At 42.4% G+C, this 72,089-nt stretch overlaps 2 protein-coding genes across 7 annotated transcripts in view; one reads left to right on the forward strand and one right to left on the reverse strand.

The window, feature by feature from the left end:
* The first annotated feature begins 752 nt into the window (after positions 1-752).
* MINDY2 (MINDY lysine 48 deubiquitinase 2) lies at positions 753-44,847 on the forward strand. Its single transcript, XM_075575798.1, has 9 exons — positions 753-1,721; positions 5,760-5,817; positions 14,016-14,080; positions 18,483-18,641; positions 20,955-21,057; positions 28,103-28,245; positions 35,399-35,572; positions 37,277-37,456; positions 39,797-44,847. The coding sequence occupies exons 1-9, from the start codon at positions 864-866 to the stop codon at positions 39,926-39,928; spliced, it is 1,872 nt and encodes a 623-aa protein (XP_075431913.1). The 5' UTR covers positions 753-863; the 3' UTR covers positions 39,929-44,847.
* Positions 44,848-48,455: 3,608 nt separating this feature from the next.
* SLTM (SAFB like transcription modulator) overlaps positions 48,456-72,089 on the reverse strand; it is a 71,740-nt gene continuing 48,106 nt past the window's right edge. For 5 of the 6 annotated variants that reach the window (XM_075575804.1, XM_075575803.1, XM_075575799.1 and 2 more), the window contains 9 exons: positions 68,447-68,541; positions 65,202-65,356; positions 63,955-64,135; positions 62,505-62,629; positions 60,042-60,206; positions 53,059-53,394; positions 51,739-51,883; positions 49,752-49,906; positions 48,456-49,164 (listed from right to left, as the gene is read on the reverse strand). In XM_075575804.1, the coding sequence (XP_075431919.1) occupies positions 49,059-49,164; positions 49,752-49,906; positions 51,739-51,883; positions 53,059-53,394; positions 60,042-60,206; positions 62,505-62,629; positions 63,955-64,135; positions 65,202-65,356; positions 68,447-68,541 (1,463 nt within the window). In that variant the 3' untranslated portion in view covers positions 48,456-49,058. The remainder of the gene's footprint in view (positions 49,165-49,751; positions 49,907-51,738; positions 51,884-53,058; positions 53,395-60,041; positions 60,207-62,504; positions 62,630-63,954; positions 64,136-65,201; positions 65,357-68,446; positions 68,542-72,089) is intronic. The other variant, XM_075575801.1, reaches the window with a different exon arrangement.

Raw genomic sequence — 72,089 nt, forward strand, 5'->3', positions numbered from 1 at the left:
TTTTGCAAGCGCACGCGTGGGGGCATTGGGGGCTTGTTGAGTGCGCTTCAAACTCTCTTTTTTTTGTCTCCCCCAGCACAAAGCTTGGGAGAGCATGCGTGCCCGCGCACACCGCGTGAGCGGGGACGGGACAATTTAAATTGCAGGAACTAAACTCGGCAAGCGCCGCGCATTCAACGCTAGTGTGGACGCAGCCTAAGGCTGGTTTAATAGTAGCCGCGTCCGTGCATGCGCGTGTTCTACAGATTGTGCATGTGAAATACACGTTTTGTGTGTATAGAGTTCAGTGCTGTGAGCGACAGATCGACGTGGCTATGACGCGAACGGGTAGGCGTGTTGTAGAAGCCATAATAAAAATAAAAAAAGTTATAAAAGGGGATTGTACATGTGAATAGAAGTATAGACACATACTGTACATGCATTACTTAATTCATCTGTGTATACGTGTATACATGTGATATGAGTCATAGTATAAAACTAGGTAATTAAACCGTTTTCCTTTACCTCCCAAAAACCATTGTGAAAATCTGCCACCTTTTCATTACTATGTGGAGTCTAAAAGGGGGTACTCCTATAACAGCCTATTACGGGCCTTAGTAATAAATCTAATTATTATGTCTCTACTGTCGGTTGCTAAAAAGTAGCCAGCGCTTTTTTTTTGTTCTTAAAGTTTTATTGACAACTGGTCAAATGAACAGTACAATCTGCCTTCGTCGCCATGGTAACACCATCACCCGCTCCATCCGCGCAGTGACGCGTGACGTCAACGGCGGTGGGAGGGGAGTGGCGCTGTCATGGCGTCTGTCTCCTCAGCTGAGGAGCCGCTGCGTTCACGGTAAACAGAAAGAGTGCGACTCCCGGTCATGGAGACACCCGGGCCGCACCCCGGCCCTGCGCAGCCGGTCAGACCGGAGGACGGGAAAGTGAAGCAGCTGTTAGAGAACACCGGGAGTGGCAGCTTCGCCCAGCCCGGGGCTCTGCAGGAAGCGGAGACCGAGCATTCTTCACAGCATCCCGGGCTGTGTCATCATATCCACCCGGGCACACCGCCTGGGGGGAGCTCGGGGCAGGAAAGCACCGGACCGGAGGTGGATAAGAGGCCCGGAGCAGAGGTGGTGGATAAGAGGCCCGGAGCAGAGGTGGTGGATAAGAGGCCCGGAGCAGAGGTGGTGGATAAGAGGCCCGGAGCAGAGGTGGTGGATAAGAGGCCCGGAGCAGAGGTGGTGGATAAGAGGCCCGGAGCAGAGGTGGTGGATAAGAGGCCCGGAGCAGAGGTGGTGGATAAGAGGCCCGGAGCAGAGGTGGTGGATAAGAGGCCGGGAGCAGAGGGGTTGAATAAGAGGCCCGGAGCAGAGGTGGTGGAGAAGAGGCCTGGAGCAGAGGTTTCATCCGGTTCATTCACTCCTGAGGAGCCCAGTAGCAGCAGCAGCTGCCTCCCCGGGGGGTCGCAGAGCCTGGACTCTTTAGAGTCCTTCTCCAACCTTCTGTCCTGCCCCAGCTCGGAGTTTAACAGCGAAGGGACAGAGGAGAAGGTCCCCGGGGCCGAGGAGGAGGACGACGGTAAGGAGGGGCAGGCAGCCCGGGAACGTTTCCACGCACAGTCCGTGTATCACATCAAGTGGATCCGGTGGAAGGAGCAGAGCACCCCGATCGTCACCCAGAACGAGAACGGGCCGTGCCCTTTGCTGGCCATCATGAATGTCCTGCTGTTGGCATGGAAGGTATCTGTGTAGGTTTGGGATATTAAAGGGTTACAAGCAGCCCCAGGCTTGCCTTCCTTACAGACAGCTCCCAAATCTTAGTAACCGTACAATTTATGACTCTTTGTTGTTGTTTATCCCTGATCGCAAATTACACGGCTGTATTTCGCTAGAAATAGTGATGGGTTTTTTTTTCAGTTGCCTTTAAAATTGATATGCAGCTCAATATTACATTGCAAGGCCTCATCATTGCGTAGAAGGAACTAATTATGCATACCCGTTTAAGCTAAATGTGTTCCTATTAGTAAGCAACATTTTGTTAAGCCGTTAAACAAGTTTTAAATTATTAAACAAAATCGTGTTTTATTATTGAGTGATATTACTATTGCAGCACTAGTAATGTGAAGTGGTTCTGAGGCTTTAAAGCATTGACTGGTGTATACCTTGAAAGTTATACGTTCCATGGTTTTGTAAAACCAATGATTAAACGAAGGGGCTTTATATGTTTTGTAGGAGGGAAATGTAACCCTCCCTTTCGCAGTGTTTAAACTATGGTGATGGGTTCAACAATATTTGACATCAACCCTTACCCTCGTATGCCTATGTAAGTAACCCCTACCATGGTAGCTGAAAAGTAACATAACCCTAATATTGGTATCTTATCCCTAAAATGCCAGCCTACCCTAACCAACACTGTCCGAGTCCTAATAATCTGGGAGAAAATACTTGCCCACTGTATAAGGGAGAGGGTGGAGGTTATAGAGCTGGCTGGCAGGTAAATACACTTGATTTTATATTCTTCGAAACTTGCAGCAAGCTTTAAAATTTCTCTGGGTTCTTCAGGTAGGGATCATTGTTACCTGAAGAACCTTGTAAGTTTAAAATCTTATACATTGTCAACTGTTTTGTCGTCGTCGTCCCTCTCCCATCACTATGGGGTCGATATGATTACCATTTTTTTTATCTACAGATGAGCAAGATGCATTGGCTAATGCTTAATTTGTCTATTTAGCAACTTGTGACCAATACTAAAATGTACAGAGCAGCAAGTTGTTTGAATTGTTAAAATGAATCCTGCAGTGCTTGCCCATGCTCTTCAAATAAGCAATCTCGTGTTCCCCACTGCTGAACATAGGCCCCTCATTCAATATGCTGTGAAGCTGCTTCTCTAAGTCAAAGAAGCTCTGAGCTCTGTTATTTTGAATGAAGAAAAGGATGATTCGCGGCACAGCTTTTGCTTTCTGGTCAGTTTTTAATTTATGCATAACTCTGTGGTTGTACTTAACAGAAGTATACATGCTTTTAAGATTGACTCTTTTTAAAATATAATAGTCTATAGCACACTCAACCTTCCAGGGGATTTCGATGCAGTTCTGAAATAAATGGCAAAAGTTAGTGTGTTTGTTCTTGCATCCTCTATTGTTACTTGTATTGTAACTGGCACATGGTGCAATAACTCTCTAAGAAGAATTCATATTGTTTACCAAGAGTGTATAAATCACAAAGACATCTAGGAGGCCGTGTTTCAAGTTTGACATTTCATCCGGAAGCCGCTCAAGAAATGGCCTTTGCTTTAATGTGCACCAGCATCATGTTAGGAAATTGCTGAACGCTTTTCTTTTAATCTTGGAGATGCAAGGGTTTGCACAAAAGTCACACACTTATTTCCCATTATAATATTAAACTAAATAATTCCTCCCCAACCTCCTTCCCATCTCTCAGAGGCAAACAGTGTGTTCATATGTTAACAATAAAGGCCCTTTAATAAATATGCTGTAAAGCTGCTTTTGAAATGAATGGGATGGATATCTCCAGCACAGTGTAGGAGCTTCACAGCACATTGAATAAGAACCTAAAAGACATGATTGAATTTCTCTGCTGTAGTCAACTGATGCAAACCCTGTTACTCTAGCCTTGATTTAACAGGTGATTGATGAGCCTGATGTGAAGACCGCTCCATTTGTGTAGATCAGTGGTGCTCAACTCCAGTCCTCAAGTTTCCCTACAGGTCAGGTTTTAAGGATATCCCAGCTTCAGCACAGGTGGCTCAATCAGTGGCTCAGTCGTGCTAAAGCTGGGATACCCTTAAATCCTGGCCTGCTGTGGGGTCTTGAGGACTGGAGTTGAGCACCACTGATTTAGGCAACTTGGCAATGTAATCAAATCTTATACCAGCAGCTGGGGCCTCTGCACACACTGTTCTTAGTCTATTTCTGATTCACAAGTTCTTTTTTAGCCTACTTGAGGTTCTTCTACGGTTGAGGCAGCTTGGGACTGCTTAACCACACCCTACAACTTCAATGGCCATAATGTAATTTTTTAATCTGTACAGCAGAAAGATGGGCAATTTACACAGCTTGCCTTTTTCCATCTCCGAGTTGAGTTTGCACCCTAGATCTCAAAATATATTAATTTTCTTTCTCAATCTGTACATTATCCCTTGCACGTTAAAACATATTAGTGACCTTTCAAGAATAAAATGAATATTTTATGAAAGTTTGGGAAGTTTGCATAAAGGAGGTTTGTGCTTCTGTCCATTGCATTATTCATTGTGGACTGCTGTTCTAAAGCCATAATCTCCCCTGTGAGTTACCAGTCTATAATGACATTTCACCCTCCATTAGAGAGGTTAGGTGAGCGTTTGCAGGTAGTGTCAGGACCTGTAAAAACCACTACCGTGGTTACAGGCTTAAAAATATTTTGGCCAAAAAATGTAACTAAATGTCCCTATCTTATAAGAGACAGAAGTATTTAACTATATAATTTGTCATATTGGATGTAGCGTTGTTGCTTTCGGTCCTTTTTGTATACATTAGGTCACAATCCCAGTGGCACTCCTTTTGACGTGTGTGTGTATCCCGTACTTGGCCCACCCTCCTTGTATACATACATACATTTTTTTTCAGTAGTATGGATTCCTGAGACATGTACACCGGTAAAGGTGCCACAGTTACTTCCTGTAGGTTTTAAATCTCCTGGAAGCTGCTAAAACTATGGTACCTTTACCGGTAAGTATTTTGGAAACTTGGAATTAAAAAAAAAAAAAACACTCCTTTAATTCCCGAAACATGGACCCCTCTTGCTTTGAGGGAAATACTATGTACAATAATAGACATGATGCATTAACATTATACACAATATTGTTGGATCTGAAACCTCCCGCCACCCCCCAAAAAAAGTGTTGACTTGCATGTCTAAATAGGCATTTAAAGCATTAGTCATAGGAGATCTCTTCAGCACTGAAAACTGCCTTAAGAACTCATGCTGCTGAGTACCTGTACCTACAGATAAACTCCATTGAACCATTACTGTTCGTACCACATACAAAATAAGTAATTGGTAGTTTAAAAGGTGCTCCATACAAACAAATGATACAGACTGGGTTGAAAGTTACTGTACACAGTATAGTCTAATTTTTTGTCCCGTATGTGGGTATTGTTTGAACATTTCAAATGGCAAAATCGCACTTGATTTTCACCAATGCACTTGGAAAGTAGTCTCTAAAAGAAGAGAGTGAACTTTTGGCACATGTCAGCTTTTGCCTCGAGTCTGGTTATCAGTATCAAAGTATGGTCAAGTTGTTAGGAGGCCGCAGGGGTTTTAGTATTTGGCCCATATGATACCTGAATAACACAAAATAAACTGCAGCACTGAAGAAATCAAAGCAAATGAATAGTGTATTACTAAAGTTATTTCATTATAACTAGTGGTATCTAGAACTGGAAGTCAACATTTTCATATCAAACTGGGATTATCATGTTATGAGGATTGGTTTGTTCTATTTTTTTTGGATAAAGATCTGGTGAATATTGTAATAATTCTCATCATAAACAATGCCTCCTATATCAAAAAGGAGCCTTTCGTGTTATACTGTACAGTACTACTAGCAGACTGCGTGGGATTTTCCATTTGTCTTGTTACATTTTGTAATTACTAATAATGGTTCTTATTTTACTCCAGATGTAGTTAGACCATGTTAGAGGTTCAATTTTTTTTTTAATGCTACTTGTGTCTAAAGCTGGTACATTTGAAAATGTTTTTTTTTTTTTTTTTTTGCAGGTGAAATTACCTCCTATGATCGAAATGATTACTGCTGAGCAGCTCATGGAATATCTTGGTGAGTGAAAAGCAATTTCCTTGTATCATTTATACAGAATAAATGATGTTTAAATCATTATTATTTTTTTTTTAAATGGACCTAGTATATTTTTGGACACTAACTTTTCCCACTGCTTATCCTGGACCTGATGAAGGAAGAGGGTGAGTTCCTAAAAAAATTGTCAAGATAAGAGCTAGTAATGCCATTAGAAAGATATCACAAACTGCTGATGCGTTGACACATTTTCTTCTGTATAACCAACTGGATTGATAATGCAGTGGTCTTATCTCTGTTATTGAATAGAAGTAATACATGGTCTCAGATGCAGCTGATTTAACATTCCATGCTTCTGGCAGCAAAGGATTTAGGAATCTGCAACTTGAGGTGTCGGCTGATGGAGTTAAATCTGGCAGTTGCAAGTCATATATTGCATTTGCAATACATTAAAATCCCTTAGAGAGAGAACACATTTTTTACTATTGTGATAGTGGTTTGTTCATTTAGGATGACCGTAATGGTTTTGCAGGTTTAGGTTAGAGAGCCTAACTGTGAAAATATAACACACGACCTACTTGGAAATTAAACTTCTCTCTGTATCTTTTCTGGTTAATTGTAAAAGCTCGATAAGATATCACCCCCCACCCCCCCCCCCCAAAAGACGCATTGCTTTCTGATTTAAGTTCAAAAACATGGAGCAAATCGGAAGTTTGATACAAATGTTACATTTGCTTCTTAATTGTTTGTGCTATCCTGCTAGACCAGTGATTTCCATCCCCTTTTTTTGGTGAAGGAACCCTATGTGAAATTCTGAGGAACCCCATACCCTCTCTAATACTGTCTGAGATCAGATACATTGTAAATTCTTCGGTGTTTAGTACAATTGTCAAATTACCTGAAAATTACAGGGAACCCTTTAGGGATGTCCAGGGAACCCCTGTTGAAAAACACTGTGCTAGACACAGAATAATGGACGAGTAGCCATATAGACAAACTGGTGTCTTTCTATAGTGTGTGAGACATCATTGGGGCCTTGAAAAGAACGCTTGGGGCCCTTTTTGATGGGCTGTAAAGCATTCTAAAGTACAGTTCCGCTACATTGAAATAATGGGTTAGACCAGGGGTGCGCGAAGTGGGCGGCGCGACCCCAGGGTGGGTGGGAGAATTTCATGGGGGGCGCGGCAGCTACAGACATCCCACTCTCTCCCTCAAGGCATTTAAATTAAATGCCGGGGTGACTGTGCAAGGCCTCTGCAGCTTCTCCTACCTGGTTTTTGGCGACGTGTCGCCATGGTAACCGACAGCAAATGATGCCGCAGGGCCACGTGACGTCGCAGGACCCCGCAATGTAATTCGATGCCGGAGCCGAGGAGGGGGCGCGCGAGCCGGGAGGTAAGCAGGCAGGGGAGGGTGCAGGTTAAAAACTTTGCGCACTCATGGGTTAGACATAGGGGCCTTAGTACTCTGTATATGTACTGACATGCACAACTGACTTGAATGGTGATTACTGATCGATAATGACTATCACACTCTGGGAAATACAATACGCATATTACATGGGGTATTTACAGCAACCTATAAACTGTCACTACTGATAAAATTGTGCCCTGTAGGTTTGTGCTGCCTTTCAGCTGATACATTTACATCTGTATCTATTCAGCAGGTTTGCAGGTACTTTTAACTTTGAAAGGGTGTACAAGTTTCTGTCCTAGTACACAAATTAGCAGAGTGAACACTTGTAATGTTTAACATGTAGATTCTGGAAGAAAGGGTTTGATACAGCATGTCTGCTATGTACAGTATAGACAAGTTGGTTTAGATTTGGTGTTTCAGACGCTTTGGCAAAGATACAGATTTTGTATCCCCATGGTAGCCTAACTGAATTGAAGTGTTAATTTTCAACCAAAACATTGAGACCTATTCTTTTCATCCGTGTCACCTTGCACAGCAGTGTGAATCACTGTTACATTTCAGCTTGCAGAGAGAAGTAATTTAAGTGCTATTTGTAGACTGCAGATTACTGGCTTGAACAAAAACCTGAATTGGTTTTGTGGAATTTTGATGTCTTCAGCAATGACCGATTCCTGAACACTACAGTCAAACTAGCGGCTCCATAACCGCCAACATGTCGTTGTTTTTAAATTATTTATGCACACACACCTCTAAGTTTCAAAAAGGTGGAATCCGTGCTTGTGCGGTCTTTTTTTTTTTATGTGCAGAAATTCTGTGCCTGAGATCCTTGCAGCCGTCGGCATGAGATACTCCCAAGTCTCCTAAGTGAGCGCTCGAAGGAGGTCTCACAGGACCACAATAGAAGAAAAGAATGCAAACTGTGCACTGGGTGGGTCAGTATATTACAAATATATATAATATGTTTTAATTACAATTTAAGAGTCCACTGGATATTTGTGGACCACACAATTTAAAAAAAAAAAAAAAAGCATTCAGCTTGCCTGAATTGTAATGGAAAAACAGACCCCACGTTTTTCTGGCAAGCTGTGGCCATCCTGCTTTAGGAAGGAAGTCTTTAGGATGATTTCTAAGAGACCTATGCAGGAGCTGACATTTTAAGGGGATTCCGGTTTTTCCACTATCGACTCAGAAGAGGAAGTTTTTGATGGCCCCTGATCATTATTTAAAAATAAAATAACAAAATCCCCCAAACAATTTCAATGTCAAGAACATTGATTAAGGGAATGCTGCCCACATTGGCGATTTTAAAGAACAAACGTAGGAGCACAATATCCTAGATGGGATGTTTCTCATATCAAGAAGCAAATCTAGATCTTTTCCGGTATACAAGGTGTTAACAAAATCTAATTCTCACTGAATGGAAAGAAATCCGAAAAGTTCTTTTTACCCAGGAAATTCCTAAAGATGTTTCTGTTCAGAGAGGGAAGACAATAAAATGTGGGAATTCCCTGCCAAGGTAGATCCGACATGTCTCACGCTTGATCTGAACTGTTATCGAATTCAAGGATGCTTCCTAATTCAGAGAACCGATGGACAAGCAGATTGGGAGTCCATTAAAAAGGTTGTTATAGATAAGAGCAGCATTCAGTCACGAGATATTGCATGATCTCAAAGACGTTTCATCACTGGTGCAGAAATGGCCCCATCCCAGAAAACGCTTCAATATTTAATATTCCTGAGTTAATTCAGGAGGGGATAGATAAGTTCACCCCACACCATTTTTGTAAGTAGCATTTTTTTTCATGTACCTGTACAGGACAGGTCCACTGAATCCAATCTCTCTCCACAGCAGAGGTAAATGAGAATGTTCCCAGGTAGTGTTAGGACCTGCATTCTGGTCATGCCGTGAAGTGGCTGCAGGCTTCTAACGCTTTGGCCAAAGGTTTTAACTAAATCACCCTTACTCATGAGAATACAAACATTGAAGTATTTAACCATGTATTTTGTCACATTGGATATACCATTGGGTATTTTTGTCTTTTGGGGCTATATAAGGGCCTCAAAAAGAGCTCTTTGAAGGTGCAGATCTCTCTCCTTACCAGCCTTGTACATGCGCAATTCTAAAACTGATCAATATACCCAGGCATTCATCAGGGCAGTCAGAAGATTAAATCAAGATTGCTTCTTTAACATAGTTTTGGAAGCAATGATGCCTCCATTTGATGAGCGTCTGACTTTTGAAGAGATGGATTGGCTGACCATAAAGACTGCTTTTCTGACTGCTATTACATCCACGAAAGGTGTCAGTGAGCTGGATGCTTTTAACTGCAAGTGGTCCTACTCTATAGCTCGAGATTAAAATATTTCTTATTTCTTGTTTTTGCACCAAAAAGGTATCGGAATGTTACCTTAATCAGGACACAAACTAGATCTCCTCGCCTCTTTCGATCCTAGTTTTGTGGGGAAGATCCTTCCTAACTCTTTTCAGCTGTACTGCTCTGGAACTGCCCACACAGTCATGCACTGACATGGGGGATACAAGACAACCTACCGATCATTTCATTTCTAGTAGACTCTCCATGCTTAGTTCCCACTCGGAAACTGTGTTGTTTTTTTTTCTTCCTAAGTGTTTCTTTTTCTCATATTTTCTCTTGTATAATTGTATGAGCTTAGTTAGGCTGACAGCTGGCGTGAGAGCAGAGTCATGTCCACTTAGACAGTCCCCGAGTCAGCAAACCTGACTCCAACTGGGCTGGCCTAAAAATATTCCCATTTTAAAGCCATAAATTAAACAAAAAATAGCACCAGAAGGACAATAACATTATTTTATATGTTACGCTTAATTCTTACTGGCTACATGCTTCTATTTCCAACTGTGTAAAGTGGCCGTTTGCGCTGATCACAGGTTTTTTTATGTACTGTAGATTTACTCTTCTTGCCATTTCGGGAGATGTTCATCTTTAAAATCAGATGTTTCATTTACAGATAAAATAACGGTTCAGGAGATCAAACCGGATGTCTTTTCAGAGCCCAGTTACCATGATAACCTCAAACGCTAGTGATAAAGAAAATTAGTTTATAAAACAAAGCAAAAATGAGGGTTAATGCAGTGTGGTTACCTAGTTGTGTATAGACCAGGGTAGCGCAAACATTTTTTTTCCCTGCGCCCCCCTGCCGGCAGTTCCCCTATCTCCACCCCTCTCACCCTCCCCCCCCCCCCTCCCATACCTCGGTGACATGACGTCACGTTGCCATGGCGACGCGTCTAAGAAGCCACCGGAGCCAAGGTAAGTGAGGTTTACAGAGGCCTTTGCCGCTTTCCCGGCATTTAATTTAAGTGCCTTCGGGAAGCGCGCGGAGCCTCTGTAAACCCCGCCCCCCGCAGTCAGTCTCGTGGGGCATGCCCCCCTGTTTACGCACTGCTGGTATAGACTATGCCTTGCATACATACCTTTTTGGTGGGGATTCAAGAAGCTCTGATAACTACCAGGTTTCGATTGGTGTTAAAGTCAATAGCTGTGATGGCTGATTGAGCTTTGTGAATACCTAACATCATTAAAGTTCACCCTAGATGAGCCTCCACTCAACCATGTGCTGCGTCAGACTGTCAGTCCCCTTCCTATTTTTTTTTATACATTACCAAACTTCTTGTACAGTACAAAATGTTTCCAACAGCCTATGTATGATAGTAAGCAAAATGCAGTACCCGCTGACTGTGTTCAATGTTGGGATTCATTTACAAATATGAACATTTGCAGCCCCCTCACCCCCCTTGTACAAAGTTGCGTGTTTTTTCACATCTATGTTTTTAATTTAGTTTTTATTAATGTACAGTCTCTCCTAGCACCAAAGTGAACCCCGATGACAGGGCTGTGCTTTAATGGATTGAACGTTGTTAATTCAGACACGGTGTAACCAGGTTGCTTATGTATTCACCTTGAGTACCAATGGCTTTATATTGGCCAAATCTATTTACAGGGTGAGGCTCAATGCAGCACTAATAAAATCAAGAATTGCTGTGTTACCATTGGACACAAACAAGTGAAATCTTTGTTAAAATCACATTTTCAAAGATGTAGTCAAGTCCTTCAATTTTTGTTGGTGTTTTTAGTGAGATTAACTCTTAACATCACATTTTGAACATTATATGCTACAGGTTGTGATGGGTATTTTTTTTTTTTTGCCATGGCTGACCAACTATTCCTAAAGCTGCAGCACGCTCTCCTCCCCCTGCTTAAATTTTTATTTTTATTTTTACCTGGCTAATGAAGTAGCACATTTCTGGAGCTGAAACACATATATTTAACCTTCAGGGGGTCCTAGTTAAGTATCCCGTGTCATGACGGCCAATAGGAAGAAGCTGCAACAGATGTAGTAGAAATATACAAAAAAAGAAAAGCGCACAATTCTCTCAGTGTAGTATTTTTAAAGAGTATATTCAGCATATAAAAGGGGTATCGAACGTACAATAAAAGGGAACACTTTCTCTGGATGGTCTTATGGCACAGCTAATGGTGACATCAACAGGCGCCCCCCCGCGCAGGTTCACGGCAACAGGGGATCGTGACTGCTATCCCAAGCCCTACTTGTGGAACATTACAGTATCTTCTACTGATCAGGAGATTGTGGGCTTAACCACTGACTGCTATCAACATACCAGATCGGGCGTCCTGCATTGCTCCTGAGACTACAGATCTAACCACCGGCTGTTGCCATTACGTCTGACTGGATGCCAAAGCGCAATGCTTAGTCTAATACCCCTGGAGAGACTATCTTCATGGTTTTTATATGATATGCTTGATTTTATCCTTTTTTTTTTTTAAAAATTAAATTTTTTGTGAGACCCCTTTTTTATGCTGAATATATTCTTAAAATACTACATTGAATGGTGCGCTTTTATTTTTTGTTTTTCCTAGATTTGCGATGTGGAGTCATCCGTTTTTGAACAGAAGCAGACTCCAAACATCCAATGTGCTGTTAAGGGAAGGATTTATTACTAGTCGGTTTTAGTATTGCCTGTCTTATAGACACTTGGCACTATTTAGACTAATTATTTTCACTGATTTAATTCACCTTAGTGGGTGCTGTTTGCACCATCTTTATGCAGCGCTCCACTGTGAGTTCACCAATATGAGAATGTATAAACTGTCACATATAAGTGTTCACATTATACATTTTGGTGTGCAGTCTTTTTTTCTATCAGATGTAGGAGAAGCAGTGTGATGCAGGATGTTTTTTAACCGCCATGTTCTTTCCCCTGTGGGGTTAGGAATGCGCTATTTTTACTGGTAACGATCTCTGGAACCAGACCGTCTAGAGCGAATACTGGCACGTCTCACCTGGATCCCATCCTGGGGTAAAAAAAAACATAATTTGACTGGGACCTGCTGCTTTAAAACCAGATGTCTTCTAAGTAAATTGTGCAGACGAGACACGGTTCTGCTTAATAATAGAATGTTATTGGAAATCGTGTCATTTTTAGCCCGCAAATAACTCAGAGTTGCCAGCATGCATGTCTCAAACTTGCAGCTTCCCTGAAATGTGTCATCAAGTAGGTTATGTGATATTGATGATTTTTTGGCTAATTGCAAGTCTTTGTTTTCCTAATTAATTTTTTCTTGGACACCCAGGCTCCCTGAGCTTTGCATCAATGCCACAGATTTTTGGTCTGCTGTCACCAAAAAGCACAATAGCAGGACTGTAACTAGCAAAGGGACTAATTACTTCCAGTAAAGACAGTAAAAAGAAGCTTACTCTAATTGGGAATAGTATATGGGATTGACCTACATTCTGTCCTTCCCAGTATAGGAGAATATTTTAGTCCTGGGACTAAAGTTATTGGGAACATATATTATCATTACAATTAGTTCAGTTTGTGGTGACTGTACATTTAAAGAGGCAATCCCTGCTTCCGGAGATACAGAACTCTGAAGGAGGTGCTGGTATCTCCTACAGCTCTCTGCAGTTTTCAGCTTCCTCATCACATGGGCCAATAGGAAGCCGCACCTGATGACATCATGGCTTCCGATTGGCCCACAGGGCCTTGCAGCTTTGAAATGCAGACATATAGTGAACCTCATTACCCCCTATGGAGGTATCTGCGGAAGCAAGGGGTCCCCAGTGCTGAGACTAATGGGGTTCGGCTCCAGAAACCCCCTGCTTCAATTCTGTATTAAAAAAAAATGAAATTAAAAAAATAATTCGTCTGAGACTACCTCGTTAAATACAAAATTCTAACAATTGCTTAGTTTAGGATCCTCTCCCATGGAAGACTACAGGGTTAAGTGATAAGTAGAGAATAAGGACTGTTTCTGCAGCTGCACTGAATTAAGAGAATAATGTTCAAAGATTCTTTTTACCATATATTTATAGGATGAAATGACCTTTTGCAATGGATACATGCCCTGTACTATGTCTCTCCTATTAGTTCTGTTTATACTGCTCCATTTACCATTCTGGTCTCATTCAATTTAACCTTTGCAGAAAAGAAGCTTTCACTTGATCTATTTATCCATTTTCAACATTCGTTTGCTAGTTTTTGTTTTAATTTTTGTTTTTAAATGAGTCTTGAAATGTTGTCTTTCTAAGGGGGTTATCTTAGTGAGAATTCGGTTTTGCGCGCCGTAGTGATTTGGGGCCTGTTGACAGTCTCCATACTGGATGCCATACATAATGCACTGATCCTTTTTGTGTTCTTTTAATATCCTTTTAAATGGAATGTAACCTGGAATTTTAATACAAACATTTTATTTATTTTTTTCTAATCAAAAGCACAACAGTAAGTGTAAAAGTTTTCACTCTTTCAGGAGACTACATCCTTGATGCGAAACCAAAAGAGATTTCTGAAGTCCAGCGACTCAACTATGAGCAGGTAATGCACGGCCCGTCATCTTGGCTGTTACAGGTGTAGAGTTCTGCACTGAATGGAGTACAGACCTGTACATCAGAAGAGTAGACTGTGAAATGTGTTGGTATTAGAGGAGTAATGGTGAACCTTTTCATTGAAGTGTGCCCAAGCTCACTTTGATGTGGTGTATAGGGTTTGTTACCATGCTTTGTAGTGGGATGGTTGCTTTTTCTGCTCTGCTCTTGGTCATACGTGCATCTGTAGCATGATCTATGGGGAGTTGGTTCCCTCCACCCTCACTGATCTCCTTGGTCTCTTCTTCGCCCCCCTCACACTCCGCACCACCTGGTGCCGTTAATAGATTGGCCCAGTTCTGGCACCAGTTCACCATTACCTTACTAGAGGTATGAACTAACACTACCTTTTTTGTACTTTTTTACATTTCTATTTTATTTATAAACTTAGTCACACTTTCGTATTTAAAAAGGTTTCTTTAAAAAGCCTTCCTTCCTATTTTTACAACATTAAAATTGTTTAAAGTTTTCTCAAGTAATATATTTGTATTTGCTAAATTACAGTTCAAATAATGCTCCAATGTTAATTACGTTTATATATATTTCTTTTAAACCAGACTCGGTACCTTCCTTTTTTAATTTTTTTTATTTCCCCAAGCCGTTTTTTTTCAGCAAATTGTTAATGTTTTTTTTTTTTTTTTAATGTTTTCTCTATAAAGATGTTTTTCTTCAGTTTTTGCTTTCTTTATTGCGTTTGAAAATGTGGTGACTACACAGAAAAGTTATCTTACTGCGCTGTCTCTTGTTTTTTTCCTGCCACATGCTCTGATCTTTTCCATCCAAGTTAGTTCTTGTGTGCGGATGGCATCACATCATATTTGCCTGCGTTATCTAGAAATATATGTAATTTGTGAGACGCTCTTAAATAAAATGCTGAAAAGGGATGTTTGTCACACCAACAGACTTGCTTTATCGCAGACAATGAGTAAGGAGTAATTTTTATCGGGTGCTTTGTGCTGTCAAATATTTGAAAAATGGCTCTCTGACTGAACAGCAGAGTTGAAACTTTGCCTAAGACTTATTAGCTTCATAAAAGTGCTGGAAGGCAAGAGAAAAATCATGTAAATCTTTGCAAACAGAGAGAAGAGAAATCATATGATGTAACCTCTCTGCTTTACTATAATTTGGTTTCCTCCCAGGTTGTCATTAAAATGCTGGGAAACATTTTGTAGAAAAGGTCATTGAGCCTGAGGAATACAATAAATGTTCACGCAGAGGTGGCAAATCTGAGAGGAGTGTCACAAAAATACAATAAACGTATAATGCAATTTAACGTATTCATTATTTAAACAACAATTCACGATACACTTTGAAGATATACATGTCAAATTGACATTAACATTAATTTATTTTTATGCAAAAGACTGAGGTTTAACTCTGGGATCTGTTTTGTACTCTGGGGCTTAATTGTTTGGGGATACATAATGGTTACTGGGTCAGCAAAAAATGAAGGTGAAGGGAGACACTGCAAAGCAAGGAATGCTGAGGGACTCGCACATATTGAAAAAAATTGCTGGATGACTTAATTCGGTCATGATAAAATACAAAAGGGGCAAGAAAATCCCACTCGATTCGCACCATGACGCTTTCTCATTTCTATACATTATGGTTACTGGGTCAGCCTACTTCTGGTGAGCCGATAAAAAGCTGCAATGTCATTGGAACATGACAACATTTTTATAAAGTAACCCAGGTGGACATCTTGTTTTTACTTGAGGACAAAACTGTAAATAACTTGGGGGGGTGGGGGGGGCACAGGTTCCCAGAGCTTAACATGTCCCCGGCCCCCCGCTGGTGACACATCTCCCCGCGCTGCGGTGGCATGTCCCCTCGCTGCCGGCACATCTCCCCGCCCCCCCCCCCCCACCCGTTGGTACATCTCCCCTCACTGGCGACACATTTCTCCCCCCCCCTGCTGGTACATCTCCCCCCCCTGCTGGTACATCTCCCCCCGCATATCTCACATCACACACATCACACACACATCACACACACAGAGAGACACAGTCCCGATCCAGGCAAGGACACGCCCCCTCCCTTAGTAGCCACGCCCCCGCCCCTGCTTCTGCTCTAACAGATTTGCTGGAGAGCTGAGGGAAACAGAAAGTTCATAATTTGGGAGGTGAGTCACATTGGAAGCTCAAAATAGTTGCGTTGGCCTACAAATCTGCAGCAGAATATCCAGTGGAAGTTTCGTTGTGCTACGTGGTGCTGTTTCTGAGATTTCGATGCTTCTGACATACAAACAGACGGAATCCAACTTAGAATTATATTAATGATACCGTAAATCTGAAGAAGAAAAAACTCCATTATATGGATGCATGCTGCTAATGTTTTAGTTGGTATTATATATATACAGTAGATTATTATATTTATTTAATGCAACTGGCTCTGTTGTACTAAAAGCCATAATAAAGAAACCATTCGATAAAAAACAATTCTCCAATTATCCAGTTGCTGAGTTTTTTTTTTGTTGCCTATTCTATTTAACGAATGTTCACAAGATCGATAATTGTTGTTTAGAAATGTTTTATTATTCATTCCAGTAGTTATTAAAGCAAAACATCCATCAAACTAATGAACCATACTAGTGTGCTATTGTCATTTCACTGGATAATGGGCACAGAAGTTCTGTAACTTTTTATAACTTATTCCATTGCATTTCAAATGCTTTTGGTAATATCAATGCTGGATTGATTGAGCTTTGTGGAGGTCACTGCTGTCTTGATCCTTCACTAGTATTGGGGCATTTCCAATCTGGTAATGGCAGTCCGTTTTTATTTACACTACAGACTGTTCAGTGAAAAGTCTATATACAGAACTCTGTCTGATTATGGGAAGCAGTGGGCTGGTTCTTGCCATTAGCTTTGAGATCTACGATTGGTACAGTAGTCGATTTAATCAAAGGCTATCTAGTAAAGACATAGCCTGTTCAGAAATAAACTGTAATTTAGAGATGGGCCGGTCTGTAAGAGCACTTTTATTGTCAAGGGCAAAAGAAAAAGCCTCTATTTTCAAATCTATGTGGAAGCCTAAATGATGTATCATGTTTACTCTCTCTCTTTTGGCCAAAGGGGAACAATTGTCCACACCTGATCGATTACTTATGTCAGGGTGATGGTTCATAGAGAAGTTATTTGGAGAGCACTTCAGAGTTTATTAACTTCTCACTTTTAATCCACGCTATAGTGCTGAATTCTATAGAAGCTGAATAAACTAGGATCATGTTGTGAGGTTTTTATGATCTATTAAAATGTAACACAACTTATAGGGAATAACTGTTATTTCAGGCTAGCATCTGTTGGACTGTAGTGGCGTTTCTCAACCATTTCTCTACAGGGATCTCCTATTTAGATGATTTAGTTTGAGGCACCCAATCAGTTTATAGTTTAAATTCATTAAAGGAACTATAATATTGGTTACAAACTGAATTTACCCAATTACAATTACATTTAATTTAGGTTAAGTGTCATGAGTGTTAATAAAGGTAATGTAAATTTCAATTTTTAATGTAACAATCTTCCGGCACTACAATAAAGTCTTGGTTTCTGGTTTAGAATTGATGTTAGACTGATGCACCCTCAGGTTCAATAGCATTAGTCTGTCAGGGCTACTCAAGTGGGTGACCTTGTATCCTGAAGTTAAGAGCCCAAAAGAGGCTTTTGGGCATCTTTCTCTTTCTCTGCCGCATGGCACAGAACGTGTGTGCGTGCGTGCGTGCGTGTGTGCGTGCGTGTGTGCGTGTGTGCGTGCGTGTGTGCACGTGTGAGTGTTCCACCGTTTTGTCTTAGTCTCAATAGGCCTTTTTCATGTTTCAGTGTTCAATGGAGGCCAATATAGGAAGATGCCTCACAAAAGGTTGAAGACCTAGAGAATTGTTTGTTAAAGCGATCTACAAATATGCAATCAAACAATATTGGAGCCTATTTTTCAATCGCAGAGAAAATTTTGGCCTGCATTCTCTTGGCAGAAAAATTGTAATGATATAACTTATGTGCAATATGAATAGGTATAAACGTCATTCCTTTAAGCCATTGGTGAGCAACCGGGGGCTGCATGTGGTCCTGGGGGGCTTCACCTTTGCCCCCCTAGCCTGTATTGCCACTTTCCTCGCAATTACTAATTCCCAGTGTAAGAAGAGGCGCATATCACAGTATTTGCCAGCACACTGGCGTTAAGTAGCTGACCAGAGCGGGGAGAAGCTCCTACCCACAGCTGCAATGTTCCTTCTGCTCATCTACCATATTTTTGTGGGATGTGTGCGGCCCCTTTGAGTGCTCAAGGGCCGTATATGCGTCCCCAGGTATATCATGTTGCTGCTCTAACTAGTCTCTCCTTTTTTTGCATTGCAGAATATGAGTGATGCCATGGCTATCCTGCACAAACTACAAACCGGCCTTGATGTTAATGTGAAGTTCACTGGAGTGGGAGTCTTTGAGTACACTCCCGAGTGTATTGTGTTTGATCTTCTGGATATACCGTTATACCATGGATGGTTGGTGGATCCTCAGGTATAAGTTACACCTGCAAAACGCATTCTCATATACAATATATATTTTGGAAAGTTGTTTCTGTTCGCTATGCATTTGGAAACTTAAGATTTCGTAACCACATTTTGCATGATGGTTTCTGAGATCAAGGAGCAGGTTTTTGTTTGAATACAATTCACAAATGACATCACATAGGACATCAGAAATGACAGATTGAACACTTCAGAATCTCGGAGGCAATGAAACTATCATGGATGCGGTTGGTTTGTTTTAGCAGGTGATTTCCCATTATACAAACAAAAAAATTATCCATTTATAAATCGTAGTATTTTTGGGATTCTTAGAATTCCCGAGCAATGCCGGCTACTTTAAGCTTGTGTATAATCTAGATTTGTAAGGGAAGCTATTTCTGTGAAAACTCTTGTTGACACTGTTGATTTCACAAAAGGGAATAGCTAGAGAAAATAAAACCTCTTGAAAGTTTTAACTCTCCATGCTTACAACACAAACGTAAAAGAAAATACATTATTTTGTATGTTTTGTTAAAAAAAAATAAAGGAATCAGTCATTCAATGTAATAGCTTAAACATGTCACTACTATTATACTCCTTGGTCTTAGGAGGGACTGTCCCTTTAAAGATGACTGATTCGCTATTGTTTCTAGATTGAACACACACTATGTGGATGGGAGGCTTTAGAACAATACACCCTAAATGTTGGCTTCTTGAATTTGCCCACAGTAAACGTGGCTCCTTTTTTAATACCATTTCCCACCTTCCCATGTAAAGCATTCGGTGGCTGCGCATTGAATGGCAACAGGATCAAGTAATGAGGCTGGTGTTATTTATTTCAAAGAAAATGTAACACCAATGTTACAGCTGAAAATCCTTTAAAATGTGTATGTTTTGTAAAATGTGGATAGTTTCAAGTTTGGCAGAAATCTGCAATGCTGCAATTTAATCTGCAATGTCTTGCGGAGCTTCAATAAGACAGCAGGGTGCCTAATTGTAGGAATAATTACACAGATTGAGTGTGTTCGGCTGAGGGTATTCATGCCTTTCAACATATGAGGGAGCAAAGTGCAATTAGTCTCCCATAATTAAGAATCCCTGGGGCGACTTATTGCACTTCTAAAATGTGAGCCTTTTATTGGAAATAAAACCATACATCAGAGTGCTGGCAAAGCCGCTAAAATGCTGTACTTGTATGAATGACATAAAATCGCCCTCAGCGAGAGAACTTTCTCACTTCTTAACCAAACCCCATCGTGCTTGCTGATAACTGTGACTGGCCACAATATCTTTGTACTGATTTCTGTCCTTTGCAGAGAGGCAGCCTACTTACACAAAAATATATACTCTTAATCATACATAAGGTGTTTCTCTCATCTGATTGAGATTAGACCACTAGGTTTCTTAAAACGTCTGTCTAGTGATTCGTGTCTTTAAAAGTGCATTTGATGCAAAATATACATGGCATTAAACTTGACATTTTGGGATTTGAAGAGCCAAACATTATCCCGATCCTTTTTATTTTATGCATCTTGGCAAAGTGATGTATTATTGAAAGAGACGAAAAAAGTGCAAAATCCATAGTGAAGCATTTACTGGTAACACCAAAGCATTTATAAAATCAGACAAACTCACAAGTGTGGAAAGAAACAGAGTCCTCCGTTTGGCAAAACCCTGGTCCTTCCGCACCACATGATTTGCGGAATGACGTCACCGTATCAGATGGACGTCACTAGCAGGCTGCTCCACTAATCCTCCACAGGCTGCCCCTGTAAGTATGACCAAAAGAGAGCTGCCCCGACGCGTTTCAAGGAATAATTACTCTTCGTCAGGGGGTGTAGCTCTCTCATGGTTTCCTTCTCTTTAGCTGTCCATCTCCAAGGTAACCACAGTAAACAAAGTAACGTATTATACGGTCGTCACAGAATGTGTTTGAACACCCTTGTTGAATAGTATTGCTTATTTTTACATCTAGATTGTAAATCAGAATCCCATACAATTACATTTCAAATTGTTTAAGCCTTTTAACCTGAGACATTCTATCTACAATGTGTTGTGAACAATCAACTACTATAATCAGACATGTGTGGGTGTGTGTACATATCTGAATAAAAGAATGTTGTGGTTTTAATTTTTCAATGCATCATATGTAATGAGAATGTTTATTTTCACTTTACAGGGGCTTTCATAAGCAAAGGTTTTTTCTTGCACTCTTTCACTTTTATTTCATGTCGCTTTAAAGCTGCAAACACAAATCCGATGCCGGCTGTCTTCCCGCATGCGCTGCGGCTATTTTTTCTCATTGTCATTCATGTTTTTGCAGATTGCGGAGGTTGTGACGGCCCTTGGTAACTGCAGCTATAACCAGCTGGTAGAGAAGATCATCTCGTGTAAACAGTCAGAAAACAGTGAGCTTGTTAGTGAAGGTGGGTGAGTGATTTTGATTACTTGGACATATGCAGGCTTCCTGCACATAGTGTGTGTGTGTGTGTGTTTCACATCATTGTATGGGCTGCGCTGTGGGTTATTTACAGTTGGCCAAGTCCAGTCCTCAAGGGCCACCAACAGGTCAGGGTTTCATGATATCCCTGCCTTAGCACAGGTGGCTCAGTCATGACTGCGTCACCTGTGTTGCAGCTGGGATATCCTTAAAACCTGACCTGTTGGTGGCCCTTGAGGACTGAACTTGGCCACCCCTGACTTTGGTGTTGTTCAGTCGATTACACTGCGGCCCCGCTGCACGAGCGTCTGCGAGGCAGGCGGCGCGTGCAGCCAAGTCCCCCTGTCTGCAGGTGGAAAGACAGGGGGGGGGTAGGGCGTGACGGGGTGGGGGGAGGGCGTGACGGGGGCGTGACCTAGCACTCCGTCGCAACTCCTGCTCTCAATATTCTTGAGCAGGAGTTTGTCGGCGCGGCGGGCCCCCCCCCCTCGCAGCAGACCTCACCTCATTGTGGGGCGGATCTTGTCCCTGCAGCGTCCGCCACAGCGAGCGCTGAAGTAGCCAGCGGGGACCTGGCCTGAAATAAACCCCTATTCAGTGTTCTTTTTTTGGTTCATCGCACTGCAAGCGTTTGAAAATGTCCCTAATTAGTTTCTGCCCTGTAAAGATTAGTATGTTTTTTAGCACCTAGCTAAGCTTTTCCAAATCCTGGTGCGTTTGAACATTTGAAAATCTAATATGCATCATATAAGGTCTAAACCTTTTAAGCCAGAGTGGTCTGTAAAATGTATCCTATATGTGAGAGGCTTCACAGCAGGGAAATAAATGGTCAGATTTGGGTTAAAGGTCCCAATCTACGAGTGATTTCTATTGGACAATGGCAGGTACCTCTCACAGTGAAGTTGTTAAAACATCGATGCACTCATTGTCCAGAAAAATAGATACATTTGCTTAGTGGGACGGAACCTGCTAACACCTACTCTAATATTTTGAATGATCATTTCAGTTATAGCTATTTAATTTAGGCCTGAATGTCTCTGAACCAGAAAAAGCACAATATCCTATAGTATGGCGTTTACAAGAAGTAAATCTTCTGTAAGGGGCTTGTTAGTCTCGTACCCAACTTAAATGGTTGTGCAGCTGCCATCTTTAATGATCAAACTAAAGCCTGCATGCTTGTGAACATTGTAGCCAACAGCTAAATAACAGTCACATACAGTACTGTGTGTAGTTTTCTATAGTCAGATAAATATAAAAAATACACCGTTTCCAGCTTTTGCTCTGTCACCATAAAACAAAAATGTTTAAAAAAAATAAAATAAAAAAAAAGTGACTTCAGGCAGCTCATTTTAATTTAGTTTTACCTACTGTAGAGTTTAGTGGAACATATACTGTGCTGTTATTAAACCACGCTGTTTCAGATCATGTAAAGGGGACACGGTGAGATTTCAAACCACAGTCTAACCTAGAAGCCCATTCAAGACCAGCATCTTCATTCGAAAATGCCAAGTCAATTAAGCCACATACATATTAACTAATATTGTTCATACAAAACCATGTATTGTTTGGTTGTATCTGAATCTTGCTCAAGTATCGTATACAATCTCTCATGGTCATTTCAGTCTTATGATGGTTACCAGCAGGAGGGTATGGACAGCTCAGATTTTGAGTTCATACTAGTGCCAAGCACGTACTTTAGGGAGTCCTGGTGAATATATGGTCCACTGTACCATTTGTTCCCTGTAAAGACAGCCATATTCACTGAGCAGTGTGTACAAAGGAAGGATGGGAGGCAACATTCCTCTTCACCTCTCTGCATGGTTTAGCCATTGCAGCCCTTTACACATTGTTACAGGCTTAAGAAGGGGACAAACTTTGACAACCACAATACAGTATATCCTTTTATCATCCACGTGAGCGCTGTATTCATACAGATCTTTTTGGCTTGACAGTGCATTATATTTATCAGTGCCTTAAAATTTAATTGTAGCACGAGTTGTATACGCTACAAGGAGTGTGTGTGTGTGTTCAATAACAAAGGGTCAACGCCCTGGTGTCATGGGCAGGAGATTACATACATTTGGTAGGAAGTCCAGTACACTTGGATCTTTGCTCAAAAGGTGTGTGTGTTAGTAACAGGAATTGGAGTACTTGCTTGTCCCTGTTGTCAAATTACTGTATTACATCAAGGCTTAGACTTCTAAGTAATGTGTTTTCATACATTCCCTGTGCTGCCGTCAGCGGGAGACTATAAACAGGGATAAAACACGGAGAGAAAATGCATTGCGACAACTTTCCAACTTTAGATGAGAGCTGTCAACGAAAGTGGCACCTCATATTGCCTGCCGAGCCCTCGCAAAGGGGATTAATGTTGTGCTAGAAACGTTAATGATAGATAGAGGCAGTTCTGCAATGTTATCCTTTTACTGTCTCAAAGTAACAGATATGTGGGTAATGGGTATTTGTGGGGAGGGAGAAATATCAGGAGTGTCAGTTTTTAGACAAGTAATTTTTTATCCAGTTTACACTTGGCTTGCATTTATATAATCCTGGGATTTTTATTCTTGGCTCTTCTGTTTTACATTAACATGCAGTATATTTAATCTAAGTCAGCAGTGTGTGTCAGAAGTCCATGCAATACATACCATCAACTATTTTACTACAGGAGGGTGACAGCTGTCTGGAAATGGGACAGTCATTTGGGGAGAATAAAGTGTCATTCATGAAATAGCAGTTACACAAAGTTCACTTTACTCGAGGTACAACAGCAATAAGAAATTCAATTCAATTGTCTTCCCCAGTCAATGTTTAATTCAGCCCTGTTAATGATAAACAAAGCTGCGAGCTTTCTGTATATTTATGTAATTTCATTCCATAATTTAGTTAGGCGAGACAAAATTATACGTGTAATTGCAAAAACCGAAATCTGTGAAATCTGGAGCTTCAGAGAAATATATATATTTTAATAGTAAAGTATTGCGTTGTATCAGTGTGACTCAACCGAATCTGAGACCACATATGCGTTAAATCAGTGAGACTGACTCCCAATCCGTGAGGTTCACAGAAAATCAGTGTTTGTCTGAATATATTTCTGTTTGATTTGATAAATTAATCATTGAAAAGACGTTCAAACAGGCTAATCAAAGCTACTTCCTATTGGAGATGAGACGGTTAAAATGTGTAATTGTTGCTAAAGATCAATTAACAATTTGTGCATCGTCTCTGAATGTGAACTTTAAATCGCGAAATCCTGTCCCAAATCAAGTATTTCAACACCACCTGGCCAGGTACACACACAATCAAGGTATGGTGAGTAATGTAATGATGCAGAACACATTCAAATGCCTGACATGTTCCCAAACCTGCCTTACCCCATAATAACAGCATATTATATAATGCTTTCACTGTGGCAAGGGATTCTGGGTAATGACATATAAATTACAATTTTAGTTTTAGGATATAACCAAAAGGTGCGTTATGGAGCACATGGTTTATCTTTGCATACAATGATTAAACCATAATTTGTCACAGTAGACGTAATCACGTTCCCCATACAGTGCAGCAAGGTATATTCGACTTTACTACCATGGTTTTTGTCTTCAAAGGCAGTCATTAATCCGATCCCTTCTCACACAGTGATGATCCTTCTATTTAGTTTACATTTATTTCCAAGGACAGTGGGTTTTCTACTCTGCTATTCCTAAAGCCGCATTTATAGTTCCGGCGACGCGACCAGTGACGTCACCCGTTGTCATTGGTGAAAGTTTTATTTCAAGTTTGATAGACGTCACTGGCGACAAGGCCAGTGACGTCATCAAGGGAAAGGGCAGAGTGCAATAGGCGCTCTGTGATTGGTTTAGAGGCAGTCACATGTGGCGACTGTCTCTCCAAAAATCAAATATCAGTGACTACCAAATTTTTGGTAGCACTGTTGCGCCATCGCCGAAGCGTGCACTATAAGCGCCGATGACGGCGACAATGTATTTGTTTTGACACGGCGGTCGACGTTGCCGGCACTATAAGCGCAGTCCTATTCATACATTAAAAGGCGCTGTTTAAATGCTGCAAGTCCAAACTGCCAAGTTCCTGCATGTCTTGTATTTATAGGTCTTGTTACAATGTAGCCATAACATTTTATATTTTGTGTGTATGGCAACGAAGCGGTTAACCAGCAAAATATGAACTGCCATGCTCTGGCAGTGACAGTGTTAAGCTTTTGGTTAGTCTTATAATTGGTCAGAAAGGCCAGAACACCCACTTAACATTCCACTGCTTAATGAGATAAATCACTGTTTGTGCTTGGATGCCTGTAGAAGCAGGATACAATTTTGTTGAGGGTAAACTGTTTATCTTTAATGGCATTGAATATTGGCATGAGGGAACTTGGATACAAAGTGTGTGTGTGTTCTAACTTCAAAGATTTGCAGAAGTTCGTTAGGACCGGTTTCTAAAGGTTACCTAACGAGGGGGTGCTCAGCTCCAGTCCTCAAGACCCTCCCAACAGGTCAGATATTAAGGAGATCAGATTCAGCACAGGTGGCTCAATCAGTGACTCAGTTTTCAATTGAGCCACCTGTGCTGAAGCTGGGATATCTTTAAAACCTGACCTGTTGAGTGGGTCTTGAGGACTGTAGTGGGCCACCCCTGACCGTTGTACTGTATACCCGTTTCTGCAGACCAATATGAATTAAAATGTGTGCGTCTTAGTGGTGCACAACCCAAAGCAGTGTCACAAGTATGTGAACTGTGATCATAATCAGTCTTCATAGGGCAGTTATTGATAGGACACCACTGTGACAAGTAGAGGGTAATCTATCCCACCTTCTAGGTTCCAAAGACACCTATTACATTGCGTATAAGTATGACCAATAGCTTATCCTAAATGTGATGTACTGGTAAAATCTATCTGGTTGTTCCTGAGAGGGGAAGGGGGAGTTTTTGAGCGCGACTGTGTCTGGGGTTTGTTTGAAGACAGTGTTCCATCTTCTAAAATGACTCACCCGCACAAATGTCCTCATTAATTTCTGATAATGTGAGGATCTCGACTAAAATGTGCATTGCTGTGCACCAGTGAATTCCTAGCAGCTCTCTGATCTTTGAGTACACAGGGCCCTTTTGTGGCAGGTCCTTTTTTTCCTTTACCTTTTTCATTTTGCTTCCAGCTTATGAAATAAGGCAGGAGTGGGCATCTCCAGTTCTCAAGGGCCACCGACAGATCAGGTTTTGATGATATCCCTGCTTCAGCACAGGTGGCTCTTGAGAAGCTGACCTGGTTGTGGCACTTGAGTGAAAGGAATACAAGACGCAAACTTATAACTGGTGACAAGTAACACTTACACAAATATTTAAAGTGCAATATGATGAAAATTTCCCTTAAAGGTATATTCAGGTGGTGCCAAGAAACACTTGCAGTTTCCCAACTGCAATATGCCAAAGTGAATAGAGTGAGTGCGTTTTAACAGCGCAAACGAAGTAAAAGTGAGCAGTGGTAAAGTGATTACAAGGTAACAGATGATATCAGCCCTGCTAAATGGCGTTGCACACTCCTCTGTTGAACCAGGACGTCATGAATCAAACCACCATCACTGATGGTGCAGGGAGTGACTTGGGGCGCACTCCAACTTGACTCTCGTCGGCAGCTTGAACTCCTGTCCTGCAAGGCCATCCACACAGACTTTTCCCGTCTGCTTCTCTCACCAGCAGGCGCTCCGAAGACCTCTGACGTCCGTGCTGGATCGGCGAGGGGTTGGTATGGTGGCCTCCACGGTCCAAAAAGCCCAACGTGTTTCGCCAAATCAGTAGGCTTCTTCTGGGGTTGACGGATTTTGTCGAAACGCGTTGGGCTTTTTGGACCGTGGAGGCCACCATACCAACCTTTCGCCGATCCAGCACTGACGTCAGAGGTCTCCGGAGCGCCTGCTGGTGAGAGAAGCAGACGGGAAAAGACTTTGTGTGGATGACCTTGCAGGACGGGAGTTCAAGCTGCTGACGAGAGTTGAGTTAGGGTTGGAGTGCACCCCAAGTCACTTCCTGCACGCAACCTTTGGGGAGAGTGTGAGTTTACTGTATCCCCTTTGTGTTTGTTGCTTGGAGACAAAAATGTTATTGCACCAGCATTTCTGTATGTGTTTCTTCCCACGTGTTATCAGTGATGGAGGTTTGATTCATGATGCCCTGGGTCAAAGTAGGAGTGTGCAACACCATTTAGCAGGGCTGGTATCATCTGTTACCTTGTAATCACTTTACCACTGTATCACTGCTCACTTTTATTTAGTTTGCGCCGTTAAAACACTCACCATATTCACTCCTGGTGGCACTTGAGGCCTGGAGTTGCCCACCCATGAATAAAGACATGGTTGTAAGCTTTGCTTTGTTTCATCATCCTTTTACGATGCTGCATCAATGCCTTCAGAATATTATCAAACGCACTGCAACATTAACACTCTGTTAACTGTTTCTGTTAAATGTAAATTTACTAATGAATTTCAGGAAGACTACAGTGTCTGTACCCCGTTGCGTCTAACTTCTGTAACATTGCTTCTGTAACTTTGTTCTATATCGTTTTTATTCTCTTGTGTAAGTAAATAAGACTGTGTATACTTTTGAGAAACACAAGCAAATCCCCCTTGCCTGTATTTGAAAGATTTAAATTCTGAAATACCACTTTTGCTGCCAGAGGGCATGTGATGCAAAATGATTGAGCAGTTGATGTATGGCTGAGTGCTTTGCCCTTATTGTAGCTCTTGTTTGTTTCTGTGAGGGAGCCAGCAACACACTGCCATTGTGATGCCTTGGCTTAAACCCTTCCAGCAGCGCTTTCCTGTAGCTTCACTTTTTTCAAACAGTGTTGCGTTGTTTTAGATCCAGATCCAGTGTCGCGTTTTTATAATTTTTTAATATATAGATATTTTTCTAATAAAGAGCAAAATATCTATGTTCCAAACTCCAAAGAGAAACTTTGCCATAGCCGATTAGTTCTATTCTCTGTCATGCCGAGAGGTGACTTTCCAACATTCTGCTTTCTCTTGCAGGCTTTGTAGCTGAACAGTTTCTAAACGGCACCGCCACACAGCTGACATACCATGGGCTATGTGAGCTGACGTCAACAGTGCAGGAAGGAGAGCTGTGTGTGTTCTTCAGGAACAATCACTTTACCACCATGACCAAATATAAGGTGAGATAGATACACTGGTTTATGACCTTGCTGTGGGGGGGTGGGTTCTTCTGGTAAGGGTGGGCCTGCAAAGCATTGCAATGCATATTCTGACAAACCCTTTCAGAGGAGGGAGGTTGCGATCGCTTAAAACCTTTTCCTGGCCTTCAAACTGAAATATGATCTGTAATTATGAAAGTCGCCAACATGTCTGCCCAAAGCATTCATGGTCCAGGTGTATTTGCCCTTCTGCTTTGCTTGCTCATTTCTTTTCGCCGGTTACTAACTGCAGGATGTGTATAATGTGTAAGCAAATACTGATCTCTGTATGCTATTTAAAATAAGGAGTAGATGGGGAGAGAAAAAATAGGTTTGTAGCCGTTTCTTTTGAGTAATGTAATGAAAAATCTTGGCAAAGGTTAAGCTTGACAGAGCTAACTAACGATTAAGCATGGCTCCATCTTCAGCATTACCATTTACTTTGCCTTTATTACAATGATCATAGATATTGAAATAGTGTGTGTGCGTCTATCAGGGAGCAAGCATAGAAAATATCACAAGACATCGCTGCAAACGGCCTTGGTAATATGGCTGCATGTTTTCCCTAACCACCTGGCTAGCCCCTAGCAAGATTCTTTTGTAAGTTCCTTCGTATGGTGCTTTTCTTCTATAATATATTCCTGTCCTTTGCATCAGGTATGTGGAAATAGTGATAATTAAAAAGTTTAACTCTTGCTGCTTAGACCTCATGCATGCTTCAAGAGTTTGGCTGCTATCACACATTATTGCCGTAGGCAGGTGACTAAGGTATGTGCTGTGTTAAAAATAAAATGTAAAAAATCTTATAAAAGCTAAGAGGATTTGAGTCGGGCTACCTAAGTTACTTTAAGAGATTTGTCATGCTTTTGGCATCTTTTAAAGGAGCAATTCATGCATTTAAAAAACAAAATTAACATAGGGTTGAAGCAGGGTGTCTCCGGAGCTGAACCCCATTCATTTCCTCATTAACCCCCTGCTTCCCGAGATACTTGCCTCCAAAGTTTAAAGCTCCCACGTCAAGCCGCACAATAGAATCGCTATTCTATTGTATAGAATCCAGCCAATGGTTATACAGACCCCCCCCCCCCCACCAAACAATGATCATACAGATCCCTTTCCTCAATGATTGTACAACTCCCTTCCCCCTTCCGATGCTGCACCCCACAATACCTTGCTCCATGCTGCAAGGAATTGCAGAGACTAAGGCCTGGTCCCCGCTGGCTACTGCAGCGCCCGCTGTGGCGGACGCTGCAGGGACGAGAGCCCTCCCCTCAATGGCGCCGGGGCCACAGCGCTGTGGCGAGAGTTGCTCTATTGAGAGCAGGACTCGCGACGGAGCGCTAAGCCACGCCCCTGGCGGTTCAGCCAATGAGGGCGAATCTGCCGGGTGACGTCATGGCCGCGCCCCGTCACTCCCCCGCCACGCCCCCCCCCCCTCCGGTCTTTTTTCCTGCAGCTCACTGCAGACCGGGGAATCGGCTGCACGCGCCGCCAGTCTAGCGGGCGCGCGTGCAGCGGAGGTACTGGGGCCTCCACCTTAGGCGGTGGCCCCGCTGCGGCGCGTGCAGCCGATTCCCCGGTCTGCAGAGAGCTGTAGGGGGAAAGACTGGGGGGGCGTGACGGAGGCGCAGCCGGGACATCACCCGGTGGGTTCGCCCTCATTGGCTGAACCACCGGGGGGGGCGTGGCCTAGCACTCCATCGCGACTCCTGCTCTCAATTTTCTTGAGCAGGAGTTTGTCTGCCCAGTGCGCCCCCCCCCCCCCACCCCCCTCAGCGGGCCCGGCCCCCCCTCGCAGCGGGCTCGGCCCCATTGTGGGGCGGCTCTTGTCCCTGCAGTGTCCGCCACAGCGGGCGCTGCAGTAGCCAGCGGGGACCTGGCCTAATAGGCACTTTGGTGATTGACAGCTATGCCACCCATGCTCTCTGTACCTGCTGTGCGTTTTGGCTCTTTCTTTAAATCCGTGGCCAGTGCTGAAGAACCAAGTCATGCGTCTGGGACTTGTTAGACTTCATTTAATTTCTTTTTCTTTTTTTGAAACGCCTAAACGCAGTTATCTTGTTGTCAGCTGAGGTAATATAATTGTGGTACAGATGTTCTAAATACTTTGAAATGTGATCATTTGTAATTCATAAAACGTAATCAAAATGACATAATGCTCATGTGGCTATTCTGTCCCTAATTTCTGTTCTGATCCTGACCCCTTTAAAAATAAATAAATAAATCCAGTACTGCTGTCTAATAAACGCTGTGTGGTATAATGGTAAAGACATTACAAATCTAACCTTATTTTGCGTTTAGGATACACTTGTACCCCGAACAGTTTTAAACCCCTTTACCTATTAGCCTCCCCCACCTCTGCTGAGAAGCTCTTCCATGAATCCACCACCCTTACCATGAAGGAAATGCTTCCGTAAACTTCCTCCGGCAGCTTGTAGGCTCAGCGCATGCCCTCATGTCCTGACCGCACGTCTTTCTGAAAATGCTTGTGTCCTGTATCCTGTTGACGCTGTTGATGCGTTTAAAGGTTTCCATCACGTCCCCCCTCTTGCAGGATGAGTGCATGTACAGTCTCCACACTTTCTGTGCAGTTAGGAAATGTATGATGCCACTTCTTGTCAACAGCGTGTGGTCATCCTTTTACCGGCTTTAAAGGGGAAGTCCCTCCTGGGACCAAAATGAATGAATTCCCATGCCCTGTTTAAGGGGTCTCATTACTGAACCCTTTTTTATCTCAAATGATTTTTTTTTTTTTTTAAAGTTAGTCTTTGGAGGGCTTTTAGTTTCTGACTTCTCCCTTTTGTCTGATGTCAAGGTGTGTTCAGCAATTGTTGGTACAGCCAGAGTGTCCACCTCCCCTTATCTTTATTGGCTCTCAGATAAGGGTAAAGGAAAGATTTGATTTGACAAACACTTCTCCATTCAGAGGCCCCTAAATTGAACACCGACTTTGGCATTGCTCCTTTAAGATATGCCTAGAGAGTGTTAACAGAATGGCCGTTCAACTGCGTTAATCTTTACTTGAAGATTTACATCCAAGGCTCAGAGCCAGCATAGGCTGGCTCTGCTGTAATAAAAGTGCTTGCACTCCCAGCGTATGGTATTGAATTATAATTGCAATAAAGCATCTGATATCAGTTAAGACACAGAGCAGTATTTTTAGCCACAATCACACAGACTGAAGTCTTGGAGCTGAAGGGGAGATGCAGCGATAGCAGATGTTAACACGGCGAACAAACCTGCACAGATTTAATCATTTCAGTGGCTTAAATAAGTCATACGGCACTTTTCTTCTACTCTTCCACTTAAGAGAAGAGATACAAATACATTATTATTGAATCCCCTCTGTTGGTGCAGCCGCTGGTGGCTTTTGTTCACTCCTGGCATCAGAGAAGCTGCTTTTCCTAATTTTGGGTATAATGGTGACCGTAGTAGCACAGGATCTGTGTGCTACTTTTAAAGGGACAGTCCCACATAGAACAAAAGTCTTCCGATGGTAGTGCTTGAATATGAAAAATCAATAACTGATTCCTATTAAAAACAAAGCAGAACTGTTTTTTTTCTTAACATAATGCACCTCCCCTAGCTATTCCCTCTGTTCTTCTTGGAAAGTAATGATGCCATCATTGGCTGAACAGCTAATTATTGATGAGAGAATTTCCGGATTTCTGTTGGCCTGACAAAAAATATACATTTACACTAAAAGATGTGAAAAGTTCATATTGGCTTCTTAAAGTAGCAGTCTCCATGTACAATGTTTATTTTTGCCCCCCTCTCCTTACCCCTTTTTCTTATAAGCATGGGAGCAAAGGGGTGCCCCAAAGCTGAAACATGCTATTTTCAACCTCGGGGAACCCCTGGTTCTCTTGAATACTTTGCCGCTGAAGGGAATACATTCATGTCCCCTCTAGTAGAAACAAAATGGCATTTTCAAATCTCCGGCGTCACCAGACAAAGTAATCCGTTGCGGCTGTCTATTGGCCCGCATGGCGCTGGAGGTGGGATTTAAATATAAGGAAGTACCTTCACTGGTTAGTATCCAGGAAACCAGTGATTTGCAGAGCTGAAATTAGCGAGGCAAAGCTTCTCTCTCCCCCCCCCCCTAGATCCCAACCTGGCAAATAAAAAAAGGGTGGTGGGGTAGCTGCTGATATAAGATTTAATTACATTGCTAAGTTGATCTGCACCCCCCCCCCCCACCACCACCACTACAAGTCAGGTTTTAATGATATCCCAGCTTCAGCACAGGTGGCTCATTATGTGACTGAACCACTGATTGAGCCACGTGCTGAAGCAGGGATATCTGACCTGCTGGGGGAGCCTTGAGGACTGGAGTTGAGCACCCCTGACCTAAATGATGCTGGATCATGCACTGTATGATTGTGTCGTATTGTCCAGGAAGAAGGATCACAATTCCTCATTGTGACCTCTGCTTTAGCTCACGCTCTTGCACTCTGCAGTTCTGTTTAATACCACAAACGGCATTTAGATTCTGCTGAGTAGGCCTTTGCAAATGGTGAATTATATGCTGTTTTTCTAGGCTATAATTGCAAGCCTCTGAATTATTGCTCCACAATAAAATTGTGAAAGCGCTGCCTGCCAAAACGCCCCACAGGATCTTTCCATCGAATTATCTCATAAACAACAAAATGTTCAGCCTGAAATGTAAATGCAAAAAAAAATACAATTGTAGTTTTAAGTGGGTTTGTGTCATGGTTTTACATTTTGATTTGCTTTATCTCCACAGCCAGAAATTATTTATTAGGTTTGCTTTTTAGTTTTTGTGTGTTTGATTTTGTATTTATAGTTATTTTATTTAAATATTCGAGGCACGTTTAAAGATACATTATTTCAAGAAACACAAGCTGCAAATATTTTTTTCTATATGAATGAAATCGATAGGAGAATGAAGATGGGATGCAGCTCATTTGGAATAAAATAAGATGAATGAAAATGGATTTGATGCAAAAGGTGCTGCTCATTTGCATGTCATTTCCCATAATCCCTGGCTGCCGTGGAAGCCCTGTATGCTAAGAGATAATGGGGATAGGCAGGGTTGCAGACCTGTCTGAGATATGTGAATGTGCTCACAAGTGATATTTTTATTTGTTGAAGAAATAAGAAAATATCTCAAGGGATACTTCCACTGTGCCTTAAGAGGAAAGTTTTTTTTCGACCAGTGTATTCTGACTGTGCTCACGTACTTAGAAATATGAAACTTGGACCCTAACTGCAAAGATAATTCAGAAGCTTCAGACAACTCCCAAGTATGGGATATGTGTTTGCTGGGTATTATCTGTAAAAACCAGAAAGAGTGAAGGGGTTAGAAACCAAACAAGTCTGTGACATTACAAGGAAGAAGAAATAAAATGGCAGTGGGCCGGACGTATCGCAAGAAGAAATGACCCTCGTTGGACAAAGATGGTACTGTACTGCATTTAAGAGAACAGCGTCCAAAAGTAAGATGGGAGGATGAAATCGGAACATTTGTTTGAGCAATAAGAAGTTTGTAACCGCAGTGCCTGGAAGATCCTTGGGGAGGCCTTCATCCTGCAGTGGTTTATAAGGGTTGAAGATGATGAGCAATATCTATAGCTACCACTTATTAACAGTACATAGAATGCGTGCATATGAGACTTTTTTTTCCAATCATTTTCTTATATAGGTAAATAATGGAGAAATTAACAAGTATAAAAAAATAAATGCAATTTGTTAAATGAATTTTTCTCTTCAAGTAAGTGAAACTGCATCATTAAGGCTGACTGTATTTCTCTCATCACTGCTGAAGGGCCCTGCCAAGACAGTAGTGTAGGACTCTCCACTGATGTTTACTGTGTTTAACATAGTCTTATCTTAGTAACTCAGCATGTGCAGTAGCAGCGCAGGTAGAAAGTATGGCTTGAGAACCAGTGAAAAGATGGCGCTAAATTAAAAGGTGCAATCAATTGAATGAAACTAATGAGAATATATAACAATATTTATCAAACCATTTTGTGTACCACAAGGGAACTTTTTAAAAAAAATATCCGTGTGTGTGTGTTACATGTATATATATATTAAACATTTTTTTTAATCTGTAAGAAAAATTGCGAATTCTCCCATTGCATAATTTATTTATTTTTTATCATCGAAGGTTACAAATAGAGCTTATGCACTCACAATTAAAACCTTTTGGGTTTTACCTTTTAGACCGTCAGGACTTTAGGATTGTAACGCTCAGTGAATGGTAACAAGCCGAGATGGCAACAGTGATGCACGGTGTGGTCCGCGTGCGGCTCCGCAAACCCACATCTGCTTACTGCCGGTGTGTTGGCACAGTCATTAAGGAGCTGGGAGAAGCCATGATTCATGCCAGCAACATCTCTGCTCCTTTTGTTCTAAGGGGAGGGCAACTGTGTGCCACAGGTGAAGCCCCAGAGGGGCTGCATGCATCCAGCAGGCCGCCTTTTGCCCACCAGAGGTTTAGGCTCTTTGGCTGGAAGCTTGCACGGTACCATATTGAGAGAGAGAACATGCCATATTGGCACTTTTGTGAACCTGGTGGTTTTCTGGGTGTAGGTCCAATACAGTCTTATTGGATTCCCCTCTCCATCCCACATACTTAATCTTTGCAATAGCCCTAGTATGTTCCAGGAACATCAAAAAGTTATGTTCATGTCTAGGGCTGATTACGGTCATGACTTTCAGAGTGCTTCATATGCAATCAGAATGAATAAGAAGAATATTCTCTTTCGTACCTGACATTCGGGATGGGATTAGGCCATGCAGTAGCAATCACATGACCCTGGAGCCAAAATGTCGGCAACAATGGACATCCTGGCACGGAAAGGGCCAATGTGAAAAAGGTAGTCTGCAGTGGGGACGAGAGTTGGCTTTAAATAAACTCACTTTGAAGAGCCTGTCTTGTAAATAACCTCCTAATGCAATATAGTATACTTGCTTACATATGTACGCTATGGAGGATGGGGATATTGAATGGTGGCTTATTGTACTCTAGAAAATCAGAGTACAGACTATTTTAATGTAACCTTGGCCTGCTAATGTTTCACCCACCAAAATAAAAGGACCGTTAGAATTAATCTTACTCAAGGACAGGGTACACTGATCTAACGCTGTTTCTAATCTTCCCATTCAGGGTCAGTTGTACTTGCTGGTGACAGACCAGGGTTTTCTCACAGAAGAGAATATTATTTGGGAGAGTTTACATAATGTGGATGGAGATGGAAATTTCTGTGACTCTGAATTCCACCTGCGTCCTCCATCTGATCCGGAAACTGTGTACCAAGGGCAGCAAGACCAAATCAATCAGGTAATTTAACTAGGGATTTGTTGGCTGCTCTAAGCCTTGTAATGTAAAAGCATACACATTGATGCCAGATCATGGTCGTTAAGGTCACTTAAAGGTGCTGTAATACTAAGTTTATTTTTAATTTATTTTTTTAAAGTCCTATTTTTCCTTTTGTTACGATAGAAAGCGGCTGCATACTAATGTCACAATACACTATTGCCAAATATCTACCTGTGGATAGATGATGGCATGCGTGTGTGTAGATTGGTGATGGTTGTGGTCTGTGTAGCTAAGAGATGATCATCATGATGGTGGCTGGGTGTGTGTTTGTAGATGGTGTGTGTGTGTGTGTGTATACATACGCACGCACACACGTTAAAGAAATATTCACAATGATAGAGGGAAAATAAGCATTGTGAGATGAATTTTGTCACCGGCCAATCTAACCGACTGAGTCCAGACCGGAGAGCTGTTGGTGGTATCGAGTTTTCGTAGTTTTCTTGAAATAGAAAAAGTTCTCATAGATGGAATAGCGAGTCCTCAGTGTCTCGAGGGACAAACCGCCAAGTGCCAGCCACATACACCTCCGTTTAGTGCGTCTGTCAACGTGTGTACGCATATGCATCCATGCACATACACGTGCTCGCATACTTACACGTATGTTTAAACGCGCACACACATTGTATGTCTCAATCTGTTTATTAAACGTCGATCTGATAACCATAAAATGTAAGCTGTGGGGTCACAACAGGAGTTTAATCTCTGGCAAGGACATTTCTATTTAATCAAAGTACTTTTAACAGAATCACAACAGGGCTCTTATCTTTTTATTCCAACGATCAAGTAGAAAATGCCATTTGATTTTTTTGCCATTAGCATGGGATCCTACTGATGTGTGAAGTGATTGAGCGCCGTTGTCATATTACTGCCATGTCTTACGGCAAAGCTTATGAAACCTCGATACATTATTTATCAGCTCTGCGACAACTGCTCATGGCTCCTGCTTCCTATAATTACTTGTTTTCGTGTTGCTGCACTGAATCTTCAACATCTAAAGTATAAAGTTCAGTTACTATTCTACATGTGAGTCGCGCTGCACAGTAACTGTTTGCACAGCCTGGGTTTGTTACCCGCATGTTGTTATTTGGGAGAGCTCCTGATGGGTAATGGAAATTACACTTTTAATTTATTGCTCTGTGGTGAATTAAGTTTTTTTTCTTTTGCCGGCTATGTATGACCAGAACACAAAGAAGTATTAGAAAAAAATACTCTTCAGGTTCAGGGAGCTTAAATAACTTCAGTTGTTTTTAAAGTGGGTGTTTTAATTTTTATTTTATTCCCACTATCTGAACATAACGGTGGAGAATGTTTTGACGCCCTCCCACCTCGTAGCGTTCACGTTCGTTTTGTATATATTAAATAGCAGTTGCATGATTTAACGTCATTCTACTATTTCAGTTGTCTTGTATAAGGTATAAGTTTTATTGAGAAACCCAATTCTATAATAAATATTTTGATTCGGCGTAAAGCTGTGGTATTACTAAACGCCAGCTACGACGGCCCTTTCCTGCTGGAGCGTGTGCAGTGCATGGGTTTGCAATGTGTTACATGCCCCTCCACCAATGAATGGGTTAAGCTTCCAAATGCAGCAGGCTAGGTGTAATTTTGAAGGTAACTGCACATTTCACCATGCGGGTTTTTGACAATAGTTGCTGTCCTCTCTAGGATTATCTGATGGCTCTGTCACTACAGCAAGAACAGCAGAACCAAGACATTGACTGGGAGCAGATCCCCGAGGGAATCAGTGACTTGGAGCTGGCCAAAAAACTTCAGGAGGAAGAAGACAAGAGGGCCTCCCAGTATTACCAGGAGCAAGAGCAAGCAGAGGATGCTGCACCAGCCCAGGTATAGAACCTCCGATCAAGAGCAGGCGCATTGAGCAATTTTTTTAATCTGTATATATGTGCGGCATGTATTTCTTTATAAAATGTGTTACCAGGAAGTAATACATTGAGTTACCTCTCGTTTCCAAGTATGTCCTGGGCACCGAGTTCTGATGACAAATGACCATGCTACAATTTATATATATGTTACTGGGATTGAACACACAACATATGTCTATTCAATCATTGTAACATAGATGCTGGTGGATGTAGTTAGGTGGTTAAAAAGCAAGTATGGTGACTATGGTCTAACTGCAATAACACCAGATGGTACCTAAAGGGGAAAACAGTTACTGCTCGCAAAGGTAGGCGAGTGCAGGTAAATAACTGTGCATAAAAACCACTGTAATACTTGTGATACCAGTAGTGTGGAAGGTAATCTTTAGTCCTGTTTCAGTGAGGCTCAATCTCAAGCTCAGTATGCTGTTTGTGAAAAAGTGCTTCCAATGCACTATAATGCCTGTGAGAGTTTAGCAGCAATCCCGACAGCCGTGTCACTTTGGTGCTTTTTCAAGGGATGTAAAGATAGTGAGCCGCTCGTAACGATTTAACTGCGTAGGGAGGGGGCTCGGCGAAGCGCCCTCCAATCGCCATGGTAGTGGGCGGAGCCGGAATGACGTAACAGCTAGCTGTACTAAGCCCAATCCTGCTGCATAATAGGTTAGACAGTGATCCAATCACCGGTCTGTATCGCGTCTGAGTAGTATAACATTGGTTTGAATGGTTGATGTTGTGCTGTAAGACCTACTGTACCCTACACAATAACCTCAGTCAGGACGTCAAACTTTGATCAGCAGAACACTTTGCTGTTGAAATGATGGAAAGCACTGAATTTACTCCCACAGGCCACTGTCCAGATAAGACATGGAATCCTGCAGTGTTCACAGGTGGAACTTGCTTTGTTTCAGTTGGGTGCAGTGGCATGAATATTCTGACAAACATCCCATCATGGGGTAGTGGAGACCACGTTTGCTAGATATGCTCATCTCTCTGCATCAGAAAATTCTATTGCAAATACGTTGCAGCAACGTGTGCCTTTATTTTTAATAATCACTGTGTCATTTACGAAGTAGATGAATTGAATGACTTACAAATTACTACATTTCAACATTTTACAAGAATTGAAAACATCTGTACCATATATACTGCGTATATATCTATAGGCCGTGTATGTATATTTATACATTATCTTAAATTAGAAGTGAGTTTTAGTGTGAAAATCTGCACTTGGTTGCCTATGCAACTACTATGCAATTACCAGGAACAGACAGTCTAAGGGCAACATCAAGGAACTTAGCGGGCGAGCAGCCAGTTGAGTCCTGTTACAGATTTAACTTTTGACGCTGTACAGGCATACCCCGCTTTAAGGACACTCACTTTAAGTACACTCGCGAGTAAGGACATATCGCCCAATAGGCAAACGGCACCTCACGCATGCGCCTGTCCGCACGTCCTGAAAAGCAATATGGGCTCCCTACCTGTACCGAAGCTGTGCGCAAGCGGGGAGACTATAGAGCCTGTTACAAATGCGTTATTTATAGCAGTTATGCACGTATATGACGATTGCAGAACAGTACAAGCATCGATAAGTGGGAAAAGGTAGTGCTTCACTTTAAGTACATTTTCGCTTTACATACATGCTCCGGTCCCATTGTGTACGTTAATGCGGGGTATGCCTGTATTAGTTTGGTAGCCATCAGATTATTCCTTCTGCAAGGTACTATAGCCCTTATGGAGGTAATTTATTGAATTTGCCACTGGAGAGATGAACCAGGTGTTCTGCTAACTGTTTCATCATTTGTTATCTATTACACAGCTGCAGTGCGTCCTGGGTACATCAGTTATGGGCTAGAAGCAATGTTGCACCCCCAGATGATGATTTCAAACTAGTCCGGCTAATGGGAATATATAATAAATTGCTTGTTTTCAAAATAAAAATCTTGGCGTGTCTGAAATGCTACTAGAGCCTGTGATTTTCCGCTGACCCAGTGTCTTTGGTGTAGAAAATCTAATATCCTGCATTGTTCACTGCTTTATCTCTCTCAGAGCATTAAAGGCCTCACAAGTTACTATGCGCTTTTTGCTGCCCTTTCTGATTAACCCAACCAAAGTGAAACATGAAAGTTCAGCATTCATAAATAATACAGTAATACTCCCCAAATTTCTATTGGATCTTAAGGAGGCAAACCCATTTATAATAACTTGATGGATAAGAGATGGATTGCCCTTGTCCTCAATGTTCTGCTCTTTGGCGCTTGTGTTTGGTTGTTCATTGATTTTGTCTTTTATTGTTTCATTGTAGCCGGGGCAGCAGCAGCCGCCACCGCAGGGAGATGGCACTCCGCCTTGTGGCCGACCACCAGGGAGCAGCGAGAGGAAGCGGAAAGAGCCACGGGAAAAGGAGAAAGAGAAGAATACTTGTGTCCTTTTGTAACAGGGAAATGAAGTGAGTTCCCCCGTGACAACATGGAGGCATGGGAGTGGATGAAGGAAGGAGACACCTGTTAAGCCATCTGTGCCTGAATACCCCCCATGGCTTTGTTTGTAACAAAGTTCCCCTATCCGAACTGAAACAGACTAGCTTCTGATTCACCCACCACACTCCTTCGTGTTTCACTTTGTGCTTGTCGGGAGTTAATGGGCATAGGGTCTCAGTACGCAAATCAGCCCGTGTTACATCATAGTTAATTTCTTGATTTTATAACCTAAATAACTTCTGCTCAGAACAAAGGAAAGAAAAATACGGTTTAGGTTTGTTCCAAGAAGGACTGTGGAAAGACACGGGCAAAGATACTGTATTCCAATCAGGCAGAGGTGTGGAGGGGTTGGGTTGGGGGGGGGGGGGCGGGTTTACACAAGGGATTTTGGGAAGTGTTGCAATTCGGTGAGTCTGGAAAAGCCGCTGCATGTTTTGCGTTGCTAAGCCCTAGTTTAATATCCTTGTCCTAAGATCTGTCTTATGTGGCATTGATGTATCTGATCGGTGCAAAGCTGCTTTTGTGGGTTTTCAGGAAAAGAAATTATCGAAAATGAGACTTAACCAATGTAATTTAAGGAAATATTTACTCCAGAACCGTTTGTCATAATCTGGGTGTCGTACCCAAAATATCAAGTTTAAATATATTTTGTGGCAAAATACACTTTATCAGTTGGACTGGACCAGAATTATCCACATTATTTCTTTTTTTTTGTATATACTGTTCTTTATGTGGAATGTAAGTAGAGTAAGGGGATTAGTTTATAGAGCAGTACCCAATCCATGGGATCTCAGAAGTTTGTCCTAAAATAGTAATCCAATTAGTACTTGAAAGAGAAGACTGTTACATCTTGCACTGCTAATGCGTCTGCAACATGCTGGTGCAATTGAAAACTACAGCTTTCTTACTTGTTTCAACCATTTCCATAATAGACCAAGTGAAAAATATATCATTTTTGAGGTGATGGTGTTTATCTCCTAAAATCTGTGCTGTTAATGTGTTGCAAAGGCATTACAGAAAAATCAGTTTGAATGTGTTGCAAGCCCCCCTGAGCTCTTTAAGTAATTAAATCGGTTTAAATGAGCCCCTAATGTGAGGTCTGGCCAAGCATCCTAGTAAATGGATGTGGAATTGAAGTGTACGCTCAGCCTCTGCACATGTGGTGTTACTGCAAATGACAAGTGTGATCAGTCTTGGGAATAGTACCAGGCAGCTTACCATCGGGAAGGGGAAACATTGTTTTGTAAAGGCCTTGTTGTAGAAACAAGACTTTTGTGTTGATTTAAAATGCTATTTATTGGAGATGCATGCTGGACTGCGCTTGTGTTTTCTGTGTGTGCGAGGGAGAGATTGGAAGCCACAGTTCCACATAGGACAAAAGTGCAATAATGTCTGATTTCCATTTCGGGCTGTTGCATTTTTGTGTGAACCTTTAGAGGAGGGGACGCCAACTTCAACCCTCAAGGGCTACCAACTGGTAAGGTATTCAGGATATCCCTGCTTCAGCACTGATTGACACCTGTGCTGGAGCATCGGTATCCTGAAAACCAGACCTGGTGGTGGTCTTTCAGGACTGGAGTTAGCCACCCTTGCTTTAGAGTAGCTTTATGACTTACCTGGCATCCCACAGGCCCTTTTTGACGTGCAAAAATACTCTTTCTAAAGGGCAGTGAACCCGATGAAAACGAAAGTGGAGCCCTACTCCGTTCATTTACATCAGATGGGAGTGCATGTGATAACTCCTGGAGCGATCACAAATGCCAAATTTCTGGCATTTTTTTCGACCGTAAAAGTGTTAAATCGGACTTCTGTTTATTTAACATCTTAAACAGATATGCACACCCCCTCTATTAAAATAACAAGTTAGTAAGGGGTACTGCCTACGAGGGAGATAAAGGTAGTAACATGCTACCCTTAACTGCAAAATGTTTACCTACATTACCAGTGAAATATTTATACTTCCAAGGGTGTTCCTAATCCATTTAACTTATCAGCTTGGTCCTACATGGGTCTGAACCATGCCCAGCTTTACAACGCAGGGCCAGCAACCTCGGACACAGACTCAAAGGTTGGTACGGCTGTCAGAGTAAGGTCACTGACCATGCACTTTTGTGACCGACCCAGAGTTAGCTTTCGAAGCTGTGTAAAACAGCAGGCAGAAGTTGGGGAAAAGAGGCACAAGGAGTGCTCCCTTGCATGGGCTGAAGTGGGGTTGGAGGACCTGCTTGTCACCACCTTTTAGCAGTCTATGAAGGCAACATAATATTTTACAGGTGCTCTATAACTGTTGTGTGTTGGCCCACTTTTCTGTGCATGTTAAGGAACAGGATCCATTCATTTCCACAAGATTTTACTTTTGAAAAAAAGCATTGAGCTTTTCAGGGAATAAGGGCTGCAGAATTGTAGCTGTCCAGATTTAAAATGAACTGTGGTACAAATGAGATTTAAACAGCCTCATGTGCAGACCACGTGCATAGGATTAAAAGCAGCCCAGCCAACTCTCCCCTAAATGCCAGGGACACTTGATACCATATTGTCAGACTATTATGAACTTTTACATGGAAATGTCATTTTTGAATGTATAAGATAGTAATTTAAATCCTTTGAAGCTAATCAAGCATCACTGTTGAATCCAAGATCTGGGCTTTTTTTGGGGGTGTATTTGTATTGAGAAATTCAAGGCTATAAATCTAATAATGGTTAACAGCTGGTCTACTATTATGCACAACATTGGATGAAATAAATGACACACACGTTAAATGCATCAGTACAAAAACTAGATGCAACGCTTCTCATCCTATGGGTCATCCAGGACTGGACTGAAATGAAAATAATTTCTAAAGGCAGTCCTCTCCCTATTCTGAAGATGTAGTCATATTTTTGGTACAATCAAAATATTACTCTTTGCCCTGTTTTGATTTTTAATCTAATTTTTACATACTGCTCAGCAGTCCTGAAGATGATCTGAATAAATACTATCTTTTTGAACATTTTGCATGCACCTCTTACAGCTATCCAAATCTTAAACCAAGACACACTTTGAGTGGTTCTGTACGGCAATGCTTGTGATCGATGGCTTTGTTCTTTTAAAGCAGCGGTTCTTCCTGAAGAAAATAATTATCATCCTTTATTAAGATTTTGTTAACCTGATCATATACTTTATTGTGAAATAAAGTAATTTTCAGATGCAGATGAATACTATAAACTTATATTTGCACATTTGTTAAAATAGGCTGTGACCTTTGCTTATGCTGTAGTTACAAAGCAGTACTAATTGCTACAGTGGTTTGAGCGATGCATGTGTATTGGCTAAAATATATATATTTTTTTTCATGGTGCCTGGTGTGTAAAACAGTGCCTCTCCAAGGTATGGTTTACAAGAAGCATTAAACGTATATATCTATATTATAGAAAATCAATTATAAACCGTGGAGTTGATTCTCTGGTATTGCAACTCGCATCCACCTTTGAACAGTAGCACTGCTGCTTTTACTCTGCTACTGGGGGTAGGAGGGACGTGTTTCTCTGTGGCATCTGATACTTATAAAGATAAATCTTGTTTTTCCCCCACGTACATGCTTTATGAATACAAATGATCACTAGCCTTGATCTGTTCTATACTTTAACCATTCCGGTGCCAGAGAAGCATTGCTAAGCAATGTGTCACTCCTGAATTGGTTATTAACCAGCTTTTTGCCGCACGTGTATTTGATGTAATCGCAGTAGGTCAGATACCTAGATGGCCAGTTTTAAAAAAAAAATGAAAATAAAATAACCTGCATTTTTCTGAACTTTCTGCTTTTGGAGTATGTATTAGTATGTTGTATTTATAAATATTAGCACATGGTATTATACACGGAAGACATCAGAAGAAGACAGGACACCAATATGTGTGGTGTTGCATACATGTTTAATTCACCAGTCCCTTAGCCCCTTCCCTGACAAGAGCACTAAGCATTGAAATTTGAAGTGCTTCTAAATAAGGATTGAGGCCTAGAGCTTAGTTAATGTTAACAAAGGGCGCACAATATCATGTTCTCAAAATCAGTAAGGGGCGGTATGCTCCCTGAGGTTGTGAATCCACAAAGCTAAATATAAAAACATTGTCTATTTGTTATCGCATTTGCATTGGCTTAACATAAGTTACACTGCCTTGTGTTGGCTTTAAATAATAACATTCATTCTTCATTGCTTATGTAGTGCTCCAAAGACTCCTTTTATACTACACGTGGGACACCTGTGCAGAAACAGAGCATACCTGGGCTATATACAAATATGGATAAGCAAAGTATATTAAAATTAATTAAAGTATATTACAATTCATTAAATTAGCATATATACATCAGATGTGACGTTTGGTTAAGTCTAAATCAGATCTCTGTGGCTCTGGGTCAAAGTCCACAATACACTACTAACATAAGAATAATAGCTAAAGGGGGTAGGGGGAGCTTGGATGAGAATCACTAGAATTGCAATCATCACGTCCCAAGGCATTCTCAGACATTTCAGGAAAGGATAGTGGAAATGATTTTGCTGGGTAGATTTGTTGTCTAGTATATTGTAGTACAGGTACAGAGCACTGAAGTGGTCGATAAATCCTAGTCACTCTCAATTTACCACAATTCCGTCAATACCATCTGAAAAATTGAGATATGCAGCCTTTAAATTGAAAATGAGGTGGCTCACAACTGTGTCAATTGCAGATAATTTGTCAGGCTCCATCCTTTTTCTACACGTTTATTTTAATGGAATAATAAAAAATAAAAAAATAGTACTGAAGCTATGCAAGAGTGGCAGAACTTGGCAAGCTTTAAATGTTAACACGTCACATGAGTAGCTCACCCAAATTTGGTTAAAATAAAGCACAATAAAATAACATGTCTTGTTTATAATCAGTTTCTTAGGCAGAGTAGCCATTGTTTTCTCATGTTATTGTGCCAACGTACAGCTAGCAGCATCATCATGACTGTAGTAGCAGATACTGTGTGGTGTAAAAGGGTTTCCAGGAGCAAAATTGCATTATCAAAGCCATTGTCATTTAATTATTGTGATTAAGTAGACATTCTGCTAATTATGGCAAGATGTAGACTATCCAAAAACAAAATGGAATTGTTCCTGCGACTGCTGGTTTAAAATCTTTTCAAGGGGACAGGTGCAGTTTCTCGGATCCGAATGTCAGCTACAGAAAATGTGTCATTATACACAGTTATAACATGACGTCAAATGAAAGCCCTCTATTTAAACATTTACAGTCCAGTCGGGAAAAGCATGGTAATCTGTATAAAGCATGTTCAGCAGGCTACCAGCGTTAACATTTGTCAGTTTTGTAAATGTATTAATTTAAGAAGCTCGCACATTTCTCCATCCCAACGATGTAGTGTTAGATTACCAAATGGGGGACATAGCCATTTCTATTGAAGTATAATCTGTATAGAAACAAATGATAGTGTTTTCTGGAAATAAATCAGGCACACCCTATACTTTGCATAGCTTACATGTAGCCATGACCAGCATCACCAGGTCAGTAACTATACTTGCAAAGAAAAGTTTAAAACAGCGGTCAGTCCAAGTAGGTTTACTGGACATGCACTTATTTCACTAAGGCTTGACATTAAAAGCTGTGTAAAACAGGAGCCATAAACATATAGGGCACTATGGTAAAATGGTACTCAATTGCATGTCATTACCCAGACTTACACGCTGCACTGGAAGCACAGTATGTGCAATTATGGGGTAAAGTAGGTTTGTAAAGGAAGTTTATCATTGGTGATAACCTGTAACTAAACCCCACTCCCTTTCCTTGGTTAGTCACTGATTTTATCCAAAACACCAAACTAGACAATGAGGATGTGATGTGCTGCAGCAAAGTCTAATACCATATGGTTGGAAATAGACACTTTAGGCAGGATCAAGGTAATAAAAAAAAAAATGATTTTATTTCTCTAGTATTTTTGGGTAGCCCACACCATACACATACTAACAAGGTTGGAAAACATTGGGCTAGCTCCCTGAATCAGCCTGCAATTATTTCTAAATTTCCTGTTTGAGAGTAGATTAGCAGTGATAATCTTGGTTTCTCAAACAATTGTGTATTACCACAAACCCCCCAAAAATGGTTAATGTCCCCACCACCATTCATAAGACTATTTCCTTGTGTATCAATAAAAACTGTTCAACAGTGACTGGATGCACATTTCTAAATTGCCCTTTCAAAACTACTTGTATAAAAGCATATTTTTGTATTTTCCATTGTTGGCTTTCATCTTACAACTCTGTTTCAATAACATACCAGAGCAAGTACGTGAATATGGAGCGTGGCACTAAAGAGTATACTAATATTTTTATAACCATCAGTCCCCATAACGTTTATAAGAGCTTACAGGAATAGCAGCAATCCAAGCTATTTTTTCCCTGAGGAAGTTATGGTATTTATTCCCCTTTAAGGGGAAACATGGCCCTGAGATTTGGTGGCTAACAGCAAGCCACAGCATTTAAATGGCAGGTAAATACCCCAACAAAATCACTGGTGAATATCTGTGAAACCAGGTGACACGCTGAAGTAACAGTGCAGTACTTGGCTCCAGTGGGACCCTGTTGAAACCACAGCAGTCTGCCTTGTACCACCACTAACATCCAGTTGTAGAAATTGTCCCCAGTTTGGCGTGAGGTTAAATAGTAAACCTTCCTATTCGGTTTTTTTTTCTGCTTCTCCTTTCCCTTTCATCAACTTCATCTTCTGCTACTCAGGAGAAACTGCAAATCAGCAAACTGAATGTTACATGGATCTGGTATTTTGTCTATTTAGGGATAAAAGGCCATCACACATCCACAAAGATGCGGGACTGCTAAAACAGGAACTGTCACAGAACTAAAACTCCAATCACAGGTGCAGTGCTTGTTCTATTCAGTAAAATAATTTGAGGGAGGAGTGGCTCAATAAGTAAAGACACCAACTCTGTAAAACGACACACTGTTTGAATGTGGTTAAATTTCCAGTTAGCTCCTTTGTGACAAGTCACTTTCTCTCCATGTGCCTCAGGTACCAAATATAGATTGTAAGCTCATCTGGACAGTGACTGTAAATCTTATGTACCACGCACTATATTGTAATTGTGAAGCACTTGGACTCATTGGGAGAAGTCATATATGAAACAGTTATTAAAACAATAAAGGAAGATGTAGAGAAGTGTATAAGTAAATGGCATATGGGTGTAGTCATTGCTTTGTTATTTTACAAAACTACGGCTAGCATCCACTGATCAAAGTATTTGCAGTGCTTCAGAAATAAATGAGTCAGATTTTCAGGACAGAGCAGTATAAAGCATGTGAACTAGATGTCATAAGTTGTTTAAAAGCTGCCCAGTTTTGTTTTTCTCTACATCTGACAAGCATGGTTTCCAGGAATAGAAAGTCAGAAAGTCGTCTCCAAATGACATTACGGTTTATTGGCTGCCAGAGCCAAAATTGCCATATTAAGTAAAAAGGCCACCAAATGTCAGTTTTTCCAAAAGCTGTGCAATGCATCAGGCAAAAGCTCTACATAATTACCGTATTTCCTCGATTGTAAGACGCACCATCGATTTGGCCCTTACAAAACCAAGGAAAATTTAATTTTTCAGTTTCCATGTTTCAGGAGAGGTTCCATGTCAGCAGAGGATGAAGCGATGGGAGGCGGCAGGAGGTTCCACATCTGCAGAGGGTTTAAGATGGACAGCGGGCGGGAGTGTGGTGGCAGGACAGATACCAAGTCTGCAGATGAATGAAGATAAGACAGCGGGCATGCGGTAGCAGCAGATCATAATAGCAGGACCAGAGCGGCAGAGGGGAATGGCTGGGGAGGAGCACACCAACACCAGAAGTTTGCCGGTGTCTGACTTCCGGTTGCAGTGCGCTGTTCCCCTATGCCGCTCTGGTCCTGCTATTATAATCTCCTGCCGCCACCGCACACCCGCCGTCTTATCTTCATTCACCTGCAGACTTAGAATCTGTCCTGCCGCCACACTCCCGCCCGCTGTCCTTCAATCCTCTACAGACGTGGGACCTCTTCTGCCACCGTCCACTGTGTCCTCTGCTGACATGGGACCTCTCCTGAAACATGGAAACTGAAAAGGGGTTAGTAGACACTAAATTTTTTTTTTTTTAAATAAAATCGATTTTAAGACACACCTTGATTTCAGACGTGAAAATCGGAACAAGGTAAATCTAGGAAATACGGTATATCAAATTTGAAGAGTGACACACTGCACTTTCTAGATTCATTGAATGACATAATGGAGTGAAGATTTTAGGGACCTGTAATTGCACTTATTTTTTTGACACACGGTTCATTGGTCTAAAATTTGTACATTACCTCACAATTGAAAACTCACCCCACGTCTGGGCCTAGGTGCATAGAACCATTATGCTTTAGGAAACATATCCTGTTTGGAGCTCAATACCTATATGATACTAACATTTTATCTGCACACAAGAAGAACACGCATATACGAAACAGAAAGCGGTTTTATTTATCCCACCTAAAAAGGTTAATGACATCAAGGGGAAAAATGCATTGTGGCCAGGATTCACAAACACAGCACTTTGTAACGCTAACATCCAGAAGACAATGCTACTATTAAGAAAACAGAAAGTTTGGGACAATCTATGGTTACTGGTTTGATTTGCAAAAAAGGATTGCAAGTTGACAATGCTATTCTACAGCTGAAAAACAAACAGCCTTGGCTTCTAAATACAATATGTTCTAGCTATTTTAATAGGATTACCCCCATTTAATGCTTCTCAATGGCCAAAAAACATTGCAATGCGAGGCATTTCGGGCACTGAAGATTCAAAACATTTGGTTCCAAATGTTTTTTTATTTTTAGATCTTTAGTGCATTAGGAAACATGTCAAGAACTTCAGAGAATTGACAACTCAACCATTAAAATACCTCTGTGCTGTAGAACCAAAAAAAAATAAAAATAAAAGAAAGTTAAAACTTTGTTTAAAAAAAAAAAAAATACACAATGGAACAGATTCAGTGAGGGTCCTGTTCCGTTTAGCACGGTTTACATGAAACGTCGCTCTCAAAATCAGCTAACGGGAAACTCAAAATCTTCTTGGAGGTGCACCCTTAAAGGACTTAAATCCGGAGCCACTTCCCCTCTGGATGGAGCCGCCTGGCATCTGTACAACTCTGTTAATGGCAGAATTACTAAACGGGAAAAAACGAAAATCAAAAGATAAATAGACCAACAAACTTGCAAAAATGTTACACTTCAGTCACTTAGTAGAGCAGAGGTACAAAAACTAGGGGGCGTCCCCCTGCTTACAGAGGCCCCACACTATTCTCCAAAGGAATTAAATGCCGGGGGAGCATGCGCGAGGCCTCTCTAAGTTTCCTTAGCTTTCTCCGGCAGCTTCTGGCGAAGCGTCGCCGTGGCAGCGACTTGTCTAATAACGCACACATTCCTTAATGTGAAGACAACGGCTTCACAAAAGTCATGCATCTTTTGTACATTGGCAAATGTAGAAGATTCACATTTTTGTTTACTGTATGTGCATCAAATTCATAAGCCCTCCAGGTGAACTGAAGACCAACAGGTTCCAACGTCAGAATCTGTGATATACTCTGAACATAGCTATGCAAACCATGTACTGGAAGTGTGTATATGAAGTCTGCTCAGGAACAATGGAACCATGGGGTGTTGTGAGAAATTCTCACAAGATTAGGCTTCAACCAAAACGGCTACTTAAGTGATTTTGCATGAAAGGTGGGACGAGTTCCAAAGATCATAATACCTAGCATGTGTAGACATGATGCCCCCACTGCGACCATCTGCCAATCTTCTTGCATCATATCCGCTGCCCTGAGCACTGGGACCGTGCCATTCCTTTCTTGGCCCACCAGCATCCCGCCCATGGCGCTCCACGACAACCTGTCTCCCTTCATAATGCTGCAACACAGAACAGACATATGAAACCAAACCCAGAAAATAACCTTGAGACTATGACATCTCAGAACAAAACATTGTTGGAACATCCAGCATCATCTGTGATAAAATCCTACCCGGGCCTGCACTTTTTATTTGTATTTTTATAGACAAATGTCCTCACCAACACTGAAGATCAAAGTCTAAGAAGGTAATCCTACACTGTTATACATTTCAGCAGGTTTTATTTGAGACATATCTGCTGCACTGGAACCCAATCGCTGAACCTGTGAAAGTACTGCTGCCTTATTTCCTCAGGTAGCTAGAAGTCTGTACAAATATGAGTGTGTGGTGTCTTCTGAGATTTGTTATTGTGGCATTTGCAGTTAAAGAGGTGTGGCATTTCCAGTAGACAAAGTGTTGAAACAAGAAACTCTATATAAAATGTAGTTTTATTTGATGGGTAACAAATACAAGTTTTGGAAGAAGCAAGCAGTGCAGACAGCTGCCATGGAGGCAATCCAAGCCCAATACAGGAATGGAGTAGGGAGTCTCAGGAGCTGAACCCCATTCATTTCAGCTTATGAGAACCCATTGCTTCCATAGGTTGCAAACGAAGAGATGAATGGCGGTACACAGCGCCAAAAATATCCCAAACTGGACTGCAAATACCTGGTACAAAAAAAGCTTTGGCACATCAAGTGATTTTTCATTATACCTCACTTTACATACTGGAGGGAACCGTGCATAAGGGTCGGGACATTCATCCCCAGCAGCTGATCTCTTGTCCTGTCTTAGGCTGCTCTTATAGTGCCTGGCGCCAGCGCGCCAAAACAAATACATTGAATCCGTCGCATGCGCTTATAGTAGGTGCGACCAAAAATTTGGTAGTCAGTGTTATTTGATTTTGAGAGACAGTCGCCACATGTGACTGCCTCTAAACCAATCACAGAGCGCCTATTGCACACCTGCCCTCCCCCTTGGCGACGTCACAGGCCTTGTCGCCAGCGACGTCGCTCAAACTTTAAATGCAACGTTCGCTGATGGCGACGTCATCGGTGGCGTCCCCGGCACTATAACCGCGGCCTTACACAGCACATTGCATCCAGTGCAGCACGGCGCAAACATTATCAAGTGTCCTCACTCGGTGAGTCAGGATTTATAATATTCCTCCTGAGAATCCTTATGCTCAGGAAATCGGTCACTTCTGATACAGATTGTGATATCTATTTACATGCAGTTTTTCTATATGCACTGCTCGGGCGTTCCCTCCTTTTTTTGCGGTCTTGTGGAGGTACTTCCCTCCGCAGCGAGTGCTGGTAGCCACTCCAGGGTTCATTAAATTACCGCTTTTCAAACCTCCTGGGCCCTGCGAGCTACTAGGAAGCCATGATAACATCAGGTGCAGCTTCCTATTAGCCCATGTGATCGGGGGCTTTAAACTGCAGGAGATACCGACCGGCAACCCCTTCGGAGGCAAATAACTCTGAAAGCATGGGGTCCTCAGAGCTGAATTTAACAGGGGTCAGCTCCGGGGACCCCTGCATTTAAAATAAAAAATAAATAAAATAAAACACTTGGATTGCGCTTTTAATCCAGAAGTGCAATATAGACGTTATTACAATGCCAACGATGCTTAAGGATACTCCAGTGATAACTGCAGCTGAAGCACCGGCTAAAAAAACATTTCAAAGTGGCATCATTGCTGTAAAGTATCAAGAAACGACAACAATTTCTAGTAAAAATGCCATATGCAATTCCTGTATGATGAAGACTATAAGGCGGTTTGCAAAGTCAAGAAGCAACCAAATTATGTGCATACAGCATACAACAAAACATGTCAAATAAAAACTTACTTGTCCAGTACTTCCTCTGTCGCCCACAATAACAGCTCGATCCCCATCCCTGCCACTGAAGCCTGATGTACTTCCTCGACTCCCACGACCACCTCTTGAGGAGCGTCCGGCTGCATCTCTTCCGGTTCTCTCTGCCCGGTCACCTCTGTGTAAAGAGGATATCATTAATAGTTTCTGATCTAGCAAAGGCTGACATGTTCACAGGCTTCATGACTTCGGGCTCCTGATACACTATATACGCAGCAGCTCTACAGATTTAGACTTTAGATTTAAGGTTGCGATTTTGAGGTTAGTGGTTACTAAACACCACGTAGATCAGGGAGCCTGCTCTGGATGATGCAAAGAAGCCTGCTTATTACTCTATGCTGGGAGTGTCTGGAGACACAGCTGATTATACTATAAGAGCTTACTGGTCAGGACACAGACCCAGCATTTCATCCTCACACATTGAGGATTTTTACTATCTTTTGCCTTGCCTAGGCGTCATTCGAAGCCAGACCACCTTCTGCATACTAGAATACACTATTGCTATTGGCATCGTAAAAAAACTGTGGGAGTATACATAGCTATATCATTATAGCTGTGCTGATATTTACCAACTAAAGATACCTATATTAAACAGAGACTGTGCACGGTCTGTGATAATACACTACTGTTTATATAACTCATCTGATGAGCTTCATATAGGTACACCACAGTATGTATGTTGGTTTACACTGGAGTTAGACTGCCTGTCTAACCAGACCACACATGTACTAATCTAGTATGCAGACACTTTTAGGGTGGTTGAGCTCAAGTATACACTTAATACCTACGGTATTATTTATTACTATAGTATGGTATGCTTATTTTAGCACCACTATTTGTGTGACCCTATACGGAACAAGGCAAGATTTTTATGAGTTGTTTTGTCCTTGTGTGCACTATTACAGTTTACCCTACACATTAATAAAGGTTATTTTTAACTATTCACGCCGTCACACTACTTTTGGTAACAGAGTGCTAATTAGCAGAGTTCTCTTCAGTATTGACAATCAGTATATATATCTCAGCACAGCACCATTTCCTATATATGTTCTAGCAATACGCTACCAGGCTGAGCTGAGGTTTATTCCCCTCCCCCAATAGGCATATAGTTTCTGATGTACAATAACTGCACGGTGAGTGTCAAAATGCCATATTACAGCCTCCGTTCTCTGACAAGAAAAACACAACAGAACAGGACTTTCATAAGAGGTCATGGTATGGCTCGTATTGTTAATGCCTTTGCCACCACTGCAAAGTCGAGCGTGATGTTTAAGTGAGGTGTAGAAGGAATACCTTGCTTCCCGCTTCTCTGCAGTTATCGCTCCTTCTCCCTTCCAGTTGGTTGGTCGTGCTTGGTTGGTTCCAGAATCCCTCTGGTGCCGGCCATGCGGTATATCTGGATTGCTGATTCTCCCTCTTTCGGCAACTTGGCCTTCGTTTCTGCTGGTGCCCGTTCTCTCGATCACTACAGCTCTTCTTTCATCCCTGTCCCTCCGATCAGTGTCTCGGAGCTCATTGCGTGGTTGAGGGGCCTCATTTCTTCTGGAATCACTGAAGTTCTTGGTATAGCTATCGAGACCAGCCGAGCGGCCCTTTTTCCCATCACCTTGGTTCACAAAGCGGTCGCGCCTGCAAAAGACAGACAGACCCTTCCTTACCTTGCAGATAACGCTATATAGTACACACATTTGGATAACTTCCTCTTGTTAGAATCGGTTTTAAAAAGGTGTCAAACCCAATGCGGCCACATATCAGTTCTCCCAACGTCTTAATTTTAGCGCACTACAAGGCACCAGCTCAAACCTTTTAGCCTATGTTACAGGACCAGGTATTCTTAAGTAAAGCGTGACAGTGTCACTTTAATGGGCAGTAGACTTAAGTGTTCAGCCAACAATTTTTACTGGAAAAAATATCAACTGAAACAGGAAAAGACAAGAAGAGGCAGGAGGAAGAACCTACAATGGGATGCCCTCAAAGAGATTAAAAAGAGATTAAAAACCTAAGTATTGAGAACAGCAATGTTATTAATATTTCCAAATATGAACTGACGCAAGCAGAACTGTCCGTTCTTCATCTGGGACTATCTTTTGCGCCTAGTACGTCATTCAACCTGTTTACCACAATGGTGGATCTTTTCAAATTCACTAGGAAACTAACCCTGAAACGTTTTTTCTCCACCAGAAGCAATGCGTCCAATACTCTGTTACCCATTTATGATGCTAATACAGTTGTCCCCTTTCCTCTAGGTTTTCAGGATCAATGTAATCAGCAGGACCTTAGGGATCTCTTCATGGAGAATAATACCCTAGATGACCCTGTTGATTTCCTGGGGAGTATAAATTCTGGCCTTAAGAAGAGGTCGGTGTTCTACCCCTCACATATGAGGGGTCAATACATTGACATCTTCCAGAAGGGCATTGAGAGAGATCTCTCACTCCTAGCCAAAGGCATAGGACCTAGGGGTTTGCAGCGAGACAATCTCACAATGGATCAAAGGGCAGCTTTAAGATCTCTGAGTAACAATGATCTTATTCTCATTAGGAAAGCGGACAAGGGTGGCGCTACAGTAGTGCTCGATCGAGATTACTACGTATCGGAGGCCAAACGGCAACTGGGGGATCCAGAAGCATACCATACCCTCGACAGGGACCCTACTCCTATGTTCATTAGGGAGTTCCAGGACCTCTTGGAAGAAGGTGAGATTCTACATGTTCTCTCACCCAGTGAGCGGGACTTCCTCACCACTCCATCTGGATTACCCTGGATGTGGCTTCTTTATATAACATCATCAATCACGAGCACGGCCTTACAGCCACTGAGCACTTTTTACAACATCACTCCACTCTTTCGCCAGCACACATAGTTTTTATTCTTGATAGTATTAGATTTTCACTCACGCACAATTATTTTTTCTTTGACCAGCAGTATTATCTCCAAACACGTGGGACAGCAATGGGGACATCCTTTGCCCCCTCCTACGGCAACCTGTTCATGGGTTGGTGGGAGATGTCCCACGTGTTTGGAGATTCCAATCCTTTCAGGCGTCATGTGGTGTTTTACAAGCGCTACATTGACGACCTGATTTTGATCTGGAGTGGTGGAGAGGAGGACCTATTGAAGTTTTTTGAATACCTGGCAGACAATACTCTTAACTTGAAGTTTACTCACACATATAATAAAAACCAAATTTGTTTTCTAGATTTAAATCTATATGTAGATATGGAGTATAATATTCAATCAGACATTTACAGAAAGGAGAATGCCAGGAATTCATTGCTTCATTACAAGAGTTGTCACGCACGCCCTCTGGTTAGAGGCATTCCAAAGGGGCAGTTCCTGCGATTGCGCCGGAACTGCTCCACATTGGAGGCCTTTATCCACAGGGCGAACGAGATGAGAGGGAGGTTCTTGTCGAGGGGGTATAATGGTGCAGATCTTGACCAAGCATACCAGCATGCATTAAACATTGATAGGAATACCCTTACTAATATGTCAGCCAGGAATACACAGATAGACACCAAGGCCGAGAACACAGAAGCGCCATTCTTCATTACAAATTATAGTGATCAAGCAAACTCAATTAAAACGATTATACGCAAACATTGGGCCACACTATCATTAGATCCTTTATTAAAACAAATGGCATGTGTGGGACCCAAAATAGTGTTTCGCAGAGCTACAACGCTAGGGAATATCTTGTCACCCAGTTTGTTGAAAACAACCAATACCAACCAAAATAAATTGTCTTTTTTTCCAAAACTGATTGGATCATTCAAATGCGGGCATTGTAAGATCTGTCCCAAAATGAAGAAAGTTACACATTTCTCAGACAAAGAGGAAACACGTAAATATCAGATAAAAACTTTTATGTCATGTCAGACTAACTATGTCGTATACCTGCTACAATGCGGATGTAAGAAACAGTATGTGGGGCTCACCAGTAGAGCCTTAAAAATCCGCATCTTAGAACACCTAAGGCTCATAAAGAATCTAGACATGACACATCCGGTCCCAATCCACTTTAACAATTGTCCACTGGGTTCTGTGGACAACTTCAGTTGTTGCGCTATAGAACACATAGTCCGCCCCCCCCGTGGGGGAGACAGAACTAAGCTCCTACATTAAAGGGAGGCGCACTGGATCCACACACTTAACACATTACAACCCAATGGACTTAATGTGGATTGGGATCTAAGGTGTTTTTTCTAAAATATGTTTTTAGGAGTGTCAAATGAGGAATGCTCATAGTTATACATTATAGTCCTCTTTAGAACGGAACGTTTGGTGTGTATTTTGCATTGATCTAGTCTCCGCACTGTCTCCCTCCATTTTTTCTTCCCCCCCCCTTTTTTTCTTACTTGCCCCCCCTTCCCTTCCTTTTCCCCCCCTTCCCCATCCCTCCCCTTTGTTTCCCCTCCCCGCTTCCTGGTTTCCCATCCCCTTTTCTCCTTATCTGCCTTTCCTTCGTTCACTGGTCTATAAGTCATGGGTTAATAAATGTGTCTAAAATTAGCACTAGGAAGCCCTTATCTGTATAAATTGACTTATAAGTGTATGACCTTGTCTAATGTGAACTAAGTGTTGAGCCTATATCTTTTGCAGTGTTGAGAACAGTATTTTACTGTATTTATATACCTGGAATGTGCTGCCAAACAGTCTTATCTTTTTTGCAATTAGGTATGTCTGTTTATACATTTAATATGCTGTTTATGCTTGGAATATGTCTAAAGCAAGATGTACAGACATTAAGAATCAATAGCATTGATATTAGCTGTTGGGCTATAAGCACTGAAGGGGTTAAATTTTTAATGCCGCTTTCGCGGGCTTTTAGGTATTTAAGGGGCTTTCACCACTTCTCCCCACTCCAAGACGAAGCCCTCTGCGTAAGGGTGAAACGCGTTGAGGGGGAGATGCTGGTGTAGCCCTGGTGTGTGTCAATAAAGTTTTTTGGAACCAAATATCCGGGAGCTTCTTTCAGACATGCGCAGTTGCGCCGCACTTCCAACCTTTCCCTGACTTGTATCTCGACGGCGGCACGCAGGAGGAGACAAGGAGAGCGGTCCTACAACCGGAGGAGCAGGTGAGGTTATTCTTTCCCCCTGCACCGGTGGAATCAGTGACCTAAGTCAGCTCCCTTATGCCTACCCCAGTGTCTGACATTCTCAGACCTGCCTCACACAGAAGCGCTTGACAGACTTTCACTACCTGAAACAGTAGTAGCTACGTTTTTTTTTTAATATTGGTATGTGCAAAACATTTGCGCACAAATAGTGTAAAACATCCACCAAGCAGGGCAAACTATATAGTGACAGGTGTGAAAAATGTGGAGATGCAAAGCTGCTGCTTTAAACTGTCCACTTATATTTTAATTTTGTATAAGTTGAGCCAAGTATCGGCTTTCCATGACATTCCTGTGATTTGAGGTGTGCAACATTTCAGAACAAGACTGTTAAGAAGTTGTGACAGGATTAGGCTAGCCTCAGTACAGTAATCCTTCACTGCAGCAGTTCCACTGGTAGTCCCGGAAGGCCTTCAAAAATCAGCTTCACAGCTGTCTCATTTATATCAGGGGTGCTGAATTCCAGTCCTACAGATCAGGTTTCTCAGGATATCCCAGCTTCAGCACAGGTGAATCAATAAGAGGCTCAGTCTTTGACTGGGCGAGCCAGATTGAGCCCCCTGTGCTGAAGCAGGCCAAAAAAGCAATTTTAAAGGAAATGCAATGAATTAAAGAGAAAAAAATACAAGTGGAATATTAAAATAAGGGGAAATGTGTTGGGAAATTTGATAAAGTTGATCTCTAGGCTCAGCATCAGGAACACGAGGAAAACCGAGATAACCAACATAGCATAATACAGTCTAATAATAAAAAAATCATATGCACTCATATTTCTGTGGTAAAACAATCGCATGTAGAGTACAACCGACTCAAAATCAGTGGCAGCTGGAACCTCGTCCGCCTCGTCTCAGAACCAGGTCAGCGTCCGCACATGACGCTTTTACTCATCAAGTCAGCTAGAATTCTTGGCACATGCGCAGTGAACAACCTACGCGTTTCGCCGTTGCTTCCTCAGGGGTCTGATGGAAGCAACAATTAGTTTAAGTGGCAGTGTAACACAAATAAAAATGTTAGCACCAAAAATTAAGCAATCTACCTTTGGGGTACCGAACACTATGCTACATAAAAATAAAAAAAAGTCTCGTACATCCCATTTTTGTTACTTAAATTTGTATTAATCTTTTTGCAAGGATGGGGGGGGGGAGGGGGGAAATACATAAAAGATAAAAGTTAGAGTATAGGAGACATTATATTGTACAAACGGTAAAGAATATAGATGTATGGGACAAAAGCTTGTGTATTGTACATAGGGGGTACTTTCCAATTACAAGTACTGACACTTGAATATCGACACTGTATAATTTAAGTGACGAAATGTCACAAAAAGTAGTGTCAAATAGCCACTCCAATGAAACATGAAAAGGCAACCACATAGCTGAAAAGGTAGAGCACTACTTCTATGCAGAGAAAAATGATTGGAGAGAGCGTACCTATAGATAAACTATACAGATTTATTGGATCATGAAAATATACAAGGGCAAACAGCCCACACCTACGCGTTTCACGCTGTGGCATGAAACGCGTAGGTGTGGGCTGCTTGCCCTTGGATGTCTTCATGATCCAATAAATCTGTATAGTTTATCTATAGGTACGCTCTCTCCAATCATTTTTCTCAGCATAGAAGTAGTGCTCTACTTTTTCGCCTCCATTTTTGTATCCAGTGCCAAGCGGAGGCACACCCAGTAGCCCAGGACAAGTGGGTCATCATACAGGACACTGCACTTACACACGAGTCCTTGGTCATCTCCCTCAGATGTTACTTGATTACCCATCAATTATTGATGTATTAAGAGGTCTGGACACTGTTAAATCCTTACCACTGTGCTATGTGGGATTTTTATCCAGCAATTACGTCAGATACTGGGGATTTCTATACCATTATTCATTTTTATATCTTTATACGGATACCTGAGGAGTACTCTATTGCGGACTATTTTTCTTTGATGAGATAGAGAGATATATATATAAATAATCTCTGCCACTGTTTTTTAGAGCAGTTTTTTTATATAACCTCAATATATCGTGTTGTCATCTGATGGTTTATTAGCAATGTTTTCCATCATGATATCGCACGCCCTGATTGACCTCCAATTAAAACTTAATGTTATTATGATGAGCTTTATGTCTAGGGTTACTGTTACACAGGCACAATTACACACCCGAGGAGGAGACAGCGAAACGCATAGGGTGTTCACTGCAAGTATGCCAAGAATTGCAGCTGACCTGATGAGTAATGGTGTCCAGACAACCCTGTCCAGTGAACATTTCAGAACTCGCTATCCGAATCACTTGACAAAAGTCAAGTGTTTGGTATACTATCCCTGAGTGGACGCTCACCTGGTGCGGCGGACGAGGTTTAGTCTGTTGTACTTTACATGTGATTGTTTTATCACAGAAATGTGAATGCTGTGCATAGGTTTATGCCCTATTTTTACTTGATTACTATGCTATGCTGGTTCTCCGTTTCCCTCATGTTCCTGATGATGAGCCTGGAGAGCAACTAGATCAAATTGCCCTGGAAGTGTGGATCCCCACCTTGAATTTCCCGACACATTTACTGTTTCCCAATATTCTACTTATATTTTTTTCCCCTCGCTTTAACTCATTGCGCCAGTGGTATATTCTTGCTTTGTGGCCTGCTTTCTCTCTATTGGTGAGACATACCAGGCTGCGGGGAAAGTTTTAGAAAACCTGACCTGTGGTGGGTGGGCTGGGGCTGGAGTGGAGCACCCCTTACATTACTGGCTGTTTTTCAGATACAGCTCAGTATTTTTGAATGAAATAGAAACACTATATACTATACAAGCATGGTGATCCTCCAAACAACCAACATTGAAATGGCACAGCGATAAAAAGAAGTTTTGAGATTCTTTGTTTTAACATATTAGAATTAAACAGGAATATGTCTTGCTGATTTCTTTTAAGAGATCTCTCTCCTCGTCCCAAGCCCTTTAAAATGTATAATTCTTATATCTCCTGAAGAATCAGATTTAAAAAAATAAAGTGTACGGAAGGTTAAAATGGAGTTCTCCCCGAAGCCCAGTGCCTTCTAATGGTCCACGGTAAAAATCATAATTTAACATTTGTTCTTGTGGATGGGATTGCTGCTTTAATACCACGTGTTAGTAGTGTTGGAAAGTCAATGAACAGCATTTACCTTTCAAATGATGACGCCGATGAGCCCTCAGGAAACCGAGCTCTGTCTCTGTGATCGAAGTCATTGAAACGGTTCTGCTGACGGTTGTAGTCAGACCCATGACTGAACCGTGAGTCCGTATCCAGTGCCATCTTCTTATTCTCACTCCAGAAGGTGGTATCTCGCCTGGGTAAGGTATTTTGTTTTTACACAGAATACAAACAAATTTGCAGCCTCTCTATGTTCTAATAGCAGCTAAGAAAAGTGAGAGAGAGTTTACTGAAAGAAGCCTATTTCAGGGGTGGCCAACTCCAGTTCTCAAGGGCCACCAACAGGTCAGGTTTTAAAGATACATCTCCATGCTTCAGCACGTGGCTCAGTCGTGGACAGCCACTGGTTGAGTCACCTATGCTGAAGCAAGCATATTCCCAATACCTGGCTTGTTGGTGGCCCTTAAGGACTGTCGTATGCGACTCCTGACCTTTTGTATTGGTGTGAGTTCATTTGTTCTCAAGCAGACAAACAGTATACACAAAATGTTATTCACCCATTGTACAGTGCTGTGAAATAGGCTGTCACTAAATAATAATAATAATAATAATGCAGTACTATTTAAATATTCAGCATATACATGAACTGCATGAGCAAAGATAGCCCTTTCTGAGCTAAAACAAGGTGCGCCAGGCATCTTTTCTGAAGCTGTTAAAAAGGTACAATCCCCCCCTTCTACTTCCCAGCACTTGCACCCCAACCTACATTGTTTGGCGACATTATGGGGACAAGCCATCTCATGGTCTTTACTGTATTCACTGCTACAATCTGGACATATCTGCTTTTGCCCACTTTTAAAATGACTCTCCTCCCATAGTTACGATGCCCCTGCATCAAAGCAGCAATCACTGTTCCGCGCCCCCCCCCCCCCTTTTTTTTTGTTTCAATTTTATTTTAATTATTTTGGAGAGACATAACAAATATATGATCTTGGAATACATGTGATGTTTTAACAGTGTCACTTGTCCATACAACAAAAAGCATTAACAGTTCGTCAGCACCACTTAAATAAAATATTTGCTATAACACGATCTTTGAACAAGTGTGGTCTGTCTTCTTATTTCCGGTTGTGTTAGGGAAGCAGCCGCTTCCGTAAGCGTCTCTCATGAACTTAAAGGAAAGAGAAGAGCAGAGGAAAGAAGAAAAAGATGGGGGGTGAGGGGGTGGAAGGGGGGGGGGGGAAGAGCCCATTTGTTTGTATTTATTTCTATGGGGTTTCTAGTTTCCTGGCCATATTTCCCAAATTTTATGAAATTTGTCAGTTTTTTGGCTCAACTGTGCTGTGAGGAGCTCCATCATCTTTATTTCCCTTAGTCTCCGTAGGACCGTCTGCCTAGAAGGCGCGTTCACCTTTTTCCAGGCAGCTGCAATAACACAGCGGGCAGCCGTCATTACATGAGTGATCATCTTACTTTCTGCCGTTCCTAATTCATCTATTGGTTTGGCCAGCACCATGGTCAGCGGTTCCACCGCAACCTCCACCCCTAGGTACTCTCTGACCAGTGTTTGTATCATGACCCAGAATACCTGAATTTTTGGGCAATTCCACCAAATATGAACCATATCTCCTTTTTGCCCGCATCCCCTCCAACACTAATCCGGGGACCCGGGGAAGATCTGGGCCAGCCTGCTCGGGGTTAGGTACCATTGAAATGGAATTTTATAAATATTCTCTTTGATCGTGGTGCAGATTGATGTTTTTGCAGCTACCTCCCAAATGTCCTCCCAGTCTTCTCTATCAATCTCTGTATTCAGATCTTCTGCCCATTTGATCATATAGCTATGTTGGGAACAACCCGCTGATCGCACCAGGCCCAGATATATCTCTGAAAAATTTGTTAGAGGTTGGAATGCCGAATCTTTAGAGACTGATTGCAGGTAGTGCCTGATTTGGAGGAAACCAAACACTGGTATATTTATGATTTGGTGTTTCTTCTCCAGCGCCTGGAGTGGTAAAATTATACCGTTATCTACAAAGTCGTCAGCTACCATCAGCTTTGTTCCCCCCTTTTTATTTTTACAGGACAGGGTGATCCCCCAGAGCTGAACTGAGCTTTTTTAGGCTACGGGGACCCCATTTGTCTGGGATACTTACTGGTGATAATCGTTGGGTTTAAATAACCCTTCAGTGAAAACTGAATGGCTGCCAAATATTGAGCCAATAGAAAGTCGCAAAACCGGTAGTGACTTCCTATTGGACGGTCATGTCAATCCACTTTAAACAAAAAGACCAGGCCATACCAACAAGTACCTCGATAATCATGGGATTCAGCTCATAATGACCCTGGGGCTTGAGGGTTAGAGGTTATTGCAGCTTTAAATTATTTTACAGTTCATGATGCATATTAAGTGTAAGAAATCTGGAGACCATTACAAGAAAAATGAGCTTTGCTTTTGGGTGCAAAGAAAGCAGCAGCACAACGGAAGTGTTACCTGTGATCTACGTCACGCGGCCGCTTCAGAGAGTTGCGCTTCTCCTGTTCAAAACGAAGCTGTTCTTGTTGTCGACGCAATTCTTCTCTCTCGCGAACAATGCGCTCAGCTTCTTTCCGTCGTTCCTTCGGGTTTCATTCAAACAATTCAAAATCAGTAACACAATGTCAACGCAATAATGATTTACACAAGCAACTACGCAATATCAAAGTGTTTTAGAGCCCATTAGTACTGACAGGTCTAAACCAGGAGTGCGCAAATCCAGTCCTCAAGCCCCTCCAACTTGTTGGGTTTTAAGGATAGCCCAGCTTCAGCACAGGTGGCTCAATCCTGAAAACCCGACCTGTTGGAGGGGCTTGAAGGCTAGAGTTCAGCACTCCTGGTCTAAACGATGACACCCATATTCTATGATTACCATTTCCCATTAGAATCGGATACTGGAGGCGGCACGGAGGTGAAAAATTACATTTTAAAGTCCGAGAACACGGTTTACTCCGTTTCATGCACATTTCTAAACTAAGGCAGTATAAGTTAATAAATACAACGTAGTAATTGCTTTATTAACTACACAAAATAACCAATCTAGCCGAGAACACAAGAAAATCAATCTTCAATAAACCATAATATAACATCAGATGTTTTGTTTGTGGGACTCAAGGATTCCCATCCTAAGACTTTTGGGCTGTGCCAGTACATAGAATATAGACCAGGGGTCTGCCACCTCCCAAGCATGAGCCATTTTATTTAAGAGCTGCAACACATACATGCATGAATTTTACACCCCAAACACATACTGCACACACACTAATGGGTATATACTGTATAAGCATTAACATACAACAAAATATGTGGGGGAATAAAATGCATCTCACAATAAGAGCCCAACCAGCGCCGGCCGGGCTCCCCCTCAGACACCGCCAGGATAGTGAGGGAGAGAGGCAGCAGCTGGGGTCAGCAACCTGCAGAGAGCTGCAAGTCGGAGCGGAAAGAGCTGCATGCAGGTTGCCAACCCCTGTTATAGACCAAAATGTTTTACCTTCATATTTGGGATCAAGGTTTATATTAATATTTAGAGGTGTCGTGCACGTAGGGTGGCTATAAAGCTAAATCTTGATGCCGGGTAACCAGTGACTTGGAGCTTTTAAACAAGAAAACACTATAATCATTTGGACTATAGAGGAAATATTTTTATATTCTTCTATGTAGTAAAAGGAAGGGGGGGAGAGGTGCCCCGATCTGGCAGTATGGACCCCCAAGCAGCCAGCACAGTCTCCGGAGTCATAGCCTTTTGCTTTTTTTTCAGTCGTGCCTCTGGAGACTGAATACATCTGTATGGAGGTGCTCAGTGTTTCCGTCTCCACACTGGAGGAAGGTATATTTAGGGACACGTAGATAAGCAGATTGTCAAGTTTAGAAACGGTCCAACATAAAACATGTTTTCTCTGCTTACCTGTTCGATGCGGATCCTCTCACGCTCGAGGCGTTCACGTTCCATTCTCTCTCTCTCCAGTTTCTGTCTCTCTATCTCCAAGCGCTCCCTCTCTCTCTGCAAGCGGTCAAGCTCTTCCCGTTCACGCATTATACGAATGCGCTCTCTTTCGCGGCGTTCCCTCTCAGCCATTTCCCTGCGTCTTGTACAGAAGGGTTAGCGGTTTAGTTTTATATATGTAGCCCTGCGAGGCGTACCCTAGTGCCTTGTAATGTGTGGCTTGCACCGTAGTCATAGAGGTTATCAAAAACATGATAGAATATGACACATGTAACACGCCACACTCCAATCTTTCAACAATGTCGCTTTTTAAAAAATTGTATTTATTATAGTGATGTCAAAGTATTCTATTTGGCTCATTAAAGATGGCAGCCATTTTGATTTTATACAAACCACCTAGCATCTCAGCAATGATTTCTTAAACATTGGTGTTACATCACTTCCTTAGGCTGCGTTTATAGCGCTGGCGACAGCAACGCAGTGGCAAAACAAATGTATCGCCGCCGTCGCATGCGCTTATAGTAGAAGCGACAGTTGGTCGCGATCGCAGAAGTCAATTTGATTTTTCTAGCGACCGACCGCAGCGTGACGTCACTGGCACTATAAGCGCAGCCTTAGGCCTCGGGCATGCGCTGACCCGTGCTGAGGCGCGCTGGTGCTTACCAGCGAGCCCATACAGCCGCAATGAGAGCGGCTTTAGTAGGGGCTCGCCTACGCAAGAATGCGGAAGCGTAGGTCTTATACAAATTTAAGATAGGGCGCTCGCCAGAGTGCAGGGCCGGTCACGTGAGCGGTTCGCTCGCCAGAGTGCAGGGCCGGTCACGTGAGCGGTTCGCCCAATGAGGGCGAACCAGCTCCGTGACGTCACTGGCCCGCCCCCCGACGGCGCGCCGACCAAGGCCAGGGAAAGCAACCGCTTTCCCTCAGCCTCCGCGCTTCTCAGCAAGCAAGAAGGCACCCTGGACGCAGCCTTAGACTCGTATAAAATGATTAACTATGGCTACTCCCTATTAGCCTTTATTTACTTCATTTACCAAAACAAGTCAAATGAATCTTTAAGCATAACAGGGTAGACCAGCTCTTATACTGCTGAAGATGGTCAATAAATTGCCTTTCAGTACACGGTATGTTGCTACATTGAGAATTTGAGCTGAAAACCACAGAATTGCTGGTTATGGGACAAACAATGTTTTGCGAGTGCTGCTTACCGTCGCAATTCTACCGCCCGGTGAATCCGTTCTAACCGCTCCACGTGCTCTCGGATTCTTTGCTCCTTAATTTTATCGAACGGCATGATGTCTTTTCTGTCCCTAAAGTCTCTGAACTTATTCTTGTTTTGAAAGAACCGCTCTCTGTTACGATTCTATAGAGCACAATAGAAGGAATAAGTTAGTCATATAGTGCAAAAACAAAGTAAATCGTGTGCACGCGAGAGAATAGCTTAGAGGATCTTGCATGTTGAGTAACTTGGTCAGGGTTACCTAGCACAGACGAATATAAGGTTTTAGTAAAGGATAGCAAACCCCACATGCTGTAAGAATCTAATTAAGGAGCTTATCACAGAGGAAGAACATCAGACAGATAAAATAATGAATACGCTTTCTTTCAGACATGTGCCACTTAACATTTTACTGGAATCGCACAAAACACTAAAAACTGGATTACAGCCCAATAGTATGACAGGTTATCTGTCCAAACCAACAATTGACACTTTACCATAAGAGGGGTTTCATGCGAAACTACAGCAAAGTATAAAGCAATGTTTTACAGTAAATAGGTAAACCACTATAAAAAAAATGTTTTACATTTCTATGGCTAATTTTAGAAGTACATAAAGGACTGCAGAGTTATCTCGCCCAACCAACCTGCATACTCCCTTTAACTTCCCACATGCCAATAACCATCAAATAACTAGCAATAGATAGCTCTTAAAGGCAAAGGTAAGGGACACAGGTAATATAAAAGGATGCAGTGCAAGTAGATTAAACATTCAAAAGCTAATTATATATACGGCTTGTGTCACATCCGCAGTGTGTACGTACAGAGAGACACAGAGAGAGACAGAGACAGACAGGCCCGGGCCATAGAGGGGGGGAGCCGGGCTGAACCGCGCGGACGCTGAGGCTCGCCTGCAGAAGCTGTGCGATTCCACGCACATACAGGCGAGCCAGCGTCCGCGATCGGAGGTGGGGGGAGACTGAGGGAGGCGGGGCAGTGACGTCGCTGGGCCAATCGCCCGCGACGCACTGACGTCGACGTCACGGCGCCGTGACGTTGACGCAGCCCCACTCTCATTGGAGGTTTTCAGCCGACAGCGCGCTGAAAAACAGCTTGGCGCTCAGCTGAAAACTCCAAAGCCTCCGCACGCCTGCGGACGCTCGCGCGAGCCCCCTCTCAAGGCATCCTCATTGAGGATGCAGGGGCTCAGCGCTGAGCGTCCGCACGCCTCAGCACGGCCTGTCCTTGTATGGACTCGGCCACAGACAGAGACAGACAGAGACAGACAGAGACAGACAGAGACAGACAGAGACAGACAGAGACAGACAGAGACAGACAGAGACAGACAGAGACAGACAGAGACAGACAGAGACAGACAGAGACAGACAGAGACAGACAGAGACAGACAGAGACAGACAGAGACAGACAGACAGAGACAGACAGACAGAGACAGACAGACGAGAGAGAGAGAGAGACACACACACACACACACAGAGAGAGACCCAGACAGAGAGAGACCCAGACAGAGAGAGACCCAGAGAGAGAGAGAGAGAGAGAGAGAGAGAGAGAGAGAGAGACCCAGAGAGAGAGAGACCCAGAGAGAGAGAGAGAGACACAGAGAGAGAGAGAGAGACACAGAGAGAGAGAGAGAGACACAGAGAGAGAGAGAGAGACACAGAGAGAGAGAGAGAGAGAGACACAGAGAGAGAGAGAGAGAGAGACACAGAGAGAGAGAGAGAGAGAGACACAGAGAGAGAGAGAGAGACACAGAGAGAGAGAGAGAGAGAGACACAGAGAGAGAGAGAGAGAGAGAGAGAGAGAGAGAGAGAGAGAGAGAGAGAGAGAGAGAGAGACAGAGAGAGACAGAGACACACACAGACACACAGACAGAGATTAACAGCCTTATAAGAATCATACTGGGACACGTTACGCCACAGTGCATTCACACCATTCCAAATTATAAAGCGCCGACATAACTCATTGTTGTTATCATTCCTGACATCACACAGTTATCCTGCCAAAACAGTATTACCACCTAAGTGGTCACTGACTTAGGGGCATACAGGCATGCTCTTCCCGGGAATGGTAAGCCGCGTGTTATATAATATTGCATCAACCAAATAAAGTGTCCAAAACAACTGGTAATGAAAATGTCAGTATCAAACAAGAAGGTTGTTCAAGCACTGCAATAAAACTACACACAAAACAAATGTTCCCGGCACTCAAAGTGATACAGCATAGGCAAATGGATCAGCCAAAAGGATTTAATGGTATATATGTAAAAAAAACACAAATACACAATATAAACTGAATGATGATTGCTGATGTCTATAAGTAAAAAGATGCACAGTAAAGGATAATGAGATCTGAAAAAATAAAACAGGGAGACACACAGGGAAGGGAGGGAAGGATGGGAAAAGGAAAAAGGGGAGGGGAGGGGGAGGAAGGAAGGTCCAGGGCAAGGGGGACAACGAATGTTTCGGGGTATGAAACCCCTTGTTCAGGCCCGTTCCCAAGGAGACCGTAGTCGCCTGGTACTTCCCTATACCCTGTGACTAAAATCCCTGAGGTAAAGAATGTCAGACTAGTGTATAATGAGGTCAGAACACAGGACAACAGCTATGAGCATAAACTGATGCTAAATTAGTGATAGCTGGCAAAGAGGAGTTCTCAAGGAATGTGATATCCTGAACATAGACTTTGTGAAGTGGAGATATGCTACCAGCATGATTGGAGTCCAGAGGGATAAAGCCAGATGCAGCCCTGTCCAAGTCTGTACACACAGCCCAGCAGAGCTTTGCTTATAGACATCAGCAGTCATCATTCAGCTTGTATTGTTTTTTTTTTTTTTTTTTTTTTTTTTTTTTTTAACATATATACCTTTACACCCTTTGGCTGATCCATTTGCCTATGTTGTATCACTTTGAGGGACGGGAACATTTGTTTTGTGTGTATGTTTACTGGGAGGAATTGGGGTCCTCCCTGTTCCCTTGTGCACCTCCTTATTAGATTCGCTTATCCAGCACGAGTGGTCTAGTATTTGTGTTTACTGCAATAAAACGTTCCCAAAAAGGTGCAAATTTCAAACATTCCAGTAACAAGACAACTCCCAGTTGTGTGGAGAAGGTCAGGCCCCACAAAACGGACTGTTCTCTCCAGTCATTTCGGAGATGAATTTCAGTGGGTCAATGTGGAATAGAGAATTCAAAAAGTTATTCACAAAAAGGTGTCTTACTTTATCAAACCTTCCCCTTCTCATTTGTGGCCTCATGTAAAACTGGTCTCCTTTTGTTTGGTCTATAACCACCATAGGTCCAGGGCTTTTACCACCTTTGAGGGAGAAATAGAAAAACACAATTTGTAGAAGCATTCAGAGTTAATATTTGAGCTCTATGTATGACCAGGTGAACGAAGTCTACTGATATTTGCAGAAGTGAATTGCTCCTGACTGGAAAACACTAGTGCAGTGTTTTTTTTTTTTTTTTTAAACAATCTTTTTTCCTTTATTGGAGACAGATAAAAGTTGGTACATTCAGGGGTTACAATCAGTACAGTATTTAACAATCGGATAGGATTAAGTTGACTTGGTTGTGTTCTATGGAGACAGTCTCAATAAAGCCTTTTCTCAGTTTTGTGTCAAAAAAGAGATGGGTAGGGGGAGACTCAGGTTGGGGGGGGGGATAGATGGGAACGACAAAAGATGGGTTGGGGGGGGGGCAGGTTTCGGGGAGGGTCGGAGGAGGGGGGGGGGGAGGCGTTAGGGAGTTCCTCTCTTATTGTCAGTGCCGGGGGGCAAGTGAGGGGAGATGGGTTATTTTTTGTAATTGGGTCTAGTCTGGTGTCGAGATTCCTAGACTTATCCATGGTTCCCAGGTGTTGTGGAATTGTGGCATTTTTTGCCTGAGCATTGCTGTTAGCCTTTCCATGCTCATGACTAGGTTTATTCTGTTTACTACTGTCCTTCGTGAGGGTGCTTTCAGTTGTTTCCAGGCTGCTGCAACTGTACATCTCGCAGCCGTGAGTATGGCCGACATCAGTCTGGCCTCGGGGGCCGGGATGTCCTCCATTGGGCTGCCCAGCACGTATGTCAGAGGGTCCAGCGGGACCTCCAGGCCTAGGGTCTCGTCTAGCAAGCTCTGGATTCTAGTCCAGAATTTCTGGATTTCGGGGCATGTCCACCATATGTGGGCCATGTCCCCTTTCTGTCCACATCCCCTCCAGCACAGGTCCGATGCGCCGGGGAAGATCTGGCTCAATCTACTCGGGGTCAGGTACCATTGAAATAGTATTTTGTATATGTTTTCTTTTGTTACTGTGCAGATTGAAGTTTTGGGGGCTGCCTCCCAGATGTCCTCCCACTCCTCGAGGTCTAGGGGTACGCCCAGGTCTATACACCATTTTTGCATATAGGCATGTGTGGGCGAGGGGAGGGAATTTTCGATTATTCTGTAAATTGACGTAATTAGTCCCTTCTGGTATTCTCTCACTTGGCAGAGGGACTCAAATTTGGTTATGGGGGGGAATTTTGAGGACGCGGACAGAGCTCTGAGAAAGTGTCGTAGCTGTAGGAATGCAAAAATGGGGAGGTGGGGGGCCCTAATTTGTTTTTGAGCTCCTGGAAGGACAGAGCTTCATTATTCTCCAGCAGATCCGCTACCGTGCTAATATGAAGGTCCTGAAATAGACCGATTTGGGCTTGGGTGCATCCCGGAGGGAATTCAGGGTTCCCAAGTATGGGGGTGAGTTGGGAGGGGGGAGAAGTTAGGCCATATTTCCCTCTGTTTTTGGACCAGATAGACTACGTGCATTTCACTGCTCCTAACTCAAATTTCTGGGGAGGTTTTCCTTTATATTCTGGGGACCATAGCAATGTAGGGAGGGGGAGAGGGGATATATAGCTAGCCTCCATTTCTAACCAGCAGGTTGTACTCGGGGGGCTGTTCCAGACTACTGCTTGTCTGAGCTGGGTCGCGTGGTAATATCTGACCACATCTGGTACTCCTAGTCCACCCCTCTTTTTAGCTGCTAAGAGCACTGACCTCGGGACTCGGGGTTTCCGATACTTCCATATAAATTGCATTATTTGCTTTTCAATATCTTTTAGGTCGGTTAACGGTATTGGGATTGGAAGGGTTTGGAAATAGTATAACAGTCGGGGAAGGATATTCATTTTAGCGGAGACGATTCTGCCGAACCAGGAGATCTGGTATGTATTTCATGTCTCTAGGTCTCTCTTGATTTGACTAAATAGGGGGGGATAGTTTGTTTTATATAGCATGGAGTACTTTTTAGTGATTTTTATTCCTAGGTATTTTATATGGGACAAGTTCCATCTATACTTGTAGTTTGATTGGAGAAGTTTCCATGTGGCTTCGGGGAGGGATATATTCAGTGCCTCAGATTTGTCCCTGTTTATCTTGTAGTCTGAGGCCTGACTAAAGTCATCTAATAATTTGTGGAGATTGGGCAGGGAGATATGTGGGTTAGCTAGGGTCAGAATGACGTCGTCCGCGAAAAGGGATATTTTGTAGTTTTTGTCAGCTATAGTTACACCTGTGATGTTCGGGTCTGCTCTAACTTGGGCCGCCTGTGGTTCTATTGATATTGCGAATAGCAAGGGGGATAGGGGGCAGCCCTGTCTGGTTCCGTTTCTAATGTGGATCGGACTGGATTGTCCTCCAGGTAATTTTAAGTATGCCGTGGGGTTCTGGTAGAGTGCTCTGACCCCCTCTAGAAACGGGCCTGAGAAGCCGAATTTGGGCAGGGTTGTGTCTAGGAAGGTCCATTTGATCCGATCAAAGGCCTTCTCGGCGTCTAGACTGAGGATCATGGCTTGGAGTTTGTTGAGATGCACACGTGGTCAATGATATTAATAATCTTGCGGGTGTTGTCAGAGGCCTGTCTTCCTGACACAAATCCCACTTGGTCTATATGAATTAGTCTGGGGAGAATAGGGTTTAACCGGTTTGCTAGGATCTTGCTAAAGAGTTTCAGGTCTGTGTTAAGCAGGGAGATTGGTCTGTAGCTACCGCATTGGAGCGGGTCCCTTCCTTCCTTGTGTATAATTGCTAGGTTGGCAGCCGTAATTGTGCCTGGGATCAGGGCTCCTTCTAGGAAAGAGTTGAACATATCGAGTAGAAAGGGGGAGAGCGGCAAGCTAAATTTTTTATAATAGGCGTTTGAGAAACCGTCTGGACCAGGGGTTTTGGCTATCTTAAGGGTGCTTATGGCTTGTGCCAATTCCTCCTGGGTGATCTTACCATTTAGGGCTTTGAGTTCCTCTTCCGTGAGAGATGGTAGATTACATCTTGCTAAAAATTGCGAGATATAGTCTACGTCTACTGGGTCTTGGTTGGGGGGGTGGAGGTTGTAGAGATCTGTATAATATTTTGCAAATTCTTGGGCTATTTCTTTTCGATATAAGTGGTGTGGCCTCCTTTAGTGTGGATTCTAGTAATTTGGCCCCTTGTTTTTATGCCCCGAAGTTTTGATGCTAATAGTTTATCAGCTTTGTTGCCTGTGTCATAAAACTTCTGGTTGGACCATTTAAGTTTTCTCTCCACCTCCTCTAATTGGGACTGTCTTAGTTCGGTCCTAGTTTTTTCAAGTATTCTGAGTAGTTTCTTGGAAGGTGACTTTTTATGCTGGTGTTCCAAGGTAGTTATTTTTTCAGTTAGCTCTTTTTGCATTTTTAGTTTCTGCTTTTTTTTTTATAAGATGCTAGGGAGATTAGATCCCCTCTGATTTGAGCTTTGTGGGCTTCCCACAGTGTTGACGCTAGGGGGACTGACCCTTTGTTTTGTTCAAAGAACATATTTAGTTTGTGTCGAATCGTATCTACTGTTTGGGGGTCGTTCAGTAAGGTATCATTAAGTTTC

This window comes from Ascaphus truei, chromosome 18 (assembly GCF_040206685.1).
Source record: "Ascaphus truei isolate aAscTru1 chromosome 18, aAscTru1.hap1, whole genome shotgun sequence".
Taxonomy (NCBI): domain Eukaryota; kingdom Metazoa; phylum Chordata; class Amphibia; order Anura; family Ascaphidae; genus Ascaphus; species Ascaphus truei.

Bases quoted from the DNA above. Each gene is read 5' to 3' on its own strand.
- MINDY2 (XM_075575798.1), top strand. From the start codon at position 864: ATGGAGACACCCGGGCCGCACCCCGGCCCTGCGCAGCCGGTCAGACCG. The intron at 14,081-18,482 runs GTAATGCACGGC...TTTGCATTGCAG, and splicing joins AGCGACTCAACTATGAGCAG to AATATGAGTGATGCCATGGC. The intron at 21,058-28,102 runs GTGGGTGAGTGA...TTTCTCTTGCAG, and splicing joins CAGTGAGCTTGTTAGTGAAG to GCTTTGTAGCTGAACAGTTT.